We start from the raw sequence: 62649 nt of genomic DNA on the forward strand, positions 1-62649 counted from the left end.
CGAACTGATTAACTATTATGATAAAGTTTCAGAAGAAAGAATGGATATGTATATAACGTAATTTATTTTTTGTTGATAACGTTGAGAATTTTAGTTGATGATCTATTTATTTTGTTGGGAATTTTGTTATTTTGGTTGACAAACTTTTTTGTTGATAATTATTATTTTCGTTTACTACTTAAGTTTTTTCGTTTATAGTTAGTTTAATAGTATTTTCATCGACAAATAATTTAGTTTACGTTATAATTTTGTTTACTATTATAATTTTATCGTTCATAATTAAAGTTTTTGTTAAATTGGCAGGGCTAGAGTCATGACTGTGGAGCCTATTAGTATAAATATTTTTCTTGTGAAAGACAGTGATGTTGGAGGACAAGTGGATTTGGCCAGTAAGACTTGCTCTTGCAGAGTTTTTGATCTTGATCAGATAACTTGTGTCCACGCATTTGCAGCATGTAAAGTTAGGAAATTACCAACAATTTCCTTGTGGTCGCCTTATTACCGTACTGATATGTTTCTACTAACATACGCAGAACCAATCAACCCTATTTTGAACACAGACACTAATGTGTTGATTGAGGAAGTGAGAGTTCTGCTACCACCAGCAACCAGGAGAAAAGTGGGAGACCAAGGAAACGTTGAATATCATATTCCGGTGAGCAAATATCAAAAAAAAAATGCAGTCATTGCAAACAAGATTGTTACAACCATCAAACTTGTAGTGAGCCCATTGTTTTACACCCTAACACGTCAGGACCATGAGAATTATGGTTGATAACTATTATTTGTAACGTTGATTACTGTAATTGTTTACGTTAATAGTTATTTGTTAGGGTCACTAATTTTTCATTGATAACTATTGTATGTAAGGTTTATTATTGTATCTGTTTTCGTTGATAGTTATTTGTGAGGGTCACTAATTTTTCATTGATAACTATTATTTGTAACGTTGATTACTGTAATTGCTTTCGTTGATAGTTATTTGTTAGGGTCACTAATTTTTCATTTATAACTATTATATGTAAGGTTTATTATTGTAACTGTTTTCGTTGATAGTTATTTCTTAGGGTGCCTAATTTTTCGTTGATAACTATTGTTTGTAACGTTTATTACTATATTGTTTTCGTTGATAAATATAATATATCATACATAGAAATTAAATAATTAGAGTTATATAAATTAAATACAGTTAAATACAATATCATTTTTCTGATCATCAATATAAATAATCTCTTCATTCTTTTCATCCTCATTTTCTTTTTTTCTTCTTCTTTTTCAACAATCTCCTCTACACTCTTCTTCTCTTCCTTTTTGTACGTATTCTGAGTCGATTTGAGGGCCAAAATTTTCTGCTCAATTGAATTGAGCCTTACGAAAATATCAATTGTATCATCCAACTTTTTAGCTAAAGTGACATCAGGTTCAACTTCAGGCTGTTTATTCTTGGATTACTTAAATTTCTTTGCCATGTTCACTATGAATTCAACATTCTCATCTATATTAGTAGTATAATTCTGGTCACACTCTGAATGTGTGGGAACTATTTCAATGACATGTACCTGAAGATGAAAAAAATCATATAAATTAATAAACTATATTGTAAATCATTATCAACCTAATAATACACTTATCAACTAAAATATAATATATTATCAACGTAAATATGGTAATTATAAACGTAAAAATTTACATTAGCAACGTAAACATCTATATTGTCAACGTAAACATTCTCATTAACAACGTAAACATTTTCACCATCAACGAGAAAAAATATATTTACCTTCTCGTATTCCAATAAATCATTGATTGTCTTGGATTTTGGTGCCTTTGTTGATGACCACTTCAACACTATGGGCAGCATTTTAACATCAAGATCGTTGGGAAAATGTTCAGCAATACTGGGACTAACCTCATAAGCCAACAATTAAAAAGTCCAAGGAAAACTCAAGAGATTGTGCCACTTATAATCATTTTTCTTCTCCTTAAATTTCTCAGATCTACCAACAACACAATTGTTCAGGGACTGAATTGTTTTCTTGTAGGACAAAATACCCCATGGATACTTGTTAAATTGATCCACAGTCATGACTCTAACCCTGTCAATTTAATAAAAACTTTAATTATCAACGATAAAATTATAGTAGTAAACAAAATTATAACGTAAGCTAAATCATTTGTCGACGAAAATATTATTAAACTAACTATAAACGAAAAAACTTAAGTAGTAATCGAAAATGATAATTATCAACAAAAAAGTTTGTCAACCAAAATAACAAAATTCCCAACAAAATAAATAGATCATCAACTAAAATTCTCAACGTTATCAACAAAAAATAAATTACGTTATATATCTATCCCTTCTTTCTTCTGAAACTTTATCATAATAGTTAATCAGTTCGCCTTTCATTTCAACAATGATTGATCGTCTCTCATGAAACCTTCGTTGTAATAAAGGCTGCAGATGATCCATCAATTTTGTAATAGGTAAGTTTCAAACATCCCTCAATATTCCATTTAAGCATTTAACAAAACTTAAGTAATAACCATCCCATTCATTTTGACTGGTCGAACAATGTTTTGTGCTATGCATTTAGCCATGGTTAAAGTCTTTGGTTGAGAAAAACCCTTCATTTAAATCGTGATATTATCAACGAAAAAATTGTCTAAGTTAAACGAAAACATACGAAGTTTCCAACGAAAAATTTGTCTTACATCAACGAAAACAAATATAGTTCTCAACGAAAAAAAACAGGCATTTATCAACGAAATATTTTGTACGAAGGGCGGGACACTTATCGACGACGGTGAGCACTTCTGTGTTCAACGGGAACGAAGACGGAGCTTGCATTGCTGACTTTAGGCTTGTTGGCATTGTGGGCAACATCGCTATGACAACTAACGGAGATTTGACGTCGCGACACTTCAACCTTGAAGATTTGAGTTTGGGCATATGGATTTCACTAGATCTGTGACAAAGTTTGAAGGAAAGAGGTATAGATGGGGCGGTTTTACTGGGTTTGAAGGAGAGAGAGAGGTTTCATAGAGAGAGGGAAGTAGTTTTAGGAGGGAAAACATTTTTAGGGTTGCAAGTGAGAGGGAAATGCATAAAAAGACGTGAAAGGGTATCTCTGTCTTTTCCTTGACTGAAAGGGTCAGATTTAAGTGTTTTAAAAAAAAGGGTTATATTTGAAAAATGTTTATTAGCAAGGGTCATTTTTCAATAAAACCCTTATTTATACCAATGGGATTTGAGTCGGTGGGATTCTTTTATGATTTTATTTTTTATTTTTTTAATAAAATATGTTGATCTGGGCCGAAACCATGAAGCTAAAAAATATGGGCTTGTCAAGTTCTGTTCGGGCCACCCCTTTGGGCTTTGTGCTCCGTAATCAACATTGGGCTGGGCATCGATATCTCTCTTTTCTGGTTTCTTTTTTTAATTTAAACAATTCGAAATTATATATACACATATTTTTTATAAACAAAATTTAATTAACATATTTGAAATTATATTTATACATATATTTAAATTTATGGTCACTACTTTTTTTATCATGGTAACTACTTAATTGAGTGAATTGTTAGATTGACGCCCAATTTGATTAGGGGTACATGTATATCTATGCTATATGACACACTAGTTGTATAATATTAAACAATCTCGAGTGAATACTAATATTGTGCGATAAATACCGCCTTGCACAATATTTATTTCAAAATAATATATCATCTCCCAATTCAAACTCATGATCTATTGGTGATAGGAGAGTGGGTACCCAATTTATCGTATAGTCATATATTAATGAGCTAAATAAAAGAGTTGTATGTTGAAAGCAAGAAGGGAACTCCCTCATCGCTACAATAACCTAGAAGAAGAAGTTCATACTCCTGCAAATGTTGCATTGGCCAATGCAATGTATGTGACTTTTACCTTGTCGGGGATATTACCAACAAGTCAATCTACACTAGGAGAATTAGTAACGTGGCAAGAGAGATTGGTATATAAAGTTTCGTGTGCACTTCTTGACAATGGCGTCCACGACAACCAATGAGAGATGGTCGTCATAAGATTTACAAATCGTTTTTCGGATGTTTACATAGTAAGTTGGACATGCACTCTCTTATCATCAACAGGTCATGGGTTCGAATGGGGAGGCGAGATATTATCCTAAATTAAATATTGTGCAGAGCAGGTCAAGACAATACTAATCATCTAGGGATATTCGAGTTGGTTCTCAACGAATCATTTAACCAAAATTCTAATTCTATTCATTGATACATCACCACACCATGAATTTACATTAATTAATTCAGGGATAATCAAAAGTTGGTTGCGAACGAATCATTCAACTAAAGTTAGAAATCCTATACATTTTCACGCTACCATACTAGGAATTTACATGTGATTGAAGACATGCTATGATATCATTGTAGTCTTTACACGCGCACGGCGAAAATCCACATATAATGGGCTTTACTTCTTCCTACCCAGTAGACCCAATATTAAGCCCAAATTTATTGGCAAGATAGAGGCCTTTTTAAGCTCCATTTGGGCCCATTACTAAAGCCCATCAAGGCCAAAAAAGTTCACCGTCTTCAAGCCTTCAAGCTCGCTTCTGGACTAGTTTCTGACTCAAGAGTCAAGAGTATAGCTAAAGGCTAAAGCAAAGATCAAGAGAGTGTGGGTTGACGGCGGTGGTGATCAGATAACAGATACCCACGTGAGGACCCTATCCTTCAGAACCACCGACTTGCCACTTGCAGCGGAATAGAATAACGATTAAGGCGTCACAACAGCCCAGCTAGCTCCGTCCGCCGAGAGCTAGGCCATTCTCAGTCATCCACAGTCGATCACAGACACAAGTAAGAGAGACATGGGGGAAGAGAAGAGGCACCAGATGATGCAGAATCTCTTTGGAGATCAGTCCGAGGAAGAGGAAGAAATCGATTCCGAGCACGAGTCCAATCCCCATCCAAATTACGCCTCTGTATGATTCTCGCACTGCATTTTTTGAATTCTACGGTTTTTAATGCGATTTTTTGATGGTTTATGCCCTCTGGTTTTGCGAAGCTGAATCATGATCGCCTCGTTTGCAGGATGAAGCTGAAGGAGGGATGGGGCACCAAGGTGAAGTTGAAGGTGGAGGCGAAGGTGAGGTGGGGGAGCAAGGGGAGGCCGAGAGTGAAGGAGAGTTGCGTGATGTGGGGCCTGATCCTGGAGAAAGCGAGGGTGAAAAAGAACAAAGTTCGCAGGAATTAGATGTTGGTGACCAAAGGGAAGAAAGTGAAAGGGAGGAGAAAGAGAGAGAAACAGAAAGTGATGAAAAAGAGGAGTATGGTACAAGAGCTGTCACAAGCCGGAGACGCGAGGTGGTTGAGAGCGGCTCAGAAGGGTCTGAGGATGCCCATTACCCTGACAATGAAGACGAGGAGGTTGATCAGGCTAGAAGTCCCACGTAATTTGGTCTCTCTGGCCCTCATTTGAAGTGTCTGAATTGTGTTGTTTGTAGTGCAGCATGGCCTCTTTGTCCGGCTAAGTGATGTTTTATGGCAGAAGGCAGAAGCTGTTTTTGCATGAATAATTTGTTAAACTCTTGATTGATTTTACATTGAAATTACCAGACCTTGGGATTATTTATTGGGTTACATTGACCCATATTAACTATTCGTGGAAACTTGACTTTGTAGCAGTAGGTCGCCTGGGGAGGAGAGGGATCAAACTCATATTTCCCACTCAGCTGCTGAGATTCGTGATGTTTTTGGTGACTCTGACGATGAAGAAGAAGTAGAGTATGTGGTTCAGAATGACATTGAGCATGATTCCCATGTGAGTGTTAACTGCCAGAAACATGTGTGTTTATGTTTTTTGCCCTTTATAATTCTTCCTTGCATGCATATTTCTTGTTTTCGATCGGAGGACAATATTATATGGTGAATTCTTAGAGATCGCCTATGGAAGAGGAAGGGAGCTATGAAAAGAATCTAGAGGATATGCTGGTGGATGAAGATGCTCAGTATGAGTTGGAAGAGGACAACATTGAGGCTAAACCTAAAGAGAAGCCAGTTGGCCCTCCATTGGAGCTTGAGATTCCGTTGCAACCGCCTCCAGCCGATTCTGCAAAGGTTATATTTCCTTCTTGTATGCTCTATTGTGCAATTGTCGAAGGGTGCTTGTTACCTTGATTTATGGGGGTTCATGAACCTACAAGATGCTGCTACTATTTAACAACATATTGAAATGATGACACTTAAAATAGGTTTACTTGCCGAGTAGTAATGTTTGTGAAGTTGTTTCAGAGTATGATAACATCATATTCTTATGTGAATCCGATTGTGCAGCAATATTTACTAGCTTCTTTTGAGTACAAGTCACCAACATCTCTTGGTTTTATTATAATATATTCTAAGGAAAAATTTTCTTGCCCAGAAAATCTCTCTGATTTATGTTACATTGATATAATGCCTTTAGACATTGGTTGCTTTAGAATGTGAGTATGTATATTGCTAGATTTGAGGCAAAGTTTTTGGTACTCAAGTAACTCGACGGTGTTCATTTTGCAGATGAATATGATCAAACTCTCTAATATAATGGGCATTGAGCCGAAACCATTTGATCCGAAGACTTATGTGGAAGAAGATGGGTTTGTGACAGATGAGTCTGGGTCAAAAATTCGTATACGGTTGGAAAACAATATCGTACGCTGGAGGACTGCTAGGAATCCTGATGGCACAATGTCTGTGAGTTCGTGTTATACTTAAGCAGTAGACTAAACTGAATCGGTAATTTCCATGTTCATTCGTATAAGCCCTTAGTGAGACCTACTTCCTTCCTTTTATGCTTCAAGCCTTCAAGCTTCTAGGATACCATGAGATTCTGATTGACAAAGTGTAGTAAAATTTCTTTGCCAAAAAGGATTCCTTTGATGCGTCCGTTCAGAAAAAAGGAATCCTTTATTGTGAAGATGGATTATGAAGTTATGAATACCTTGTAGGTAAATTGCCTCTTCATCTTATCTTATTTCGCTATCCATGTGTGGTTGTTCTCGTGATTACAAGTTTAATTGCTCCTTTAAGTTTGCATGTGAAAGTTTGGTTTTCTCTGATAGTCTGATGATGTTGTATCTCTCTTCTCCTATAGTTCTTTTTTCACCCATAGCTGCTAAGTAATGTTTCAACTCTTCCTTGGACATGTTGCAGTATGAAAGCAACACACGCTTTGTGAGATGGTCAGATGGCAGTCTGCAGTTGTTAATTGGGCATGAAGTCCTTGACATTTCCATGTAAGTAGCACAGCATGATCAAGCACATCTTTTCCTTAAACATGCAAAGGTGACTTCTCACATCTATTTATACATCTCCAATTAGATAAGTCTCTTCACTTTCCCAGCAAATTTTGCCTGAGGCCAAATAAGGGGAAAAAGATGGCAAACAACCTTCCAAGTTGTAAATTTGTGTTGAAAACGTCAAAAGAGTATCTATGTCTATGCTGTCTATGTTTTATTTTTGTTTCTTTAGCTTTTAACAAAAGAATTCAAATCCCCACCTGAATTGCGACTGTATAGTGACTGGACTCATATCCATCGTTGCAGGGAATGTATCAATCGCAAGGAAGTATATTGAGGAAGATGAGGTTTATGCCTTCATCATTGTCATCAAACTCTCATCTGTTATTGACTGCTCTTGTTGACAGTCGGCATAAAAAGGTTTATAAGGTCAAGAACTGCATAACTGACATTGATCCTGAGAGAGAAAAGGAAGAAAAAGAAAAGGTAACTGGTGTCTAAGGTTATAGTGTTATAATTGGTGTTGAGAGATGTATATTTTTAACTTAATTGTTCTCATGCTTATGTAGGCTGCCAGCCAGACAATCAGAGCTAATGTAATTCTTAATAAAAAGAGAGAAAAAGTAAACAGGAAGTATACACCAACTGTGGACCGAAGGCGCCTACTTTCTCCCGGGTTTTTGGAGGATGCTCTTGATGAGGTCTGTACATGCTTCATACCTTTATTTTCCACGTTCTAAGGGCTCCAACCTCTTCTTTTGTATATTTGGCATTTATTTTTTCATGTGATAAGCTAAAAAGATTGGATTATTTCTTTTCATTCTATTCATAATTTTCACTATTACAAATATCTAGATAAGTGGACGATGAGCTCATAATTGTCGTTTTTTCTTGTAAAGATCAACGATATTTGTCTGTCAATATTCATAGGAAATTAGGAATCTGAATCCGGTCTTTTGTCTGTATCATTTTCATCAGGATGATGAGCAAGATTACTATGACCCTCGTCGCTCTCAGCACCGCTTTGAGGAAGATCTGGAACTGGAAGCTCGAGCAGAGAAGCGCATTATCAATGCTAAGAAGGTCTGAAAATGTGAATTGCATATATATTCTCTCCCCCCTACTGCTATGTTTATATATAGTATATGCACAGGAAAGAAAACAATTCTTTAATGTTGTTTTTTCTCGTTTCAGATAATAATGTTTTGGAAAATAAAATCTTATATGTTAGAAAATATTGGAAAATGACTGATGATTTGCTAAGAAGTTTATGTTGTAGGAAAACATTGGATAATGTGGAGACAATTGATATGTTTGATTTGTTTCATCAAAGTTACCAGTAAAGTGAAAAAAAAAAAATTTCCTAAATCCTAATAAAATTTATGTACATGCGAACATGTGGCCGAGTGGTAGAACTTTTTCTCTGAAAATTTCTAATGAAACAAGAATACCAAGAGTTACCTTTTGATCATCAGTCTCAGGGACACAGAGACATTTCGCGCAAGCCCTCGCTGGCTGCAAAATCATCTCATCGTCCTGTTGATTTTTCTGAAAGTGAGAAAGAGGACTCTGAGTATGAAAGTGATGGCGAGGAAGATGAAAGGTCTCCCCTTGACAAGAGAGTTGAGGTGCCAGAGCAGGACTATGAAGAAGAGGAAGAACAGGATGAGGAAGAGAAAGAACTTAATGGAGCATCGGAGGAGGAAGAGGAGCATGAGGTATACAAATGTTTTATCCAGAGTTTTATATCCTCTGTTTCATCATAAGCTACACTGGTACAAAAGATTATTAAGCCTAAAACTACTTTCAGGAAGTGCTCTACTTTGCTATCATTGGTGCACAAAAATAGTGACGTATAGTTGGAATCTATATAAAACAATTCTTCAAATTATAATGATTTATGATTTTAACACTTTGGCAGTGGTACCAGTACTCTATAAAACCTTGTAATAAAACTTTTTGAGTTTTGATGAGCTTCCTAGAAGAAGATATAAGAACTTCAATGTGAACTGATCTGTCCAATCCGGTTCTCTTTATTTTCTGCTATTGATGTTGGATGTATTTCTGAACTTTTTTTTTTTGTGCAGGAATCAAAGCAAAAGGGGAGGAGAGAGTTTGGAGGCAGGCTTAAGCGCAAGGGGATTGAGTCAGATGAGGACTCTCCTCCAAGAAAGATGTCAACCCATCGTAGAGTGGCTCTTGTTTATGACAGTGACGACGAATGAAGTTTGACATAGGCCGATGAGTGTTGCTGTGACCATATAAATGATACATCATTATCTTTTACGTCTGGCTGCCCTAGATAGATAAGGGCTCTGTTTAGTAGAGTGGATAGTTTAATCTTCAATGCTAACGGAAATGTTGTAAAAAAAATGTTGAGCTTAAAGCTATGAAATATGCTGTGAGGTGTTTGGTGAAGTAAAAGTTGATGCTAGCGGAAAAACTGTAAATAATATTATTTTTTATATTAAAATTAATCTAATAAATATAATTCCTATTAAAATTAATTTTAAGTATTAATTAATAAATATTTTTAATTTTTAATTAATAAAATATTAATATTTCTTTATTTTAAGTATTATAACTGTTAAAATATTTTTATAATATTAAAATTGTTAAAAATAATTCTAAGCATTAAAATTATATTTAAGCTAATAAATATAGTTTATTATTAAATTTAATTATAATTTGTTTTTATATCAAAACTGAAATTAATGTTTTAAATATAATAAAAAAGTAAAAGAAATTAATGTTATAAATATTACTAAATGTTATCATTTTTAGGATCCACATTATTAAAAAAAAAAGCTAAACGTTTCCCATTGTGGAAAGAAGCGTCCTCAGGGAGTTTCTTTTTCTCCAACGGATCCATTGGTTCCGCTGGAAGATGACAATGGGTGGTGCAGTGGTGCAGCAGATCCGTTGCACCAATCAGACAGAAGATCCCCAACACACACAATCTCTTCAACGCCCTAAGTTTTACCAAATCTCGCAATTGTTCTCTTAAATTATTTTCAAGCTACAATAGTGAATGGCTCGGTGACTCGAATGTTTTGCATTCCCTCGTACATGTGAAGGGTGTATCCATATGGTGATGTATAGTGATTATTGTAGATTGCAGAAGGCTTTTAATTGCATTGCATGCTTCTTCTATAGAATGTTATCTGAATTTTCTGATAGCAGCTTTGGATATGAGGAAGATTAATCACCATTGCTAGAATGTTTCCGAGTTTCTCATTTGTGCAGTGGTTTGCCTTCTCTCTTGGTCAATGTATACTGATTTATTTGCTTGATGAAGAATTTATTTTTGAATATGTAACACTTGGAGGTTTTGCTATGATTTTTTTTTTGTATAAACATACATGTACAGCTGTACTCACCGTAATATTATTCACATTATATATTTCAAAGGTTAATTTGTTATTTGCACACGTGGAAATAATCAATAAAAAATGGAAAAAATAACTAATATGGGCCCACCGGCTCGCTCTCTGACGAACCAATGGGTATATACAGGAGCGAATTCTCTGTCTCTCTAGTAGTTTCTAGCATCAGTTTCATGGACCTTCCAGAGGTCTTTCTTTGCCACTACAAAAGGAACTTCCTCTCGCCCATTTATTTCACTAACGAGAAATCCAAGGAAGTTGTGGATTCGTTTCAAAGCTATTTCTCTAAAGCGTCCTTTGCAGCTAAGGAGAACGAACTCTCACTCACTCTTCATCGGTTTGTCCTTGCAATAGTATATATGAATGTATTGTGCAAGATTTGTTCTCTTAATTTTGTCGTGTTCAAGGTTTGGATTCTAATGGAAGTGTATGAGAATTCGGTTATGGGTTTTTTATTTATGTTTTACTTGATACGGGAATTGTTAAATTTTAGTCCGATTCAAGCTGCGGAGACAAAGTGAAAGTAGAAGGTGAACGGCTTATTATATACTCTTGCTTGCTTAACTGCTTGATTCCTTCTTCAATCCTTGTATTTTCGAAAAAGAGAATTTAACACAGAATAAGTATTTAATTTGGATCATCCTCTTCTTTTAATCTGATTTGGGTTTTGGATCGTGGTTGCAGTTGCTTTAGGTGACAAGGGGAAAGATGAATCCTGATAAATTCACGCACAAGACCAATGAGGCACTTGCTGAGTCTCATGAGCTGGCAATGAACTCCGGTCATGCCCAGTTCACTCCTCTTCATCTCGCTGTGTCTTTAATATCAGATCCTACTGGCATCTTTAGACAAGCTATTGCTAATGCTGGTGGTGAAGATGCTGCAAAGGCAGCAGAAAGAGTCTTCAATCAGGCCTTGAAGAAACTCCCATCCCAGACACCTCCTCCAGATGAATTCCCAGCAAGTACCTCTCTCATTAAGGTGATCAGGAGAGCTCAAGCTGCACAAAAAGCTCGCGGTGACACACATTTGGCTGTTGATCAGTTAATATTAGGCCTTCTGGAAGATTCCCAGATTGGGGATTTGTTGAAGGAGGCTGGTGTTTCTCCTGCAATGGTGAAATCTGAGGTTGAAAAGCTTAGAGGGAAAGAAGGGAAGAAGGTGGAAAGTGCCTCTGGGGATACTACATTTCAAGCTCTGAAGACTTATGGGAGAGACCTTGTTGAAGATGCTGGAAAGCTTGATCCTGTTATTGGCCGAGATGAAGAAATCAGAAGGGTTATAAGGATTCTTTCGCGGAGAACTAAGAACAACCCTGTACTGATTGGAGAGCCTGGAGTTGGTAAAACTGCCGTTGTGGAAGGCTTGGCTCAGAGAATTGTGAGAGGGGATGTGCCAAGTAATCTTGCTGATGTTAGGGTGATTGCATTGGATATGGGAGCTCTAGTGGCTGGAGCAAAGTATAGAGGAGAGTTTGAGGAGAGGTTAAAGGCTGTGTTAAAAGAAGTGGAAGATGCAGAGGGAAAAGTTATACTGTTTATCGATGAGATACACCTTGTTCTTGGCGCTGGTAGGACAGAGGGGTCTATGGATGCGGCTAACCTTTTCAAGCCAATGCTTGCAAGAGGTCAGCTTCGGTGCATTGGTGCTACTACGCTCGAGGAGTACAGGAAATATGTGGAGAAAGATGCTGCATTCGAGAGAAGATTCCAACAAGTCTATGTGGCAGAGCCTAGTGTTCCTGACACAATCAGCATCCTTCGAGGGTTGAAAGAGAAGTATGAGGGCCATCATGGTGTTCGAATCCAGGACCGAGCTCTTGTGGTTGCGGCGCAGCTGTCTAGCCGATATATCACTGGTACGTAGTCTCTTTTCGATTATATGAATTGTGTTTATGCGTATGAGGACTGGTATGTCTGAAAATGTTGTGGCTTAAATATGATAATGAAATGCAAATGTGTTTTCTATGTAGGGCGCCATCTCCCTGACAAGGCGATTGATTTAGTTGATGAAGCCTGTGCAAATGTGAGGGTCCAGCTTGATAGTCAGCCTGAAGAAATTGATAATCTTGAAAGGAAGAGAATACAATTGGAAGTTGAACTTCATGCACTTGAGAAGGAGAAGGATAAAGCTAGCAAAGCTCGACTTGTTGAAGTAAGTATGTTTACTTGTTTAATGGTTGGAGAGTGTGTTTCTCTGTTTGCACTTGTTGTGTTTTTCGTTAATTCAAATCTAATTTGTTGGCATTTTTCAGGTCCGAAAAGAGGTCGATGATCTCAGGGATAAGTTACAGCCTTTATTGATGAAATACAGGAAGGAAAAAGAAAGGACTGATGAGATCAGAAGGCTCAAGCAGAAGCGAGAGGAGCTCCTGATTGCTCTGCAAGAGGCAGAGAGAAGATATGATTTAGCCAGAGCTGCAGACTTGCGATATGGGGCAATTCAGGAAGTTGAAGCTGCGATTGCACAGTTGGAATCTAACACTGATGAGAACGTAATGTTAACAGAAACTGTGGGGCCAGAACACATTGCAGAAGTGGTGAGCCGATGGACTGGCATTCCTGTCACTAGGCTTGGCCAAAATGAGAAAGAGAGATTGATTGGTCTCGCTGAGAGGTTGCATAAGAGAGTAGTAGGACAAGACCAAGCAGTGAGTGCTGTCGCTGAGGCTGTATTGAGGTCAAGGGCAGGACTAGGAAGGCCACAACAACCTACTGGTTCCTTCCTTTTCCTTGGTCCAACAGGTGTTGGTAAGACTGAACTTGCCAAGGCCCTCGCTGAACAGCTTTTCGATGATGAGAATCTTCTAATCAGAATAGACATGTCTGAGTACATGGAGAAGCACTCTGTGTCTCGGCTTATTGGTGCTCCTCCAGGGTAATTGTCCTTGCACTTAATGTGTTGATTGTGCATTCTGCGATATTGAAAGAATGTGATCTCATCTCACCATTTCTTCTGGTTTTCAGATATGTTGGTCATGAGGAAGGAGGCCAACTTACAGAGGCTGTAAGGCGTAGACCTTACAGTGTTGTGCTGTTTGATGAGGTGGAAAAGGCACACATTTCTGTATTCAATACTCTTCTTCAGGTTTTGGATGATGGAAGGTTAACAGATGGCCAAGGACGCACTGTCGACTTCAGGAACACAGTGATAATCATGACTTCAAATCTTGGAGCGGAGCACCTCCTCTCAGGACTTACAGGCAAATGTTCAATGCAAGTTGCTCATGAGCGTGTTAGGCAAGAGGTAAAATAACCGGGCAGCTTCTTTTCTGCTATGTTATCCCGTGGCCTTTCTTGCATGCATATGCTTAACGTTTTTGATTATTTTGACAGGTGAAGATGCACTTCCGGCCAGAGCTGCTGAATCGGCTTGATGAGATTGTTGTTTTTGATCCTCTATCCCATGAGCAGTTGAGGAAAGTAGCTAGGTTACAGTTGAAGGATGTTGCTAGCCGCCTTGCTGAGAGAGGAATTGCGTTGGCTGTTACTGATGCTGCATTGGATTATATACTGGCCGAGAGTTATGATCCTGTAAGTCATCTAACCGTAATATCCTCCAAATAGTCTTCAACAACAATTCTTTTCTTAATTCTGGAAGATTTTAACATGGCGTAATTTTCTGTTGTCTTCTCAGGTATATGGTGCTCGTCCTATAAGGAGATGGCTTGAGAAGAAGGTGGTGACAGAGCTATCAAGGATGCTGATACGTGAGGAGATTGATGAGAATTCAACTGTCTACATTGATGCAGGACCAAATGGGAAGGACTTGGTCTACCGCGTGAAGAAAAACGGTGGACTTGTGAACGCGGAAACTGGGCAGAAATCTGATGTGCTGATTCAAATACCCAATGGACCAAGGAGTGATGCTGCTCTGGCCGTGAAAAAGATGATGATCCAAGAGGTGGATGAGGATGATGAGATGATTGAATAAGTCCTTTGTAAAACAATGCTAATGGAGAAACCTTTGGTGCTATGTAAAGAGTTCCAGCTTTGAGTCATTCTGGGGTTTCTAGCCCCTGCTTTTGTCAAGCAGACAAATACAGACTGGATGAAAACATTACGAGAAATGCTTGAAAAATATAAGAATTTGATGTCTGAGTTCATGAAGTTCAGTCTCAGATTTTAAACGGTGAAGTGGGTTGTTGAATGCATTTGAAGTCCTATATCTCATAAAAAAAATTTTGATAAGCATGTCTGATAAATATTACGACAAACATACAAACATGTGTAACTTTCATAGGATGTACTGCAATTCTTCACTGGAAGTAGCAGGGGATCGATCAAATCAAAGGGTATTGCCATGGAGTATTGCAGCAGAAGATAAAATCTTTGGATAATTACAACTTAGAACATTGATTTTTCACAAGTAGAGGAGGTTGAAAAGAGAGCAGAGTAACAACAGAAATGATATAATAATTTTGTAAAAAAAAAAGGGAGAAAAAAAATCTAAAAGAGATAAATTATGATGAGTGCAGATCCTTCTATGCTGTCGAGGGTAACACCGTCATTTAATAGCAGGATATTTTCGTCACCAAAAGGGAAAAGAGTAACTATCTCTAACCTGTGACAGACGAAGTACCACGATCCAATGGAAAAGCTACGCGTCACCTACGAGCTCCCCGTCAACTCTCATCGAACGGCTGTTATCACCAATTCGAATTCAACGTACCAGATCGTCCTAAAACAATCCATACCGACTCCATGTGACACTCCCCTCCCCTACATAAAACCCCTCTTTCGAAGCCTCGAAAAGGGTTTAGTATAGCAGTGCCACCGAGAAGCTTAGAACGGTACGTTCCTTCGAAAACCCTAAATCGATAACGGTTTTCGCTTCTTGTCTTTGCTTTTGTATCTCTCTTAGCGATACTCTCTTTCTTGATCGGTTCTCGATTTTGGTTTGATTCTGTTTGTACTTGATAAACCTGTTGAATCTTTCTTATCTCTGTGTAAGATTGAACTTTTGTAGGCATTTAGTTCGTGGCCGGTTATTCGCTGTCCTGTTTTGGATTAATTTTTTCGTTATTGCATGTTTGAATATCTTCGTTTCATCGATGTTTCGTGTATTATCTGGTGGAGACTGAATGATTTGATAACTTGTGATGTTTTAATTCTTTGAAACCATTTGTTCTTAAGAGCATGTGTTAAGAATTTATGCAGGTTAGCTCTACCTTCTATTCCTTGCGCCCTAAAGGAGGTTTATTTTTCATTTATCAAAAAAAAAAAAATCTTTATGTTTACACTCATGGAGCTGATTTTCCAGAGCATGTGATGATTATATAATTTCAACTTGCATATTTACTGTTGTATATGGTAGCTTTACTGTAATATATCTATCTTGCAATGTTATATTTTAGCTTTTTTAATTTATGTTATTTAATTTTCAATAGGTATCATCATGTAGCTCATACCTGGATAGTTAAAATTTACTGGATGGTATCTCTTATTTACTTAAATTAATTTGCTAGCATGTGTATCCAAACACATATTTTTCGTTTTTGATGACTACATTAGCTGTAGCTTGAAATTTTATCGATTGGGGTGTAAGTTCCAATGAGTATACAACTTCGTTTGACTGAACTCTGTGCTTTTATGCTTTATGCTAGGTCATTGTCATGGCTTTCATCAGTAAGTTTGGAAATATACTCAGGCAGACTGCAACCAAACAGGTCAATGCAGAATTATCTGCATCCAGACCTTCCATTTATCAAGCAATACGCTGCATGTCATCTTCAAAACTTTTCGTAGGAGGTGCAATTGTCTTTTCTTTGGATTGTAGCTTGCATGTTTTTTGGCAGGTGAGGCTAAAAGTTTCTCAAGTTTGTTTTTGCAGGTATTTCATTTAGCACAGATGATTCAAGCCTAAGAGAAGCTTTTGGTAAATATGGCGAGGTCATTGAAGGTGCGTAGTTAGCTAAAAGGGCTCATTTATAGTCCTGAATTCCTATTGATGTTTGACATTGACTGTCATATTGTCCTTTTCATTTAGTCACATGTGCTTGGTATGGGCGGTGAGTTAGAATAAGTTTGTATTAGTTACCATTTTTTTCACTATTTCCCTTCTAATTATTCATGTTTGTTTTTTGTTTTTTATTATCATATATTCTTTTTTGGTATGTGCTGATTACCTCAACATATATACTGCAGCTAGGATCATTCAGGATCGTGAGACTGGTAGGTCCAGAGGATTTGGCTTTGTTACTTACACTACTAGTGAGGATGCTTCCACTGCCATCCAGGCCTTAGATGGACAGGTAAAGTTACTGTTTCATATATTCGTATATCAGATCATCAGGTTATGTTGAAAATACCAATGGATTGTTGATTTTCCAATGAAACATGATGGTATATGCGAGTTATTCTTTATCGTGCTTTTTTGTTTGTGTGGAAAATAGTGTGATGATTTTCTTTTTAAACTTCCTTTAGTATTTACAAGAATGTGTCATGATTTGTGGGATTTCTTCAATAGAGAGTTTTGAAATAGCGAAATATATAACCAAACCATAAACTCTGCGCGCCAACTTTTATATTTTTTTTGTTCTTGTTAGACTTTGATTTCCATATATGGATGCATGATAACAATGGTTTGTGTACAATAGAGTGATAATGTAAGGAACACTCTAGGATAAATAAGAAGGGTTTTTATACCTTCTGATAATAATGCGACTAGTGATGCTTCCATATTTCCTTTGTTCGTGTAATTTTTGAAAATTTAAATTCAATAGTTTACTGATGGCAAATTTTGACTCAAGCGTTTCTTTTTATATAATTTGTTCTTTCTCGCAGGATCTTCATGGTCGTCGGATAAGGGTGAATTATGCTACTGAGAGAGCTCGTCCAAACTTTGGCGGAGGCTATAACCAAGGCTATGGTGGTGGTGGTTATGGTGGAGGTTATGGTGGTGGTTATGGCAGTAATACTGGTGGTGGTTATGGCAGTAATACTGGTGGTGATGGCTTTGGGAGTGGAGGAAATTATGGCAGTGGAGGTTTTACCAGTGGTTCCTACGGAGGAAATGTCAGCTCTGCCAGTGGTGGATTTGATGGAAACAGTGGCACTGTTGATGGATTTGGTGGAACCTCTGGTTTGGGATATGGAGGGGGTGAGCAGTTTGGGGCAAATGAAGGTAACAGCATGGACAATGCAACTGGAGATACGAACTCTGGTGAACCTTTGGATGGAAATTACAAGGACGACTTTGATGATACTGGGGACTTTGCAAAAAGAGCATGAGAAAAGCGGAGCCACCTGGAAGCAGAAGCAAGCGAAAGTGCTTCAATCAGTATTAATAGACTGTCTATTTTGATATTTATTTCGCCTCTTGACCTTTTTCTCGAACTGGTTTATGCCATTTATCCTGTTCTTTCTATTATGTCCATTGGAATTGTTTTTCTTTGTGACGTGAAAACAGACTTCTTCAAGTAGTTGAAATTACTTACTTTTTAACTGTTGATTTGTTCCCCCCATACGGGCTGGTATAATTTTGTGCATTCAAAAAATAGTGTGCTTTATCGTCAAGGGGATGTAAATTGATGTTTCAGTCAAATCTCTCTCTATAATCCTGTGTCAAAAGGGTAAAGAAAATAGGTTAGAATGAAGAAAATTAATGATATATCAGCTGTTAATTATTGTAATACAAATTCTTTATAGAACTATACTTGTCAGAGACTGTAATTTCTTTTCAATGTTCTATTTCATTCATCAGAAACAATGCTTTATGTGCATTCAGCACTACAGGGGAACCTTTCTTGGTCTTCTCCACAATTTGCTTTATCAACTGCTGATCCATCTCATCATCGCTATCAGTGTTCTCATCCGCACTTGTGCCAACATCCAGTAATTCCTGGACCCTTGAGCATTGCTTTGGTGATGATTTCACCTGACTGGAGCAAAATTCCTTTGATGCTTCTTCTTTACTTGGAGTATGGTGCAAGCCATTTAGCTCACCGTTTTTGCCCCATGAAATACTCTGCAAGTCCATTTGTTGGATGTTTCTGTGAACCCCGGATAGAGAATCCTCCTCTTCTGACTCGTTTGTCTTCATTAGCTCTTCGTATGACTCGTTGTATGCATCTAGAGCTGCTTCTGATAAATTCATAACTAAAGACTGTGGAATGGAGTTGCTTTCTTCTTTAGCAATTGGACTTTCGGGCATGAATGAATAGATGAGCTCATGGTATGCTAACTTTCTCCAAGAATTGTCGTATTCTGATTCTCCGAGTTGCATCTTCCTCTGGATGCTTTGAAGGGCCGTCTCAAGCTCGTTCACGCGTTCTTCTAGTCTTGATTGAATAACTTCATGCAAACGCAAGCTTAGTTCTCGGGGTGAAACCACATAATTTTGAAAATGATCTGTGGAGGTGCCACTCTTATCTTGATTTGACTTCAGATGGGAAACGGTTTGACCATCGACCATATCGACTTTCAATTCGCCTTCAGCAAAGTCGGCAGCAAAATCTGTGTCAAGCTGCAACAAAGTTTAGGCTCTATTAGAACTCGTAAAATAAATCATAAATCTACCAGTCAAGAACATGTTCTAATTCCTAGTATACACAGAGGTGCAATAGAGAATCTGCCCACTTATTTTTTGCTGTTACTTTCTTCCAACTACATCCCAACAAAACAATCTCCTAAGGTCTCAATGTCTGAGTTTCAGAATTGTTACTCCTATAATTACCTCGCAGTCAGCGCCATTTAGGCTGCAACCACTTGGACACATAATCTCAGTGCTGTAACAAGAAGAATTCACCAAAGCGGAAGAGCAAGTATTCTTTTCAAAACATCATACGCTAGTAAATGCAGTAATCTACCAAAACCATTCAAGAGAACAGATGGATAGAATGCCAGCAGATGATCAGAGAACAAAACAGAAGGATGGTTCTTGAGGAAAAGAGACAAAACTTCTTTACTAACCTGAACTGCTTATACCATATAATAATTTGACCATTGTCATTTCACGGACAATCATTATCTCTAGAATGCCAAGGGAATAAGAAAAATGAAATCTGAGTAGGTGCCACCAGTATGACTTGCAACCTAATGAATCTTGACTCTTGAGTAGTTTTAATCAAATCTGAAAAGTTCTCGTAACATTCTTCGTTCCAGACCACCTTTGTTGATTTCATCAAATTCAACAGACGGTGAAGAAATTACAGAATTGATTCAAAGCATATGTCTTACACCCTTAACTATGAAAAATTCAAAACATGGAGCAACAGTTGAACAGGCAGAAGAGGTGCTAAATGAGTAGTGATTTAGGGAAACTAACTACATGCAACTTATTATAGTTTAAATATGTAAACAAGATTACCATTAAGCAAGAAACTAGATATGTCAAACTAACAAAAATGCTATGATAGAGAACATGCTGACCACGTCAAGATTGGGCAGTCTTCTCTGGTAAATAGATGTATTTATATTCAAATCCAACCTCTCAAGTTCAGCTTCAAGCTCGGCTTCAATTTTACTCATAGATTCTGAGCTCTCCACAGCCTTCTCATTGTTACACTCTTTACTATCATTACCTGTTGAATTATTCTTATAGTGTTCAGAGAAAAATGGTTGCGCTATGTCGTGAGAGGCATGGTCACATCCATCTTGTGATTGAGATGTCTCATCAGCTAGCTCCTTCACAGTCAATGATTCTTTCATATCAAGTTCCTCCTGTAGATCTTGAACCAAGCTTTCTGTCTGCTTCAACAATTCTTTCAATTTGTTCACTTCTCTCGTATTTGTCATGAAAGAATATATTACACCAATGGAGACCCCGAGATAGAATAAAAATGCTCCGTTGTGTGGCCCTGGACAGAGAGTGAAAGCGGTAGTTCATGAATTTAGTTAGATATTAATAGATAACCATCCAATTTCCAAACAAAAAGTGTTACACCAAATACAAACATATCTTTTCCTACCCCCAAAAAGAAAGGACAAAGAACAAATGAAGTTCAAGAAATACCAGCAACCAGCAAGGGTGTGACATTACAGCTGCAAAATGTCTACTGCATCGAGTGGTATAAGCTCATCAACAACAAACTCCTCATTGAGCCAAAAGAAAAGGATATGCAACCACCCATTTTGAAGACGCTACCCACAACTTCCATCAAAATAGCATTTGAGACACATATAGGGAATTTAAAAGAGAGCAGAGCAGGATACATTACCGTGTTGTGGCTGAAAGTGCTTCCTGCTGTGCAGTTTACTGGAACTGCTTAATTTGCCATTGTGCCCTTGTCTTCTCTTAAGCTTGAGCTTCCTGGGGTGACCTGAATACCCAACACTGGGTAATTGGGGAACGCCAGAAACGATTCCCTCCTTGCTTTGTCTATCATCATCAATTCTGATCTGTGCACTAGAAAAATCACCACGTGCTCTGCCAATAATTTTGCTTCCATTAGTTACAAGCAAAGGCCTCATAGTTGGTCTGCATGGTGATGGAGGAGCACTAAGAACATATTCTTCCATATCAGCATGTTCCACCGGTAGCTGAGCCATAAGACAACTTTCTATGGAATTTAAAGGTTTAACAAAATGCCCAGGAAAATATTTAGGTCTGAGATAGCCCTTTTTCCTCAATGAACCATGTAAAGAATCCAATTCTTCCATAGAATTGTTATCATAGTTACCACCAATATCACCACTTGGCCCACTTCCATCCCAATTTGCAATTAGGCTATCACTTTCCAACAGAGCTGGTACTGAGTTTGATGTAGGAAGGACATCCCAATCAGTAGATTCCACTTCTGCAGCTGAAGTACACTCTAGTTGATGCTTATCTGAATATATTGGATCCAACCCCTTTCCCATATCAGCGGACACATCTTTTCCAAGCCTCTTTCTCTGTCTGAACCTGGAGAAGGGAGAGCTTGGAGATTCAGGATTCCCAATGTTGGGGACATCAGAAGCCAACTCTGGTAAGCTATTCTCATCCTTAGAAAGATTCTTCCAATACTTAGCTACATATCCAGTAGCAGCAGCTGCTGCCACAACCCATAAGTCCATTTATGCTTCACTTCCTTAGAAAAAGTTATTACACTATCCAAGTTCCACAACGCTCATTTTCCACTCTGCCTCAATTCTAACGACAAGAAGGCCAGGGGTAACCAGTTCCATGATTCCAAAATCACAAAAGCAACAAATTTCTACACTTAAAATTTTAAGTTCAAGAATCAATCCTAGAACAACAAGTGATTCCACTGATTGAGAAAGCATCCTGATTACACAGATAAAACTTGCTCATCTGCACAAAATCCTAGTACTCATTTCTGAACGAATAAGAATGTCAAAACAGTCAGATGGAACCCCTTAAGACTTCAATGAAACCCCCAATCACTTGAAAAAAGACAATTAATAAGGCGAGAAAAAAAGGAATAACCAAAAATTTGCAGAAGAAACCAGTATCATCTTTATAACCGAAGAAAATCAATCCCCAAGCCACAAATTTCAGAAGCAGCAGCAACACCCGATGCAATTAACAATCTTCTTCCTTCCTGTAAAAACAGATATCAGGAACTTAAAAAGGCCGCCCAAATCCAAAAAGATTAATCCACCTCAAAACTCAGCAAATTAACAAATTCCTTTCTACAAAAAAAAGTTCAGCAACATCCCCAATATAATTAGATAACTCACTTGACCAAAAGGTCTCAACATTCAAAGCATACCCACATGAAAACAGCCTTCATTATGCAAAACCCATCAAATGGACAGTAACCATTAAGCCAAAAAACCAGCTCACCATACGCAAAGTAATTGACGTAAAGCGGTAAAGGACGAGGAAAAAACGCCAAGTGGGCTGCTGCTATAGTCCCAACAGAATCTGCGAAGTTGTGAGGTCAAAGATTAATGAACTCGACTCCTGAAGAAGAAGAAGAAGGAGACAACGTTGTTGAGATTGGATTCCTTTAATGACCGTTGCCCCGTTATCCACACTCCACGAGGCAGGGACACTTGCTACAAGATTAGGCAACTTTTAATTAATGAAAAAAAAAGACAAACTTAAGTAATTCGGCAAATATAAATTCTTATTCTCTTGACGAGCAAATATTTAATTTTATTTATATACATTTTGTTGAGCTGCCCAAAAAAACATTTTATAGTTTTTAAAATATAAATACGTATATTTTCAAAGTTAATGCTTTTACGCATTATGATTTTGCAAATAACGCATTGAAGAATATATATATAAATATAATTGGGATTAAATGTTTTTTTTTGCTAATACAATGATGTGGTTTATTTTCAATGGTGGGGGTCACACCAAAATAATCCTGAAAGCCGGCTGTAAGTGGACACTGGACAACAATTCTGTTTATATATGCTTTGCCATACCCTAAATTTGAAAAGAAAATCCCTTTTGGCTTTAGGCTTTTTGGCCTGAATATATGATTTATAAAAACAGTAAGGAACATGTTACATGAGGGGTTAGGTTTGTGATATTGGGTGGAGGCTAATTGCACCTCTCATTTTCCCATTCACACCCCAACACCAAACACAGCCCTAAAATATTCCTTTGCACCCCAAGTAATCCCTCTACACCAACACCACCACCAACTCTTCCTCAACCACCACTGCCAGCTCTTCACCAACACCAACACCACCACCACCACCAACTCTTACAGTAAGAAAGTATGGAGAGAGGGTCCAAATCAACATATACCCCTTCTCTCCTCCAAATCAACATTTGCAACGAAATCACTCCTCCATCCTTAGGGTCCAAATCAACATCTGGATCTTATAACTCTGGTTCAAAATCTTACAGAACTGAGAGACCTTCATCTTGATGGCATCAATACATCTAGAGCAAGGGCCTTGAGGGTATGAGAGGCGGAAAGGGAGTTAGAGGGAGATCTGGCTTGGCTAAGAGTTGTGCGCAGCTTATTGAAGGTCTTGCGACGAATATCTGAACATAAATTGAAACACGTTCAGGCGAAGCTTGCCATGGAGGTGTGGAGGGGAGGAAGTGAGAGGAGGAGTTGATGCAAGAAGCGGAGGTGGAGAGGGGGAGAGAGAGAAGGGATCGTGCTGCCAAAGGTTAAAGTCTAGGAGGGATAGAAGACTCTGTTTGGAATGTGTTGTAAATTGGGGTTTAACGGGAAAAATGTGGGGTGCAAATAGTCTGAACCCAAGAAATATGTTGAATGAGACCTTAGATATGATCGTCCTTTGACAAAAGAAAAAACAATTTATGTTAAATTCATGTTAGATTAGGTATAATCTCAACAACCAATCTATTCAATATTTAAATTCAAAAGGAAAAAAAAAACCAAACCTAATCTTTGTTTCACTCATGATAGCAGTTCCACATGCCAACCTAGTCTTGTTGAGGGATGACTTGAAAGCAGGTGACTAAATCAATTAACCACTTCGCTAGTTGGTTCTCTCTCCAGATTTGAAGTCAAGAGTTCGAATCAACCAGCGATCCAACCAACTCAATCATAAATGTTTTGCAGTTTTGCATTTTCTCCATTTATATTGACACCCAATAAGTTACATCTCCATGTTGCAAGCTCATGGAAGGAGAATGCTGCAAATCAATGTTGTGAAATTTACAATCGTCTTAAAATCACAAAGCCATTCAAGATCCAACATTAAGGCAGAAAGCTTGAAAGTACTAGTATATCGAAAAATAACTTCAACCATCAAAACACATTTTTTTATCTCAATTCCCTTAATTGAGGGGTTATTACAGAAATCCGATAGTTGAAACCAAGGCTCTCTGCTGATTGCTTTTATTTCGTAATCATCAAAAACAACTTAGGCATCAAGATTCTCACAATCAGCCCTCAAGTGCTGATGCTCCAGATATGATCTCAGTCAATTCAGTAGTGATAGATGCTTGACGAGTTCTGTAACAAAATGCTCACGTAAATGACATCACTGGTGAATATATAGATATAGGAAAACAATAATAGTTGCTTAGTTCTTGATCCATTCCATGTAAAGAGCTAAATCACCCTACCATCTATTCACTGTTAAGGTGAGCTGCTTACTAAACAATTCTCATGTCTACCTGCCACTCTGTGTGTGTGTGTGTGCCCACGTGCGCGTGTGCATGTGTGTGAGAGAGAGAGAGAGAGAGAGGGAGAGAGAGAGACCTGTTATATGTTAATGTGAGTCTATCCAACATATCTCCAGCATTCCTGCTAGAGCTGTCCATGGCCGACATTCTCGCTCCCTGTTCACTGCAGGCATTTTCCAGCACTGCGTTGAACATAACCTAGCAAAATGTGAATTTCCCAGGTAAGTTTCAAAAAATATTGTGAATTGACAGGTGGTGGACATTTACATTAATATTCTTTGCCTTCCGTGGGCATGGTCGCATGTTGTGCAGGAAAAAAAGAGAGTAGATTTAAGTTTCAAACATCAAAACTTACACAAGAAAACTGAAACTCAGAAAGATTCTGTAGTATTTCACCCTTTGTTTCACCTCCTTCAATCTCATAAGAGTCTAGATCGCCAAGCTTTCCCCCAGCTTCGGCCTCTCTCTCCACAACCTTAATGAACATATCATCATTTGGTATTAACAACCACAAAGCACAATCTACATTAGAAAGAAAGAGCAATCATTCCGGTTGATGCATTAGTCACCTCAGGTGACAGTACAGTTGCCATTGTTGGAACAAACGAAACTACTGACTGGAATTTGTTGAAGATAATCTTCAATGCATCGTATTCCACATTCTTCAAGATGTCATCTGCCAGAACAGAGACCTGAAATGGAAACCATTTCACTCGGGACGTAATGAAATGCTGCTATTTCTATAAGCATCTGTTATTTTTTATAAAGGAAAGAAATTGCCATGGTATAATTCACTTCTAAAATAAATGTTTTATGTTTAGTAGATTCCCATGTCGTATATAACAGTAAAGAGAAGATAGCACATGATAGACTGACCTGTGTATAGTTCAAGGGATTTTTTTGCAACTCAGTTATGGAAAGTTCAATGTCTTTCTTTGAGTCACGTACCAACTGAGCCTTTGCTTTCTCTCCCAAAACAACATATTTGATATCCTTTTCAGGACCTGTAGCATTAGAGAATACCTTAGACACTCAATCCTTACAATAATAAATAATAAGCAATCATCAAATTTCATTTATATTTGCAAAACATACCTGAACTCAGCCTGAGCAAGGCCTTGCTAACCTTAACTGCTGTGGAGTTGATTCCACCACAGAGACCTTTGTCTGAAGAAATAGTGACAATGACATTCTTCTTAACATCGACACCTGCAATGCAACAAACATGTAAAACAGTTAAACAGGTAATGGAAACAGAACAAACATGTAGAGCAGTTAATTACTGAAACAAGTCATGAAAAGGAAAGAATGATTTTGTGACCAACAAGAGTTGACTTGGTTGGCAAACGGCTGGGTTAGGCATATGAGTGCCCAATGTTCGATTCCAACCGCAAGCATAATTCTTGGTGGTATTTAAAAAAGAAAGAAAGAATGATTTTGTGATTCTATAATTAACAATGTACAGTCTACCCTACAATTGTTTTGCAACTCTGATACTGTCGTTGAAAATTTCGGTTTCCAAATTTGGTTACATGTAACAGTGGCAACTTTTTGGAGTTCATAGATCTTTCTCTGTGATCTCTCTTTGTACTGCCCTTTTTGAGCTGCACCTACTTGGTACGTTCTCAATAAGTTTCAATAAATTTATTTTACATTCAAAAAAAAGGGGCAGAAGAATCAATCAAAATGTTCTTAACTGAACAAGGAGAAGTCCAACAAGAGCTCATGCAACCTCAACTTTTTTGAAAATTCATTTCTAGTTTTCTTTAGTTGGGGAACAATGATGCAGGTATTGATTCAAAGGTTTCCAATATAACTTTCAATGCACATTACCAAATGCCTAACGTCATGTTGTTTTATGATTGGGAAATTTTTTTGTTAAGGCACCAAGGGTGTTCAATAACCACAGAACCAAAAAAATCTCATCGCAATCTTCAATATTCCTTAATATAGATGCATATCAACAACACAGCTATGCTCCATACAATATGTGAAGAGATTGTGAAGAGGCTGTTTCCAGGAATGGAACAAGTGGCCCCTAGCTTGCACCCCTGTAACTCTACCACTGAGCCACATGTTCACCTATAAAAGCACTCATCTAGGTGTGGAAAATTTATTGATAGCATGATTGAAGATTCTGCCGAAGCTCCTTCCCTCATTAGTTTGGAGATGTAAGTGTAAAGTTTTCAGTGGCCAAAGCAGAACATTATTTTCATGCCAATTTTCAATACTAGACATAATAGGCATAAGGTGAACAAATTACCAGTACAAGATAAAATCTACATAATCAAGATACAAAGAGGAAAAGTAGATGTTAGCCTCAGGTGCTTGCAATGAATCAAAGCTTAAGATAAACATATTAACAAAATGTACATCAATGAATGTGTCAAATTATATCATAAAACAAAATAACTTAAGTGAACTTTAGTGTAGATATAGCTTTATGTTAGTTGATAAACATACTTGGGGTATCACCAAGAAGGGCAGTGAAAGGCTGCCAAAGGCCACGTGAATTTTCAGCTCTGGTTTGAATGGCACGTAACTTCGAGGCTGCAACCATTTTCATTGCCTTCGTAATTTTCTGAATGTTCTTCACACTCTTCATGCGGTTTCTAACTGCATAAGCAATAAAGCAACCAAACTTATCAACTATAAAAAAAAAAAAAATCAATTCAACGGAGGACTGCAAGAGTGAAAACCAGACTAGGACAAAGACAGCAAATAAAAAATACCAATGATGCTTACCCACTTGAGTTGAGATAGAACGTACTCCAAGAGGGGCTTGCTCCCTGCTCATACTAAGTTAGTTACTCAAATTTTGAAAGGTAAAAGAAATTTTCATTTAAAACGATGAGAGGTATACAAAACGATTAGAACCGAGTTAGTTATTCAAATTGCATATACATATACTATAAAATTTGGAGCAAGAACCAGAAATTAGTGTAATAAAGTATAAAATGAAATGATGATTCGAATATTGGACTGTATTTCGATTCCCAAGAAGTAATTAAGAAATTCTATATTATCATCAAATTTCCCAACAGTTATCAACATCCCCTGTTGGTCCGGCATACATGTTTATCACAGTATATGTTAGTCGGTTAGTCCACCTTCTCGTAACGTGTTTTCTGAGATATCTTAAACCCAAATGAAAACATGTTACTAGAGATAGTTCAACATATCTGATCCAATCCTACTGAATATACACCTCTACTAGAACATGTGAATAAGGTAATAAGTTCCTAGAACATAGAGTGGTTTTACTGTTTTAGGCGGCCTGAAAGTCAAAGATAGATGCACAATTGTACATTTGAGCTAACCCTTCAATTTAAAGGATATTCAAGGCACTTCTTTGTTGAATTCCATGCCTTATCTCCAGATTGCCCAGGCTTCATCCTTTTTCAAAGACTCACATCACAACCAACAATTCATATTAAATTACAGTTTTAAATGCCACCACACGAACACATATATTCAGCTTGATTGAGCAGTTTCTTTCAATTGAGGAAACAACAAAAATAAAACAGCGAAAAACAATTACATTTCAAAGTCTATCAACGCGGACCAAAAAACACAAACACCTCGTCATTTGTTATCGACCATGTCTCATGTCCCATGTCCCAGAAAATGAGATAAATTAATTCCAACCTCATACAAATCCAAAATCCAATCAATACTCTAAATAAAACAAACGCGATTAATATAACTGAGACGAAATCCCCATTCCCGAAAAAAGAATCATTTTTCCATATCAACATGGGAAGTACGAAATGGAGAACACAGATCGCAGTGAAATTTGATACATACATATATATATATATATATATATATAGAGAGAGAGAGAGAGAGAGAGAGAGAGAGAGAGGAGTTAAAAGAGAAGAGGAAGATCCTACTCAGGAATGAGAGAGGAGCGGGCGGCGACCATCGGGCGGGGAGAGATCAAGGGGGCAAAACGCCTCCCTTCGCGTCGGAGAGCAGCCATCGCCATTGGTGAACCTCGAGAAACCCTAATTGGACCAGTAAGGCCTAAAATTTTTGCAGATCGAGACTGTTTGGGTGCTTTCAGGAGCTGATCCTACCCTTGCTGGCTTTTACTATTGAAAATTATGCACCAAGCCACCAAGGCCCAAGACCCACCCCAGTTGAAGGAGACCGAGCGAACGGCGCCGTTTGCTATTTTTTCCCCCTTTTTTTTTGACGTGGAAAAAAGATATATTTTGGTTTATCAGAAAATAAAGATAAATAAAGAATGTCACCTACTTAGAGGTGTGAACAACTGAACGGTACGGAGTTCTTTGCCACCGTCAAAACATCCAATTGAGTTCGTCACCACCCACCAGAGAAGGTCCAAAGAACTAAAATCTGCAAAGATCTTCAACCTAGAACCAGCATTTTTCGAATTCAATGGCCCAGAACCGGAGATCCAAGAGCATTCTTGATTCTGTTGGTGAAGAAATTATAAGAATCATAACACCTGTCTCAATCTGTATGTTCATGGTGGTTCTTATGGTATGCGTTCTCAACACAGACTCTTCTGATTCAGCTTCATCATCAGTGCCGACAATAGCCACCATAGCTTATACTGAGACCGGCAGTGACTCGTGGTGGGACAAACTCAAAGGTGCTCTTTTGAACTCGCTTGTGTTTGTGGCTGTTATCACTCTTGCTACCTTCCTTATACTGCTTCTATTTTACTTCAGATGCACTAGGTTCTTGAAATTCTACATGGGTTTCTCTGCTTTTATTGTTCTGGGATTTATGGGTGGGGAAATTCTGCTATTTATGCTCGAAGATTTTAGGATACCAATTGATTGCATCACATTTTTGGTGGTATTGTTCAATTTCACCGCTGTGGGTGTTCTGGCAGCATTCATGTCCAAAATGGCAATATTTGTGACTCAGAGCTACTTGGTTATTATTGGGGTTCTGGTAGCTTATTGGTTTACTCTCTTACCTGAATGGACTACTTGGATGCTACTGGTTGCCTTGGCATTGTATGATCTTGCTGCAGTTTTGTTGCCTGTTGGGCCATTAAGGCTTTTGGTAGAGCTTGCAATATCAAGGGATGAAGAAATCCCTGCATTGGTTTTTGAAGCTCGGCCTGTGGTGGTTGAGGATTCAGGTCCAGGCGGGCCTGCAACTCAAAGGAGGGTGTGGAGAGAAAGGAGAAATATTGGACATAATGAAAGGAATCGAACAACGATCAAGCAGCGGAAGAATAAAAATTTTCGATTCCTAATCCGAGGATCTGTTTAAAAAACAACATTCGATTATGGGTTTAGAATAGTTACCCTTGTAGCGTGCCTTTCGTACTGTCGAAGCATACAACGAACACGAACTTTTTGATCGTGCCTCTACGGTATCCACACGAACGATGCAATATTCGTGTACGTCTCACGTCCACGAACGAAACTCACGAGCCCTCCGGTTGCTAGACCAAAACGAACCCGCCGTATTCAAATCCGATTCAACACCTTGAATCAGTACAGTGAGCAAAATAGGAGAACACCTTTCGAAAGACTCTCAGCCTTATTCTTACTTCTATATTTTTCACAAAAACGTCTCCTCACTTAAAAACTATCTTTCTATATATACATATATATATATATATATCTTCCAAATCCTGTTATGTTTATATATATATATATATATATATATATATATATCGGATAATATATATATATATATAACGTTCAAACTTTTTTTTTTTGTTTGATATATATATCTCTCTCTATATATATATATATATATATATATATATCCGTAATGTGTGTATATATATATATATACATAAAGAAATTGAGATCAAATAGAATTTCAAAATGTTTGAGTCCTACTCAAAAACTTCTCTTGGTTTTTAGAAATTTCTTAATACCAAAGTCAAAATATCCTAGTCCAACTAGGACTGAAAAATGCTCACATTAAATATGAAATTCATCTCATGAATTTTACGTTCCGTATTGCTTACCATTCTTAGTGTGCGATCCTGTAGGTTCCCGTAATGTTGGTAGTAATTATAAAATCCTATTTTAGAATTACAAGCAGTGAGTGATGTCTAGCAACATATCACTGCTACCCAAATTACGAGAAAGTCAATGTTTCGACTCAACCTTTACCGCGACTAATGTTACCGTGTTGTAAAATCCTTTTATCCTCGATATCTTGATTGAACACGAGACATGGATATGTCACCCTCGTATAGCTCAATCAATGTTTCCTAATTCCCGAATAAGCTAATCAAAACAAATGACATTGATATCATTATATCAACTCATTTGAGCATGGCCATGCATTTATCAGCTCTATTCAATCAAGAGGCCTTAGATATCAATCTCGTGTTATGAGAAGGACAAATTCCATCTTGATCACTCACATCCCTCTACATAATTTATTATACACCTGATCACCACCTTTATAGCCACCTTGTTAAGGGCAACGTTTGATAGTGTCAAAATGAGCAATTTCTTATGTCGGGAACAATGGTGATCTCAGGTCGAAGGACTACAAAACACCATCATCACAATGAAATTATTTATGACATCCATAACACGATCCATGTAATGATTTCATGGTGGGTCGATCCAGTACATAAATTCTCCAATTTATGTACCTACATGTTGACTTAATATCATATATTAATCAAGCACATATTAGCCTCTACACATTATTGTCGTCCCTGTTAACAATAATATTTGGCTAAGGACATTTAAGAATATACATTATATTCTAGGGACATTACAATAATTCATACTACACAGATATAAATAATTGCAATAACTAAAAATAACTTTATTAATAAAATATCCATGATAATATAATGTGCTAAAGAATCATCATATGATTGACTTTAGTGCACACTCTCCAACACATAATTCGTCTGGGAATGCCAGTTCTGGGTCTAACTCCACTCCAAATGTCAACACCAGTTCTTCATCAGATTCAAATTTGGCTCATGGTTCTGTTTTATCAGTTAGTAATGACAATAATAACAATACAAGGTTCATCAGTACAGAAGACACTGAACTTTCTGCACCATTGATTGATCACAGGATTACTTTGCAATTGAATAGACCGGAAGATGCCCTGTCTAGTGAGAGTTGGTCACTAGAGCGTATTGGCTTGGGGTCAGCGGGTGCTATCAAACTGGGGCTGGGTGACTTTATCTTTTATAGTGTATTAGTTGGCAGGGCGGCTATGTATGATCTTATGACAGTTTATGCATGCTATCTTGCCATTATGGCTGGTTTGGGAATTACGCTACTGCTGTTGGCACTCTATGAAAAGGCACTGCCGGCTCTTCCGGTGTCAATTGCTCTAGGCGTGTTGTTCTATTTCCTGACTCGCCTTGTGCTTGAAGTTTTTGTTGTACAATGTTCTTTGAACCTTCTCATGTTTTAGAAATAAAATTTGTTATTGTGGTTTGGTGCTCAGTTATTGAAGTAGCTTGGCAAATACATTATTATAATTGTGGGAGACTTTCTTTTCAATGGGTAGCATTAAAGTGGCTGTCATATTTACAGAAACATGAAAGTAAGTGAATCACTTGCAGAGAAATGAAGAATACTGATTACTGATGAGCACACAAACAATCAAAGGAGGTCCCATTCCCATATCCAGAGTGTTAACAGCATGAAGGGAGAAGCTGAGCTGGTTATTTCAAACTTATAGAGTTAAGACTCAATTGCAAAGTTGGCTATAAGATTCTTGGGACTGTTGAAATTTTAGACTGAAACCATATTGAGGCAAGAATGAGGCATTTTTGGAAGCAGTCAAGCTGGAAAAATGCAGGAAGCAATACTTGTGAATGGTGAAGATTTTATTAAGGCAAGGTGGGTGTATTTTTTCACAAGAGATTTTATTACATTTACATAATTACATAATAATTTATGTTCATTTGCAACTATTTTCCTGCCATGCCAAGAAGAAAGATGTGGTTAAACATCCATATCTTACAACCAACAATGGTGATTCCTCCTCTTGGGATATTCCTCCTTTCCATCCAAATGCAGGTACAAATCATTTGAGAAGTTCATCCACAGCTCCTCTTCATTTTTTTTTTCCAGTTCCAAGCTACTCTCAAAATTTATATTCCAATCTCCCAAATGCTTCTTTGCCATATGTTACTAGGGTGCACATATTTGTCATTTGGTAGTAAAGCTAAATCTACTGTTTCTTGTGTAAGCATAATAATCCCGTTTATGAAAGTGTTAAGAGGCTAATTCTGAATGGCAATGTAGCTTTCTGAATCAATTATCTTTATTACAATAAAGAAAATATGCCTAATGATATTCAGTTTGAGTTCTGCAGGTTGGATACAAAATTTGATGCAGCAAAGGCAGCTGATCCACCGAGCACTGATAGCAGAGAAACAACAACCTGCAATGCCACCTCCCAAGGATAATCCTCAGGCACAAGATAAACACAAGAGGGACCCAAAAGCAGTAATACCAAGCTCAGACTCAACAAAGCCCCTGGAGTTCCAGGGTCAGTAGCAGCAGAAAGGACTCCCAATTCTTCTGCTTTTGAGAGAACTCCCAGTTTTTCTATTGTTGACAAAGAGAGCCCAAATTTCTCGGCTGCTGATAGTAGACCAGCTTTCTCTGCTTTGCTTAATAGCTTCAGTTCCTCCACCCTTGTGAGTAGCTTTATTGGTTGTGTAGCTCCCACAACAGTTGAGTTCTGCAAATAATTCATTGCAGATTCTGTCATTGCAGATTACTAGTAATTACATGCTTATAAATCATGATGGGTAGCAGAAACTGACCTTTTTAGAGCCAACAGTTCCTTTAACAGATGGTAAAGGTTTCTGGGTAGCCATGGATTGAACCAGAAAGGTTCCTCTGCTGCTACAAAGTGCTGTGGCCTGCATAATCTCCTTTAATGGCCGTCTCTGTACAGCTATGGTTGATGGTTGCGTGAGGTGATGCCCTTCTCAAATGAATGGTGGATGCAAGAGGAGGATCATGTTTGGGTCCACCTGTCAATAAACTGTTGGCTGCTCTGTCGCATACGTGTTCTTTGAGGATTACAATTTACAGACAGTGGGCCTCTAAACTAAATTTATAAATGTTCATGTATCTGGTTGGCTGGAGGACATCTATCCCAAAGGAAGGATGGGGTTATCCTGCGCTCGAATAAAAGAATGCTCATTCTATGATACTGTTATAACAAGAGGGGAACTCTTTAGTCATTACTCATTGCTCATCATCAGTCATCAGGAGTCATGGTGGGCTTTCTCTTTTATTGGAGCTGGCCCACCGAGGTTCTTTTCTCGTTGAAATTTAAATCCTCAATAATTCAGAATTATTAAATTTATTATAGTAGCTGAATTTATATCAAGGCCCTACTTACCAGAGCAGAGAAGCACTGTAAAATCGTCTTTTCCATCAAAAAAAAAAAAAGAAAAAAAAAAGAAGCACTGTAAATCCTTTCCCACTATGGAGGTTCTGTGAAGTGAAATGAAAGGTGTGCGCCAAATACAAAGCACGGTAACTGGAATCCGCCCAGCTCTTCCATGTTAAACCAGAAAGCAAGATCGTGGAACTAATTGTCTAGGCGAGAGCAGAGTGCATCCCACTACACTTCCAAGTTCCAACACCACAGAGTAACCATTCACCGTAGATTTTCACGACCAGATAACAACATGCTAGTAAATTCTTGTATTTTAGCGTACAAGACCACTTTTTTTTCTTGATGATGCAGATGTAAAGAGTTTGGAAATACAGAACCAAATGTGGAAGGAAGGATACAGAACTAGTTACAATTAATCAAAAGAGAAATTACGAGCTTAATTGTTTTCCAGATATTTTGAGCAGATTGTGTTTTTGTGTTAGAAAATCCGCATAATCAAGAAAATATCGAGTTTGATGGCAAAGCAGACACACAACAAAATACGCACGCATTAGCCCCCATATTGAAATAGTATATCACTACATTGGTCAGAGAGCATCCACAGTGGTAGCAATGTAATCCGCACTCCAAAATCATTATCTTTTTTCTCCTCTCTTCTATGTGACACAATTTAATTGGGTGAGTGGGTTCTATAATAAATAATATTCATCAACACTCTATACATTTCAAGTTTCAACACTCTATACTCATTTTTTCTCTATTCCTTTTCATTATCTTTCTCTTCTTTTTCACATTTTTTTTTTTCCATCACCTCTCTCTTCTTTTTAATATTCCTTTTAATATTCACTCCCTTCCTTTTCATCATTTATCTCTTCATTATTCATCAACTATATATATACTCCAACTCTCAAGTATCATTTTCCACAATTAAATTTTCAAATGTCATTTTTCACTCATTGTGTACATGTAGCACTATACTTATCAAAAAAATAACATTTCAAGTACTTGAAATAAACTCCATTATAACCATTATGATGGTATAACACTATATTTATTTAAAAAATGTTGTTAACAACGTCAAATATAACATCATTGTGATGCTCTCACTATCCCAATGCCCCTTAACCCCACTTTTTCATTAATGTTCTTTGATGAATGATTATTAATGCAATGTAATCCATTCTCAACAACCAATGGTCTATGGTGTTCAATTCTCTCATGTCTAGTATTTTTTTTTGAATCCACACCCGTTAATATGTACCTGATTATTGCGAAGAAGTCAACAAATACGACGGAAAGATAAAAGTCTATCACACAATCTCAACTTATTAAATGTAACATTTAATATCACAGGCTGTCCCAGTAACAAGAGGAAAAGTACGGAGTGTAGAAACACATACTAGCTAATAATCCCCAACTCTATAAACCAAGAAAACCCAGATGTTTGTTTTATTTCAGTTTTTGAGATCCCACAAGAATATTAAGGAAGCTGTGATAAGTGATTTGCTATGGCGACTGTGAAAAACACCCATATCCCAGAAGATGAAGTGATGGATATTCTCACTAGGCTTCCAGGGAAGTCTCTGATGAGATTCAAGTCAGTTTGCAAACCTTGGTGCGGTCTTTTCAGAAACTCAGATTTCATTTCCAAGCACCATCTCAAGCAAACCCATCTCAGCAACTCCAATTTCAGTGTCCTTGTGAAGCATGGTGCTCAAAAAGAGGACTGTTTCTCCTTTCTTTATTCTTCTTCTGTCCGAGATGGTGGTGAAGAGGTGCTTACTCTCAAAGAGAGCGTTTATATGCCGTTTACCAAGGACTTTCAGCACAACCCAGTTGTGTTGGGTCCTTGTAATGGGCTACTCTGTGTTTATGATCATTGTGAGAAGATTGGTTTGTGGAATCCTGCTATTAGAGAATTCAAGCCTCTCCCTTTGTCCCCAATTGAGCGTCCTTCCGGTACAGAATTAACATCGTTTGGTAATCTTGGATTCGGGTTTGATCGGAAAGCTAATGATTACAAGATCCTAAGATTTGTTACTAATTATTTCGATGAAGGCATGAGTTCAGTTGATCAAGTTGAGATCTACTCCCTAAAAACAGATTCTTGGAGGGAGATTTCTTCTGTTGACGTGATTCCTGGTGGTATTCCATGGTTCAATCAGTACAATAATGGGGTTTATTACTGGTGGGCAGATGGGGATGATGGTGGATTGATCTTGTCCTTTGACTTTGCAGATGAGGTGTTTGATAAAGTGCCACTGCCGGATTTTGGGGTTTCTTGGGTTGATTACCTTCCACAGCTTGCAATCTACAATGGATTGCTTGCTGTTATTGTATACACTCGGGAGGGTCCTGAGAGATTGGTTGATAAATGGGTGATGATTGAAAGAGGAGTGAAAGAATCTTGGGTCAAACAAGCGAGTATTGGACCGGTACCTGGAGTTGAGAGGCCCTTAGGATTCTTAAAGAATGGTGGACTGTTTTTGGAAGATTTGGAGGGACAACTGGTTCTATATGATCCCAGCTCCCAACAGCTGAAAAATCTACAACCCCGTGGGGGAAAGGATTCATTACAAGTAGTTAATTATGTGGAGAGTCTTGTTCCAATCAATGGTAGACATGAGGATGAGGACGAACCTTTTGTTCGTATCAGATTCTGAAACTTGCGGACTAACAGGGACTAGAGAACTATGACTGATCAGGGGAAGAATGTGAAAAGACAAGAAAACTAAACCATATGTGTGGTTAGAGGAATACTATTCTTCAATGTGGTATGCCTATATCATGTATTGTCTCTCACTTTTACTTGTAACTGTTTTGAATCTTTGATCTCTTACTTATGATTGTCAAATTTCTTAATGGGTTATTATTCTGCTATCTACTTTTAAGGATCTACTATAATAACTACCTTTTGTGGCAAAGTTAATTATGCATTTGTGTGCTTTATGCGGTGTTCGATTGCTAGCTTGACAGTATATGAATTGCGGAATTCCATGATTTGGGGCTTGGAATTATGGAAATGGTGTGTGCTTGCTGATATTGGTTGCATTTTCTGGTTGACTGTTGACGGAAAGGCTTACGAACACATTGTTTTTCTTGATAAGGCGCTGTATTTTGTGTATGGATTAAAGAGTAGAGTTCAGGTTTCCATTTGGTCAGAATCAGTACTAGTATGGGCTCTGTTTTTGAACAAGGAGTCGAGCCATCGGAAGAGGCTACCAAGAATCTAAATTCTCGCAAGGGCTCTTGTTGCTTGTTTCATTGGAGCTGCTTTGTGGCTTGTGAAAAGTGAAAACTTTCTTATTCAAGTTACTATAGCTGTTTCTTTTTTGATTTCTTTGACAGGATGCAGGAATCACTGTTTGATCAGTGTGTTCTTCATACCCTCTCAGGGCCTCCATTGATGGAGATAACTAAGAGGGTTAAGTGTAGTCCAGCGATGCCAGGATTGTAGACCCCCAAAGGATAAGACCCCCAAAAAAATTCTGCTTGGAGTAGGAAAGTTTGGGTTCAAGTAATTAGTACTTCAGGGCTCTCTACACTTTCAAATACAAGAAGTGGATGGAGCGAAAAAAGAAGATTACGGACGAGATACAAGCAAAGAAGGCTGACTCAGAATGTTTTGCTTGTACCCTTCTAAAGTTGCTGCAATATTTACTTCTTCGTTATATATGCTTTGAACTCTCATTGTTTCTCCACTCAATGAATTAGCCAATTAGGTACATAGAAGAGAAGGACCTTTTTGACTCGGAGCTCACTTATTTTGCGTTCACACGCTGAGTTTTGATCTAACTTATCAGGAAAATTTTTATATGCGCAAGTTTAATGGTCCGAATTTAGATTCATATCAAATGTTCAATATGATGTTGTTATTGGCTATTTAAAACGAACGAACTTGAATGGAAACGAACTTGAATGGAAAAGGAGGTGGTGAATAAGGGCTTTCAAATATGGCTGGGTTTAAAAGGTCTGCCTAGGTTTGGCTAAGGTTGGCCCAATCTATGATGGACTTGGGCTTAATTTAGAAATTCAAAACCCAACCCAATTTTTAAGTTACGCCTAAAAGACATAATTACCCTCAGGTGGTATAATTCCTTCAGAAAGTAAAGGGTCCCTAAAACCCTTCAACGGAGAGTCTTTCAAGTTTCAACTTCTACTCTTCTCTCCCGCAAATACGCTAAACCCTAATACCAAATCTTTATCTGCGATAGCGTCAATGGCAGACACCGTGGTTTCGCTGGATAAGCTGAAGGCCTTTCTCCGTTCTCAGGTTCAGGATGAGGAGAAGTGGGCTGCAAACGTGGTACCATATTCTATTCTCTGTTTTTCTTTTTCTGCTTTGAATTTCCTCTTTTACATATGTCTTTGCGCCGCTTGTGTTGTTGATCGGCTAGTTTAGGGGTGTTCATTTTACTCTGGTGCGTGTATTGTGGTTTGGGAGAGCTGGAGTATGATTCTAATCGAAAGTCCAGATTTTTATTTATTTATTGTGATGGATATTGCTTTCTCATGGAATTTTTTTAGTTATTTGGTTGCTGAGAAAGAAATTGTGTCTAATCAATTGATGATAGAACTGAGTTTTCAACTGGAAGATGAAACTTAATTGAATTGTTTCTATTTGCCTATGAGCTATTATGATTTTGATTGGCATTATAATCTATAGGAATGTCTGCAGCAGGATTTTGTAAAATTGAACCCTTCTGGATTTTGAGGGATATTTGGCTTGCCAGGTTTCAATTGTTTTATTGGATTACAATTGGCCTATCTCGTGTGTATCTGTCACATATTTGTATCAGGTAGGTGGTAGTAATTCGTCAACTTGTTATTTTATCCCTGAAAAATGGATATCAGATATGTAATATGTTTTCTATGAAGAATATAGTTATGGCATGTTTTAATAACAAAACTATCAGTATAGTTGACAAGTTTTTAAATTTGAATTGATTGTTTCTTGAAATGATAGAGGAAGGTGTTTTTTACTTTTAGCCTTTTAGGAAATGTACAATCTTATGAGTTAGTTGATGTGCACTTGCGATTGTGCATGTACGCATGCTTGTGCTTATGCGTGCGGGTGTGTGGGCGCTGGTGTGTGTTTAATGTTTATATTAATTACTTGATTATCAGCAGAGGACACTTAGTCTTATTCTTGTGGTTATTTTTTTCTGAATGGATAAAACTTTATGAAAGAGCACCAAGATGGTGCGCCTCCGGAAGTCTTTTTCTTGTGTTCAAGACTATCAGGGCCTGCTTAAATGCCTGTTCACCATTTTGACGTGCGTGTGATGTCTGTCCATGAGTTTGTGCGGACATGTGCAGCATGTGTTTGATGCACAGTTGCACACTCAATGGTCTTGCAGCTGTGTCCATAATTCATCCTATGTCTGCCACAACTTAACGTGGTTGTATATGTTTTGTTTAGTTGATAGGCAGGTTCTCTTATGTGTGAACTGACGTAAATTATTGCTGCGTAGGATGATAGTCTTGTTGAAATTTAATGCATTGCTAGGTGCCTAGGTATAGACAATGACTTTTAAATCAGAGTCTTTCTTGTTCAAGTGTTTATGAGATTTTGAATCAGAATTTGGTCAATCCCTTTATAGTTTTATGATAGAAACTTGGGAGCCAGAACATTTTTAATGAACTCATCTGGTGCATGTGTGCACTGTTCGTCTGTTTGTTCAGGAGCTACATTATAGAAAATTAGAGGTTTACAAGTATCAGGGGAAGTTAAAGCTTTTTCAATAGTGCCTCTCCATCATTAGAATGCTATGGAATTACTTGTTTCGCAGCAAACAGACTGTGATGTCGGTGGAATAATTTTATTTGGGTTTTCAGAATTAATGGTATTAAATTTTCTAATTATTCTTGCAGAAATTGCTACGGGCAGCTGGGATTTTTGCTGGATCCATCTTTCTGATGCGTAATTATGGTGAACTTATGGCGATATGAGGTGGATGACCACAGCGTTTCTTGAGTTGTATGTTTTTTTTTTTGCTTTTTTGGGTCAACTCTTTGATTCTGGAATGATATGCTTTGCATATACACTTCAATTTGAAGTTGGTTAATGTCAGCTAATCAATGGTCGTTTTTTTTCTTCTTTATTTTGCTGAAAGACAAGCCGCGCCAAATGGTTTGAAAAGAAATGAAATAATTTTTATTCAGAGATTGTCGTTTTTGGTACTGGAGCTTCATTATTCTGTAATAGCACTGTAGCTCGAGGAGCATAGCTCTAAAGTAGCGGAACTCCCAACCTGACGTCTTTGGTTACACCTTGTGCAATCCTATTGATTCAGATGTTCTGCCTAAGTCGGCATAAATTGAACTAAATCGTCACAGCATTTTAGACGGTATATATGATAGTATTTAAAATGGTATATATGTTATGGGATGCTAGTGTGTATATACTCTTTAATTTTGACATGTGAATGCTGTTTTTTCAACCATTAAACCGTCAATGAAGTATCACCAAATGTAAGTTTAAAAAAAAATATTTTTACAGACCCAAATGTCCTCTGTTATCATCTACCAAAAGCCATCCCATCCTTTTATCAGTTTCGATGATAGGCCGAGCAGGGGTGAGTTCATGCAATTTAATACTTTTGATTGCATTGCATTGGCGTTACAAATTAAATCCAATCCGGACATTCTTGTCTAGTTCATAAATTGACGAGATAAAATTGTTGTCTTTTTAATATTTCACAAACCAATATTTTTATTTTTTTACATTTTTATGGAATTGCATTGTATAAGATGATAACGAGTTATTTTGTGTACAAAGCTTAGCAGCGACGTACACAACACAAATTTTTACGCAAAATCCATACAGATGATTTTTTTCATTTGTTTGAAAGAAAGGGAAACAAAAAAAACCGTGAAAACTTTCATTTCAATTGCTTCTATGTGACCGGACTGCCGTCAAGTCTAGTTTTTAAAGTGCAAACAGGCCCTTCCATGGCCGGATTGAAGAGAGAAATACTATCCGCTCCGGTTGGATCTTTTTGCCTTTTCCTTGGTTCTATGATCTGTATCCGTCTCTCCAGTGAAATTAAGCTTAATGGGTTTGTCCGCCAACCTCTCTTCGAATCATCTGGTACGACATCATTGTCTGGATCGTAAATTCCTTCTCTTCCTGTAATACTCGCGAGTCAAATTTATCTCGTTCATTGTTTTTGGCTTCCTTGATATGGCCTCTTATAGATGCTGATTTTGTGATGACCTTTTAGGGGCTTTTCTTTCTGTTTATATGTTTACAACCTCAGTGACTGACCTACAAGTTCAAAAAGTTGAGCGCTTTCAGTGGGGGAGATAAACTGAGACATTATTAAGCTCTACCCAGTAGACAATATGGAGAACCCACATGAAACCCAATTCTCAGACCTCAATCTGAGACTCTCTCTGGGTGGCATTTATGGTGGGAACTTAAAGGAGAAATCTTTTACAAGATCATTCACTGAGTTGATGAGCCATAACAGTCATACCACTGAACTTGGTAATTTTCTTTCCTTAGAGAGATTTGGGTCAATGCCAAGTGAAGGAGAGGGACAAAAGAGAATGACAATAGACCTGAACGGGTTACACATTGAGGGACAGAGTAAGAGAGATGAGGAGACAGAACTTGGTAATTTTCTTTCCTTTGAGAGATTTGGGTCAATGCCAAGTGAAGGAGAGGGACAAAAGAGAAGGACAATAGAGCTGAACGGGTTACACATTGAGGGACAGAGTAAGAGAGGTAATGTTGAGGAGAAAAAGTGTATTAAGGCAAATACGGCACCGCGTCTGCCCTCATCAAGGTTTAAAATAACATGGTTGGCAATAGCTTCTGCGGAAAATAACCCTGCATTTAATCGTGCATTGGCCAGAATCAAGGATGGGGAAGCATGCACGTTTCAAAGAAGACATCGGATAAGTATGGTCCTCTCTTTTTTCTTCATTGTTTCTTTTTTTTTTTTACGTTAATTGCCTGCTTATTAGCGGACTAAAATTTCTTTGGCTTCTGGAAGCTCTGCTGATAGATAATATTTGATGTGTTTATTTATGCTTAAGAATGATTTTAGTAAGGGTTACGTGTAGAAGATGGAGTTCCTTTCATGGTTGAAGGTTATTTTATTTTGCTATTCCTGTTTCTTTGTTCAATTCATTAAACAGTGGTTCCTGAAGTGGTCAATTAAGTCTATTGGTGAATAAACAATACCAAATGAGGTTATACAAATTGTAGCTCAATGCGAGTCCTTTTGAAATTGAGGGAAACATAATGGCCCTTTTGCCTAGTTCATTTTCCATGTTAGAAGTGGATATAGCAGTGCTTTCATGTACATGTCAGGAACTTTGTTTTAAAGCTTTCTGTCAATGATGTTTTGAAATGCTAATTGAGTTTTCCTTTCGTCTTCTAAAATTTGTTCATTTACACACAAAATTGGAAATTCTCTCCTATCAAAATATTTGTTTGTCCTTACAATAATTAGAAAAACTCATTTGTTAGTGATCAGTTATAAAATTGGGTGCAAATATTCAGTCATGTTGAGCACTGCCACGGATCATGTCTGAAAGTATGAAAAACCAGTTGACAATTAGATTGCCTAGGACGCTTACCAACTCTCTCCGTCTCCTGATTGCTGTTGTTGCAGTCCTAAAGCTCTCTAAGCTCACTGTATCACCATCTTTTTTTTTGTTTACTGCTGGCTGTTGCAGTACTTAATTAACATGCTAATTTTCACACAGTTGTATGCCATTTTGCCTGAAATCTATTTTTTTTTTCTCTTTATATACTGTTTTCTGAACTTGCGTTTCATTTTTTTTGCCAAAGTCTCAGATTCTTGTAGTTTTGATTTGCTGGATCATAACATTTGAGTGTGTTGATTTTATGCTAATTTTAGGCTTCCTTTTATTTGTCTGACACACAGGAGCACAGAGAAAGATAAATACGTCAATTGGAGAAGCCAACAAAGAAATTAATAACCTCTTCCCAGATGCCATTGATAGTATTTGTGACAAGAAAAGCAAAGAAACCCAGTTATCCCAACAGGAGGAACCTGAATGCTCTGACCTCAATCTTGGACTCTCTTTTCGTAGCATTTGTGACGAGAACTTCAAAGGAAAACCTGTTGCTCGCTCATCATCTGTGACTGGAATTTTAACTCAGAGCAAAGATAATAGTGAACTTGGTACCTTGCTCTCTGTGGATGGATCTTGGTCCATGCCAACTCAAGGCGAGCAAGAGCAAAGAAGGTCTAGAAATTCGAGTGAGTCACAAATTGATTCCCAGAATAGGTTGGGGAAAGAGGTAAGCGGAGGAGACAATGTTGGGAAAGAAAAAGCTTCTCTGGCAACTAATGATCTTCCACCCGCATCATCGTCTAAAATACCTACATGGGCGGCTACTTTTGTGGAGAGAAAACCTTCATTGCATCGTTCCTTGGCTAGAATCAAGGAGAAAGACGGATGCAGCTCCCACAAAAGACTACGCTTGGGTACAGTCCTCTCTTTTTCTTCGTTGTTTCCTTTTGTTTATAATATCTTTGATATCAACTTCCTTTGTTGTTTTCACAATAATGAACTGAAGTTTCTTAGGTTTCTGATAGAATTTTCTTTTATTTTGCTACAATTTTTATCTTTGCCTTTTTAAGCAGATAGTTAGTATCATAAGATTCATTAATTATCATAGTTCTACTTTAGTTGGCATTATACAATTACTAACTTTGTCAATATTCAATCTTTTCAAATTTAGTAGGCTATTCATTATGGAGAAGTTGCTTTCACTTTCATAAGCTCTAACCTGTATAAATAACCTCAACTAGCCTCCCATCATTCAAGCGAAATTATTAGATCTGAACATTGTGCATTTCTAGAAATGGCTAGGAGTTTATGCAACTGTTTCTTTATCTTGCTCATCATCCTCTCAGGTTAAATTTTCTGTCTTTTGCATTATTAAATCGCTCTTGAAGTAGTTATATATCTGATAGTTTTTTACTGTAATTTTTACAGCAACAGCAATGGTGTTACCTGAAGCAGCTTCGGAAAAAGACGGCAATGGACGTTGTACTGATAGACTTCCAAATCTTGATCTCTGTTATTACCCGCCTTTGGCTTGCGACCGGATTTGTATTAATACGCATCCAAACAAAAACTGCCATGGACGTTGTTCTGCAGATATGATGTGCATCTGTACATACGACTGTCCTTGATTGCTTATCATCACATATAAGATTCAAATTAATTAATAGAACTCTTTAATTTCTATGTATTTTCATATTATTACATATATATGTGTTGTTTGTTTTTATGAATCTTTTTTAGTTGAACAATCCAAATGCCTGGAGATTACAGGGCCAAAGCTCCATTTTCTTTCTTTAGCCATTAAAAAAAAACCTCTAATTATTATTCAAACAAACAAAAGGATGTTTAGGAGCGAGCCTTCCATCTCTAGAGGCAAAGATGTAGTCAAGATTCAGAATGAAACGGTACTATAACTCTATGAGAGTTCGGGGGCAACACCCATAAATTTTTTTGACAAAAATTGTAGATTAATGTATTTATTAGTTATTGATTTGTTGTAAGTGAAAATATGTATATATGTAAAAATATGAAAAAAATTTCAAAATTCAGTTCCCATAAGACCCATGTAGCTCCGTCTCTGTCTAGAACTCATGAATTCAATTCTCATATCAACCCATACATGAAATTACCATGTGTTTACATGACAAGTATAATTTGTGAGCTATTGTGTAAGTATATGAATTTAACCATTTGCAGGTTCCATGTCCTCACAATTTGAGATATATTATTCAAATATTTCCTCTATGATTTTTACAAATGCTATTTCATATTGCCGTTTGCAAATGCCATTCATTGTCATTGTCATTGTCGGAGTAATTTTTTCTAACAAAAAATATACTTAAACGATTAACGAAACAAGTTTAAAACATTCAAAATCCAATTTATCAATTCCATTCGGCAACATAAGATGCCACATTGATTCCAGTACAGCTTGATTTGGGTGTAAAAAAAACGTGGGAGTCTAGTTATTATTAATGAAAAGAGGCAAATAACAAGAAAGTGAGGCAGAGACAGAAACAGGGGAAAGGGTAGCGGACAATATTGTTTGTCTCCATTTGCTCCCGCGACGGAGATTTGCCCACAAACTTTGATTGAAAATCACAACCAAACCCACCTCATATCATGTGAACGAAGAAATGTTTTGGGTAGATAGTAATGCATATTATCGAAGACTTTCAGATTCGGAGCCAGCCAGCCAATTGGTGTTTTGCTTGTCATCTGCAAAAACAAAGCAAAGTAAGCTGTTTGACTTTCGCAATTTATTGTTAAACAATTCGCATAGTAATTTACACACATTTTTGTATGGATCGTAAACTCCTTGTCTGTTTCTAAGATACTCGATTGATTCTCACGTTCAGATATGCTTGATTTGTGATTTTAGGGTTCTTTTTACTTGTGTATATAAACATAGAGAAAGAGGAACCGTTTCAATCCCACCCCCCCTTCCAGTTGGATTTTATGGTTAAAATTTTGTGAGGTCGGATCTTGTTTATTGTCTCCGCCGGTCACCATCCGACTATTTAACCCAAGTTTGAATTTGCCTTTACAAGTGTCGTGATAAATGAAGAAGGTAGATGCTTCAATGGAAGAAACCAACTTCTTTGGTCGGCAATCTGAGAACTTTTTGTGTGGATTTTCACCAGAAGAGAATACCCAAGAAACCCTTTTATCTGATCTCAATCTGGGACTCTCTTTGGGTAGCATTTATGATGGAAAGTTCAAAGAGAGACCTTTTACCAGATCATTCACTGGATTGATCAATCTTAACAAAGATACTGTTGAATTAGGTAACATGCTCTCCTTGGAGATGTCTGGGTCGATCCCAATTGAAGGAGAGCAAGAAGAGGGAAGGACAAGCAGTGGGGGCATTGTTGGGGAGGAAAAGTCTCCTGAAGTAACATCTTGGATGGTTGCTTCTGCAGAGAAGAATCCTGCACTTCATCGTGCCTTGGATCGAATCAAGGCAGCTGAAGGATGCAAGTTCCACAAAAAGCTTCGGATACGTATGGTTCTCTCTTTATCTTTCGTTGTTCCTTTTTTTACTTTGATTGCCTTCAAATCTGAATCTTTGCAATAAATTAGTTTTAAGAAGTATTTTCTTATTTGAGCTGAGGTCGTGTTTAGAAGGATGGGATTATCTATATTTTGCTGATGGGTGTTTCATTGTTCATTTTGATATAGAAATAAGTAGATGTTCATGCTAGTTGACAAACAGATTGCATGGTGTTTGTTTTTCGTTCTTTAGATCTATGATGTTTGTTGCAGTACAATTTCAGAGTCTATTGCAAGTACTCTTAACAACTTTTTTGAAAATTGACAATGAATCAATAATAGTTCGAATAAGTTTTGGCACCCAAAGCAAACTGAATAAAAGGGGCCACAATCAGTCGCAAAACTCTTTAAGCTTGCTGTATCACCATCTCCCTTTATTTTCCATTGCAGTACTCTACATGGTGTTTTCACACTAGTGTTTTGGTGCTTCTGTATCCCTCTCTGTGCTAATGTCTTTCAGATTGTCATAATTTGGCCCGCTAGATTGTAATGCTCAAGTATGTTGATTTTATGCTGAGATTAGACTTCCTTTTATATATGTTGCATACAGATACAAATAGAAAGAGATGTTCTTTAATGAGAGAAGCCAGCCGAGAAATCAACTTCTCTGCTGAAACCATTGATGGGTATACAGAGGTTCTTTTGCATGGATCTTTAGAGAAAACCAAAGAAACCCAATTGTCCAATCAAGAGCAGCTGGAACGCTTTGACCTCAATCTTACACTCTCTTTGTCTGGGATTAATGATGATAACTCCAAAGAGAAAGCTTTTGCCCAATCGTCGTCAGTCTCCAGTTTGATAGATCTGACCAAAGATTCTGATGAACTCAGTAACACACTCTCCTTTGTGAAATCGTGCTCAATTCCAATGGAGGCAGATCAAGATGAAAGAAGGGCAATAAGGCCAAGGTATTTCCAAATTGAGGCACAGAATAGTTTGGAGAAGCAGAGAAGCGGGGCAGACAACATTGGGGAAAAAAAAGTTTCTCTGCCAACTGCGGCGCCGTCTAGAATAACTCCATGGGAAGTTTCTTATGTGGAGAACAATCGTGCATTGCATCGTGCCTTATCTAGGATCAAGAAAGATGAGTATGTCAATGGGAGAAGCAAATTGAGAAACCTGTGTCTCCCCAGAAAACATTGGTGGGCAACCAGAGAACCTTTTGCATAGATTAACTTGAAGAAAAACACATTCCTACTATCATGAACAAATCGGACTCTTAGACTTCAATCTTAGATTCTCTTTCGGTGGCATATATGATGAGAACTCCAAAGACCAACCTCTTATTGTCAGTGTCCTTATTGATAAGCAAAGATACGGCCATGAACTTGGTACCTTGCTCCCCTCGGCAAGATCTCAAGCACTGCCAACTGAGCAGAGAAGAAGGGATTGCAGATTGACGCCCTGGATGTGTTGAAGAAGAAAATTCTCTAGAGGCAACCATAAGGCTGGCACCTTCATCACAAAAATCTCAGCTTGATCAGTTGCTTCCTCTAAAAACCCTGCATTGTGTCATGCATTAGCTAGAATCAAGGCTGAATACGGATGTGCTTTCTTGTAGAGACTATGCAGAGGTATGCTCCTATCTTTTTTCCGTTGTTTCCTTTTTTATTTAAATCACTTGATAGCAATGTTAATTAGTTGTTTACTTAAAAATGTTATGATGCGATGATTCAGTTCTCGGTTTGTTGCTTAAAATGATTAAGATAGATTATTTTGACTCCATACAGGGCCAGACGCTCCACATCCAGCAGAGATGCTAATAACCCCCGACATTGCCTGAGCAAGAGGATGCTCAACCTAAAGGCTAAAGCCACCTTTGATGGAAAACCAATCAATTTTGCGAAACTAACACCGAAAATATCTCACACTTTGTAATGGCATTGTTCGAGGCGATTGGATGGAAGTGATGAAGAAGCAGCCTAGAATGACAACTATGGGAGGAAACAGACTGAATGAAAGGAATATAGAAGGGTTTCTGCACAGATACTGAATGGAAGCTCAATACTAAATCATGCATTTCTCTGTTAAAACCTTCTCCATCCATGTCTCCTCTTCATTTGATTTGGTTGAGAATTGAATCACTACACACAACCAATTTTGATTCATTAAATTCATGCCCACTTAGAACAGAGTAGCCTTGTTCTTTCCTGTATATGCCATAAGTTCACAGATAATGCGTATTTTAGAATTAATTATTGTTTTTGGGGGAGATAAGAAAGGACAGCCTCAGGGTTTGTCTCTGTTTTGAAATGTTTGGTGATATTCTGTCTTTTATTAGAGGTAAATATAACTGGCAGACCCGTTGTTATCTAGATCTAAAACTATGTTGTAATAAATATATTGAAGGAAATATCTTGCATTAAAGGAAATATCTTGCATGGAAAGCCTGAAGGAAAATTAAAGGAAATATATATATTTTCGACCGCAGACACGTTGTTATCAAGATCTCACTAAATATCTTGAAGGAAATATTTTGCATTAAAGGAGATATCTTGCATTGAAAGAAAGCCTGAAGGAAACCTTTTGAATTGAAGGAAATATATATTTTTGACCGTTGTAAAAAGGAAATTTCTTGCAATGAAAGCCTGAAGGAAACATTTTGAATTTAAGGAAATATTTATTTTCGACCGTTGGGGCGGTAATATATGATATTTATGAATACGCAAACCGGGGGTTTGGCGCTCTTCACCTTTCTGGTTCGCTCTCTCTTTCCCAAATCAAGCAGGGAAAGCAAGAAAGGACCAAGACGACGCGGTGGCGGATGGTTTTTCTTCACCAGCAACTGCCGTCTCGGAAGAGGCGCTCCGTTTCCTAACCTCATGTGGCTCCAACCAAATCCATTGTTACTATATCGCAACAGTCGATGCAAAACGTTGCCGTGGAGACCCGCTCTAGTGTGGAAGAATTAGCTACGGATGCTGGTTGCACGTCGAACAACCCCTCGGGTCCACCCTGCCTCCCCGCCGATCTTCACAAGTTCCGTGCACATCTCCATCGGATTTTCTCGTCTTCTGATAATGCCTCCGCTATTCGCTCCAGTTTCTTCTCTGGATTCTCATCTTATATCGTTTCTCCTATGAACCTTCGCAGGTCAATTTTATCATCCTTGTGTTCACTTGAATCTTAGGGTTTTAGTCTTTACTAATTGTAGTCCCTTGTGTGGTCTTACTATTCTGATTTTTGCTTTCTGCGCATAATTGTTTCTGGAAATTAGAGGCCAGATGACTAAAAACAAAACCCCAATCGCGCTTTGTTTTTCAAAATCGAAAACAAAGAAGAGCCTAGGTTTGAACTTTGAGAATTGTGCTTGTTTTCTAATTTTCTTCACAAATCACAAGGAAGCAATAATTAACGTAAATTTTATGGCCTGTTATTTCGGAGTGAAGAAAATGGGCACAACATGCTAAAATAGACATTTAGTACAATTACTAGCGAGTAACTTTGTTTGACAGTAGAAGTTAACATGCATATAGGGTAGGGGTGGCTTGATTTCATTGTTGATTCTACAGCTTTTGCTGATAAATTGTTAAGAAAGAGATCATTGGGTCTGTACCGGAGATAATTGGCGATCCAAACAATAAGAATGGTTGATTCTCTTGAACTGATGCTTCAAGAGGATTCAGCTTATTTCGCACATCAAATCCAATTCATATCGTCTGAGGATTGTCTTGGGTTGGAAAGCCATTGTTGGGGCAAGTAATCACTATACCTGTACTTGATGCTTTTGTGAAGCTTAACCTGGATGAGGAGTTGCAAGATCAGGTTTGTCTTCCAATTCCATTTTTCCATTTATTTATATGCAAAAAATATTTGGTTGAAATAGTAGTGTAATGAATTTGTTATACCTTAAATATTGTTTAAGTACTGAGAAATGAACGATTTAATCTGTTTTTAGAGAACAAAAAAAAGGCAAAAGACTACTTCAGCTACTAGCTGATTAGATAGATGTAGCAGATTTTATTTTTCTGGAGAAATATGTTTCCTCAGTCTTCAAACATGAAAAACTTCCAGAGGAAGGCCTTTTTTTTTCCGTTCATTTATTTTCATTGTTTTCACTGGAATGAAAGGAATGCCGGTCTTTTTTCAGTTAAGACATTAGACATGTATTGCTTTGTTTCTTTGAAATTATTTTCAAGACTAGGGAGGGGTACTAGACCTCTTTCACTGGGCGTATCAAAATTCTTTAGGAAAAAGCTGAAATCTGCCTTTCGTGATATAAAGCCACCAGATATTTTCATTTTTAGATTTTTTTGGGAACTGAATGGAGAGCTAAGATCAGATTTTCTTCGTTTTGAAGGTCATCACAGTAGCACTATCATGCATTAGAACGATCACTGTGGAGGACATGACATATTTGTTTAGATTTTTGTTGATATCATCTACCCCAGTAAATGTTCGAAGAATAATCTCACAGATCAGGCGGCAGACCAAATTTGTTGTAGTATCAAATTCTGGTGCAATCCAATGCACCATAATAAACTGAAGGGCAAGTCCCTTGTTAACAGTGCAGAGGCATCTATTCTTGATGTCTTGGGGTCAAGTCTTCTTTTAAGAATGTAAATCATTTCTTCCAATTTTTTGGAATGCATAATTTTACTCTATATAACCTCCGAAGTTAATATTGTTTACAGATACTTTGCCAGGAGATTTTGAAAGAAATTTTTAATCTTGAATAGCCTCAGGATCATAAAGTCATAGACATATGGCTTCTTATTCTAATATACATGAATGGGGAGTCCCTGCAAAAGGGCATTGAAAAGATTTTGAAGAGGAAGTTTTGTTTGACCATTGCATTCGTGGGAACAAGGATTTGGTTCAGGTATCTGCCAAAACCATTACAGGTAAAAATAGTTTAACTTGAATGAATCTCCAATTGCAATTAAGCATCACATTTTAGTTTAAGTTGCCAATTGATTGGTTTTTTTGTTAAGATTTCCCTTGTTTCTTTCTTTATCCGAGTACTTGTTGACATGCAAAGAACCAAAAGTGAGGGGATTTGGCACTCACACGTATACTTGCCTGTTTGAAGAATTTTCCGATTCCTATTCAAGACAAGAAGTAAGCAATCCAGCTGGATTATTTTATTCTGGTTGATGATCGATGCACATGTAATGCATAAACCTGACTTCAAGTTTTTATCTAGGTTCTTGGTGCACTAGTAGGTCTTGTTGGATCCGGTGTCAGTTCTGAAGTGAGTTCTGCTTTTTATACAATAGCTTTTCTGGCCTCAAAGTACGCACAGGAAATCTCTTTCGTCTCACATAAATGGTAAAGTTAACCATTATTCTTTCACATGCTTTTGTTTGGTCAGTTTTTGATATTTTTTCTGATGGGTTTTGTCTTCTATCTCTTTGGTGTTGTAGATTACTGAAGGATTGAGCTTTGAAAATCTTCGTATGGCAGGTTTCCAATGTTTTAATCTTTTTTTGCTATCAGCATTATGTGTAAAAAACTAAAAACTATGGTATACACTTCTTTCTCAATTTTCTAATTGGCTGGTCTATGAGGTTTTTAGCAGTCTGTTGCTGTTGGCTCAATTTGGCGTAGTTTGTTTTTGGTGCTTCGATTGCTAATGAACTTTTGATGACAGTACAAAAGCAGGTCAAATAAAAAAGAGTCATTAATTTGGGTGACTTCATTAGATATTATTTTCTTAATCAAATTGATCGACTTATTTCAAGTTGGCAGCTAGGACATCCAGATATGAAGTACAAGAAGATGGGGATCATTGGAACTCTAAAGATAGTATCTAAATAATGTTTCCTCTTCGTCTTCTTCTCAGGTGTGATTCAAGATACTGCAATTTTTGGTCTTTAATGGTTAATTCCCTCCCTCCCTCCCTCCCCCCTTCTTCTTTGATTGTTCAATGGGTATTGGGATTTGAATATGCTCCTACAGCAGGGATGATGACAAGCTTGACTTCTTGAACTGGTGTTTTCTTTGACTTCTCTATACCTCATCATTTTAAACTTCTTCTTGCATTATTGGTTTTATTTTATGAACTTCTGATGTTATATTGTGTAGTACTGTGAGATGTCGTTCTATGAAAAAATTATTAAATCATATTCCATTCCAAAATTGTAGATGTTAAATCATGTAAAATTTTCTTGAAGGTGTAACCGATGATTCCACATTCTGGGATTTATTCACACCATTGCTGAACATTATTTCCCCTGCAGAAATCATGTTGTGAGGAAGCATTGGAACTCTTGCAAACGTCTTTGGACTCTTGAAAACAGCTCTGCTTGCCATTGATTCTTTTTTTACGATGAATTGACTGCAATGTTGGACAGTAAAACCCTTCAGCCCGCTATTCTAGATTAGTACTTGACAACCTGTCAAAGATGTCAGCTTATAGGCATATTGGAAATAATCGGTTAGCTAATTCTCCATGAAAAAAATCTTCCCTCCATTTTCTAGGATTGTCAAGCATGTTGGAGCGTTTGAAACTATTTTTCTTTGTGATCTTGAAGATGTGCTATTGCCTTTGAAGGCCTCATATGGTGGTTTAGAAGGTGAGGTTGTTGACGCAGTATGTGCTTGTAGTGTCACAATATCGTTTTTGTTTGGATTAGAATGACACCGATTGTACTTTTCTTGACGGCGTTTTGACTTTTCACTATCTGTAGGGGAACTGTGGATGAGCCTTGCCTCGATGGTGACATATCTCATATCTATTTGAACATTTTGCCACTGTTTTTGTCTTCCTTGGAGTAAATCTTTTGCACTGCTTTCAAATGTATTTTGCATTTTAACCTTGTCTAAATGTTTGATTGCCAAAGTTGAAAATACTTCTGTGTGTAGGTCTATTCCGTCCTTAGAAATTCTTCCCTCAAATTTTTGTCTACTATCTGCTGTAAGTGCATAGTTCTTTTGAAACCAAAGAAATATAAGTTATGAAACTAATATCTGGAATTTTCTGATTCTTTATTCTGGTTGATGATCGATGCACATGTAATGCAGAAACCTGACTTCAAGTTTTTGTCTAGGTTCTTGGTGGCTGGTGCACTGACTAGCTCATGACTCATCTGGTGTCAGTTCTGAAGTGAGTTCTGCTTTGGATACGTTAGCTTTGTTGGTCTCGAAGTACGCACAGGAAATGATTCCTCTTTCGTCTCACATAAATGGTAAAGTTAACCATTCTTCTTTCGCATGCTTTTGTTTGGTCAGTTTTTTATGATTTTTTTTTTCTGATGGGTTTTGTCCTCTATCTCTTAGATGTTTTTAGTTATTTGGAAGGATTTAGCTTTGAAAATCTTCATAAGGCAGGTTTCCAATTTTTCTTTTTTGCTATCAGCATTATGAGTAAAAACTAAAAAAATGTGGTATGCCTTTCTTTCTCAATTTTCTAATTGGTAGGTCTATGAGGTTTTTAGCAGTCTGTTGCTGCTGGCTCGATTTGGTGCAGATTGTTTTGGCTCTTCAATTGCAAATGAACCTTTGATGACAGTTCGAAAGCAGGACAAATAAAAAAGAGTGTCAGTAATTTGGAGTGACTTTATTAGATATTATTTTCTCAATCAAATTGATTGACTTGTTTCAAGTTGGCAGGTGGGAGTGTAGGACATCGAGATATGAAGTACAATAAGATGGGGCTTATTGGAACTCTAAAGATAGTATCTTGTCTTGGGAATAAAAAAAAAGGTAACCTCTTCGTCTTCTTCTCAGGTGTGACTCAGTACTGCAACATCTCAAGATACTGCAATTTTTTGTCTTTAATTGTTAATCCCTCTCCACCCCCCCCCCCCCCCCAGTCGTTCCATGGATGAGGATTTGAATATGCTCTATACCTCATCATTTTAAACTTTTTCTTGAATTGTGGGTTTTATGTTTTGAACTTGTGATATTATATTGTATAGTAATAAGAGATGTCGTTCTATGAAAAAAATTTAGTAAATCATAGTCCATTGGAAAATGGTAGATGTTAAACCATTTAAAATTTTCTTGAGGTATGACAGATTCCACATTCTGGGATGTATTCACACCATTGCTGAACATTATTTCCCCTGCAGAAATCAAACTGTGAGGAAGCTTTGGAACTCTATCAAATGTCTTTGGACTCTTGTAAGTATCTCTGCTTGCCAATTGATTCTTCTTTTTTTTTTAATGATGAATTGACTGCAATGTTGGACAGTAAAACCATTCAGCCCGCTATACTAGATTGGTACTTGACAACCTGTCAAAGATGTCAGCATATAGGCCAATTAGAAATAATCAGTTAACTAATTCTCCCTGAAATGCCTCCATTTTCTAGGATTGTCAAGCATGTCAGAGAGTTTGAATCTATGTTTCTATGTGATCTTGAAGATGTGCTATTGCCTTCAAAGGACTCATATGGTGGTTTAGAAGGTGATGTTGTTGAGGCAGTATTGTTGGACAAAGATTTTATTCTAGGGTATAAAGAACACTGTCTATTCCATCTGCAACAGATCCAAGTTGTACTGTGATCTCAGTGATTGCTTCGTGCAATTTATCTGGGTCATGAGTACTTGCTTGTCTGCCCCATGACATATATCAAACACCTTGTATGGCATACCTTGAAACCATAAGTTGCCTTTTGTAGTCTTGAACTTTGTCGGTTGCTTTTTTAAGTCTCCTTTTGGTTTCCCTCAAAGCTTCTTGTAGAGATTCGATAGTTTTCTGGGGATCGTCCTCGTATACGTCTTCCCTTATAGGGGAGAGGTTGAATCTGGGATCACCTCCACCTTCTTCTTCTTTAGAAGTAGAACCTTCATCAGTTCTAGACCTTTTTACAGGTGGAGAGTTAGGAGTATCCATCCTTGAAGATTTCTTGAGAAAGATATTGGTTTATGATGATTCTTACTTTTGAATATTTATACGAATGGAATATGAAGAGATTGTTGGACCAAGACTTAGTGTCTAGTCAACATTGTGTTTTTGATGATTGTGTATGATTGTATACTAAAATGTGTGTGAGCATGCTTGACTTGAACATATCCTAAAATGCTAGAAAACATGCTTAAATGGTTATTTGGTTAATTGTTTAATATCTTAATTATGCATATCTCTATGTGAATTTGGTATCTATATATTTTTGAGATAGTGCTGGAAATTAAGTTTTGAAAATAAATATACATGGACTAAGTTAGGGTATTAATCTTCTAATGATCATAATTTATCTTACTTAGGTCCAAATTACTTGAAACTTGAACCACATGCACATGAAGGTTTAATAGATGTTCTAGGACTATAATCATGAGAAATTAAGTGCATCACATATATATTTGGTCATATGCTTAAATTCCGCCAAAACTAGGTTTTACCTAATTTTGTGCATATGTGTTCTTTGTGAACGTAGTGAACCAAATGAACTCCGATTTAAATGAAATTTCGTGTGCATCTTAGTTTCATCACTATGAACATATTTGATTTAGTAAAGTTCAAGAGAAAAGGTCATTTACACTGAGTTTGCAAAATGACTTTGAATTTACACTTAGAATTTATCGGTTTCACTATTAGTGATCAAATTGCTTGGTTGAGTGACCAAACGATTTCCGATTGTTATGAAATTTTACATGGACATTCTAATACATATAAAATGATTTATCATGCAGTAATATGAATTTTCTGGGTTGTTTTTCTAATGTAATTAACCTATGCGCTCCATATGAAGCTCTTTGAGCTTACATACAATTGAGGAGTTCTACCTCCTATTTCCTTGTAGGTTAATCATCATTGTGGTCTCATATGACTCAGAGTTCAGTATGCTCAGGTGAATTGAAGTCCGGTTTTCAAGTATGAGCTTGGATCTCTAGAAAACCAAGAAAAACCTATGTTCATCAACCTTCCACTAAGGCATTTTGATTGATGTTTGGAATTAGCCTTGGAGCTGTATAATATGGATATATTGGTGCTGCCAAATTCAGAGTTTGAAGTCAAGATTGGAGGGACATGTTTGGTCATGTGAAGGATCTCTTATCTTCATCAAACAAGATCTTGCACATGCTTCCTTTATTGAGGTCAATGATAAGATTTTTGTGAGAAGAAAATTGATGAAGCTAAAGGACAAATGCAATGGTTGAAATTTGTAAGAGATGAGAAAGTATTTTTTGCAACTAGACAAGACTTAGATTATGAAGATATTCTTGAAGACTACAAGCTCCAACGGTACACTAATCTATGGCCGAGATTGATTATGAATGGATCAGATTACAACAAGACTTGAAGGGTTAAGATGACCATTTAAAAGGTGAATCCAATGGTTGTGCATAAGACCATATTCTTGCTTGCAATTTTTGACTTAAAAGAAGATCTTACTTGATTTTTGGAGTCAAAGATGGCTGCAAGTTGCTACACATTTTGTAGGAAATCGTTGGAGATACCAAGGCCAAGATTTGATGTAAGTTTGATCAAATGGTCAAAGATGACAAAATTGTTGGAGATACCAAGGTCAAGATTTGGTGCAAGTTTGATCAAATTGTCAAAGATGGCTGCAAGTGCACATGACAACTCAAATCTTGGAAAGCTAGACTTAGAAAATCATGCAAGTGCAACGGCTACATATTGCAAGGTTGAGATTTAATGATCTATTCATTCAATGGCCAAGATTTGCACATGTAATTGAAGGTCGAGATTTGAAGATAGAAAAAGATCCAATGGTGGAAATCACAAGAGCTTGGTAAATTATAAAGAGGGGTTCTTCCTCATTCCAACTTGGAGAAGCCAAAATTACATTGAAGAAATTGTTGTTCTCAAAGCTTCCAAGCTAGTTTGTGCCATTGAATCCAAGCTTCTACCCAAGCCACTCTAAAGGCTTCCTCACTATTTTGCTTTTGCAAAGAGGGAGTGCTTCTCATTTGGCTTCTTATTTTCAGATTCGAAAATCCTCATTATTCTTTATTTTCTATCCAACCCGTGAGGTGATATTGTGATTCTTGAGTGTTCCTCAACCCTATTTGCTTAGTGCAAACCTTGAGTGAACCATTTATACCGAACACTTGTAAAAGTCCCTTCATTGGGCAAAAACCTTGTTGAGGTTGAGTTTAAGGGAATGCTTGAAACCCTTGGTTGTAAAGTTTGAAGATTGTCTTGAAATCTTCAGTTTTAAGGGTGACCTAAAAACCCTTGTGAGTTTTGTGGAGCTCTTGAGAAAACCACATCCTTAGTGGAGGTTTGAAAATCCTAGGTTGGTGAACCTAGGTAGTAGATGTAGGAGAAGAGTCTCCGAACTACTATAAATTGCTGTGTGGACTTTCTTGATTGCATTGCTTGCTTGTTGATTGATTAAGTGTTTTGATTGTAGAATTTTCTGAACCACTAGTCTGTCCGTGCACTGTTCACATAGCTAAACTTTGAATTTTAATCTGAATTTTTGATATAGTATTCATTAGGGTGTTGTGATACTGCATACCAAATTTCATTGAATTCTGACTTGATTTGCTAGGTGAAATTTGAGTTGTAAAATCTGTGCGCAGTGTGTTGTTTGAAAAAAATCTGTTTTTGCAATTCCTTGATTATTTGATAATTGATCATTCACCATATTGTATCACATCTTGCATTGAAATGAATGTTGATTAGGATAATCATTAGAGTTCAAATTTGTGTGCTAATTGTTAATTGACATTGATTTCCTTTTAAATTATAAAAAGAGATTCCTATCGGAATTTGGGGACACAATTCACCCCCCCTCTTGTGTTAAGTACGATCCATCAAGTATGTGCTTGTAGTGTCACAATATCATTTTTGTTTGGATTAGAATGACTGATTGTACTTTTATTGACTGCATTTTGACTTTTCACTATCTATAGGGGAACTGTGGATGAACCTGGATGCTGACATATTTCCCATCTATTTGAACATTTTGCCACTGGTTTCGTCTTCCTCGGAGTAAATGTTGTTCACTGCTTTCAAACATATTTTACATTTTAACATAGTTTAAATGTTTGATTGCTAAAGTTGAAAATGCTGCTGCGTATAGGTCTATTTTGTTCTTACAAATTCTTCCCTCAAATTTTTGTCTCCTATCTGCTGTAAGTGCATAGTACTTTGGAAACCAAAGAAATATAAGTCATGAAACTAATATCTGGAATTTTCTGATTCGTATTCAAGACAAAAGGTAAGCTACCTGGCTGGATTATTTTATTCTGGTTGATGATCGATGCACATGCAGAAACCTGACTTCAAGTTTTTATCTAGGTTCTTGGTGCACTAGTAGCTCATGTCGGATCTGGGGTCAGTTCTGAAGTGAGTTCTGCTTTGGATACAATAACCTTGCTTGCCTTGAAGTACGCAGAGGAAATGATTCCTCTTTCATCTCAAATAAATGGTAAAGTTAACCATTCTTCTTTTGCATGCTTTTGTCTGGTCAGTTTTTGATATATTTTTTTTTCTGATGGGTTTTGTCTTCTATTAGACTCTTAGGTGTTTGAGATTACTTGGAAGGATTTAGCTTTGAAAAGCTTCATAAGGCAGGTTTCCAATATTCAATTGGCAAGATCAGAACTCTTACCATGGTTAACCATCCATAGACACGATGCATGACGACTCGTGCTTGTGGCTTTTTATGATAAACTAGGTGCAAGAGCTTCAGAAGGCGACAAGAACAATTCAGACCCTGTGTCCTGGAGCAAAGGTTAGTTTTCCATAATCTTTGTTCAACACTAAGCATTCTTCACATTCATGGTGATATTTCCAATTCATTTTTTCTTTTGGAAGGGATTGAAACAAATGGTAATCACTAGCAAGATTCCTACGACAGAGATCTATGGAATGCCTTTTGTTCCATGCCAAGCCTCTTCTACATACAACATCAATTGGATGCTCCTTCTGGACAAGTATGTAATACATTAATGGGTTCCCTGTGGAGTCAACCCTGTTTCTATGTGATTTTGAAGATGGTGCCATTGCTTCGAAGGACTCATATGGTGGTTTAGAAGGTGAGGTTATTGAGGCAGTATGTGCTTGTAGTGTCACATTATCATTTTTGTTTGGATTTGAATGACTGATTGTGCTTTTTATTTACTTCATTTTGCCTTTTCACTTGTAGGGGAACTGTGGATGAACCTGGATGGTGACATATCTCCTATCTATTTGAACATTTTGCCACTAGTTTCGTCTTCCTTGGAGTAAATCTTTTGCACTGCTTTCAAATGTTTGTCAAAATGTTTGATTGCTGAAGTTGGAAATGCTGCTGTGTGTAGTCCTTTGAAAACCAAAGAACTACTATCTGCTGTAAGTGCATAGTCCTTTGAAAACCAAAGAAATACAAGTTATGAAACTAATATCTGGAATTTTTTTGTCCTTTCAATTTCTAGGTTGAGAGGTTGACTAATCAAGGATTTCTAACTGGAATTGACACACTTCTTGGATGCCCTTTATTCCTTCCTTCATCTAAGGTAAGAGTTGGCAGAGTGCTTTGTTATCATTGCCAATCTGTTATTTACTTTTATGTCAAAGTCCTGCGCTGCTAAATACCTGGAATAGTATCCACTTAATGAATCTTCTCTTATCACAGCTTGAGATCACTTTTCTTATACTTTACACTTTTTGAGTAAGGTTGGAATTGCTGGACAAATAATCTTACAAAATAATCTTAGTACTTTAAGAAAATACAATGGCGCTCAAGTTTGAGGCATTCCTTTTGCTCTTTCATTTTGAAGAAGCTTTTTTTTTTTTTTTTTCAGAGCTCATGGTGCTCATAATTGCTCGGTTTTTGTTATGTTTTTCTCCTTCTGGCTGAATCAGGTATAAATATCGAGAGAAAAAAGCATAGCCTATAATTGCATGTGAGAACATCTTACTGTATGAAGAAAAATTTGCAAAATCTATTGTTGCACCAAGAGCACACTTTTCAAACAAAATTAAGTAACTTCTAATGCAAGTAATAGCAATATATGGTATGATATTACAATATGTTCCTGCTTGCTAATACCAGAAGGGAAAGCCCAATGGAGAGAGATGGTAACCGGGTGCCAATCTCCTATATCCCTGCCTGAGCTTCATCTTCATGTGGAGCATTCTGGATCTTCACCCTTAAACCATGCCGACCATACGGCACATTCTGGATCTTCACCCTTAAACCATGCCGACCATTCTGGATCTTCACTCTTTCAAACAGCCAGAGGAAACAGAAAAAGAGCATCAAGGCATCATGGAATTCAGAAACTAATGGAAAACTCAGGCAGCAGGCAATTTTTGATGTGTTGAGGAAAGCTGGGCCTACAACTAGCCAAGAGGTCCCAAAGGAGGATTCTTCTTCGAAGGTCCAAAAACCTTAGTCAGAAGGTGAGTTCGTTCATGCGACACTAATGAATTAGTATTAATACAAATAACTGGTGTTGACAAGGCTTTGAAAGCACAGAGGCTTAAGCTCAGGCCTCTTCTGATTCAATGTTTTTCCCTTTTACATCGGTACGTTAATTGCATTTGCTTCTGCAGCTTGTTCATTCTCCTTTGTGCTGGCATCAGAATGTCTCCTTAAAATAAGTTGGAGGTTATTCCTTTTTTATGTCACTTAAAATTTTGATGCTTCAGTATGTCAGCATGGATGGCTTGTGAACTTTCTTTCATTTGCAGGGAGAAATGGCTCATAAGATATTGCGAATTTTCTTGGAAAATAGTGATTCTACAACTGATTTGCTGGAAGAACCTTCTTGCTCTATTTTGCCTCAGGTGCATTTACTTGTTCAGTATTAGTTTTTTGCCTAGGGTAGATGAGTGACATTAATAAAAAATGACATGTAGCCCATCTGTTTGGTAGCCCATGGGAGGAGTAAAATACACTTTTGGCCACTGACAGATGACCCCTGTTACAACTTAGTCCCACACTTTCCATTTGTTTCACTTTGGCCACTCATGTTACACCAGTGTTCCACGGGCATAATTTTTGTGAAATCGGTCAGTCAACATGCTGACATGGCATAAAAAGTCAAAAAAAAATTAATTTTTAACTGATATTTTGCATAGGTGGAATTGTAGTGTAAATTTTATTTTTGTAAAATATGCATGGATGTAACCTCTAATCTTTCTTATTTCTTCTCCCATGAGCAACATCACCGCCTCCAATGGCAACTTCGTCGTTCAACCACCATTTCAGACGATCAACCTACCAAAAAGCTTCCCGGAATCTTCACCATCAAAACCCAACCTAACCCAACCATTTATTTGAAATAAGGCCCGATTCGACCACATGAGTCACCTCCGTCGTTGACCACCACCATTAATCAACTCCCCGACAAGAGGCCAACCATTCCCAACCATTTATGTGTACTGATATACTGATGGAATGCATACTGAAATTTTGGTATGATCACCCCAGTTATTTTGGATCATTATGATACAAATTTATTATGTTAGGGGCTTTTTTGTTACATTGTTGATAAGTTCTAATAGTTTTACTTGTTATTTCCAAATGTCAATTTGTTAACCTGTCTGGATTTTCTTTTTAAAAAATTATAAAAAATATCCACCTATGTAAAAGTTGGTTAAAAAACGGTTAGTTTGACTTTTTTTGTGACAGGTCAGTAGTTTGACTAACTGGATTTACAAAAAATCTGTTCGTGAAACACATGTAAAATGAGTGGGCAAAGTGAAACAAATGGAACACGAGGGATTGAGTTGTAACAGGGGTTATATATCAGTGGCCAAAAGTATACTTTCCTCATAAACCCAACAAGTTTATTTAGTCCATTGATTTAATTTCCACTCTTTTATCCCATAATTTATTGTTTTAATATAGATTTCATTGTTTTTTAAAGAAATGTTTAGAATTCATTGTTTTAATTCTGAATTCATTTTTTTTTTGAAAAAAATAATGAAATTAAGAAATTCCATTAAAAAAAACAATAGAATTAAAATTTACTCGATAAAACTCATCCATAAAAAATCTTGTTAGAAAGAGTTTTATGCGTTGATTCTAAATATGTAATTTTTTTAAAAGTTTAACATGTATTTTGAATATTAAAACGTTTTAAAATTTCGTTTAAGAGACTTGGGCTCTCATAACTGTCACTATATGAATTACCTAGCATTATTGGACATTAATACAAATTATGACTCCTATCATTATTCTACCATTACTAGCCAACTTGTCATTTTCCCTTTTTGGTAGGAGAAAAGGCATGTGACACGTGGATTTTCTGCAACAGAAAAATGGTGACGTGGCCATCTTCTTTAAGACGAAACAAAACGTGAAAGTGCAAGTTGCAGAGATTGAGATTTGACTGCCGAAGTCCCAATCAAAAAAATCCCATCCGCCTTTCCTCTTCTTCAATTCCCTCGCCGCAAAGACTCTTGGCAACTTTCCCCTGTCCACGTGGAATCTGTTTGCAATGCAACGTCAGCATGTCATACCCATTTCAACACGTGTCCATATGTACAGTAAGATTTTGAGTATGAGTGATTCACATGAATTATGTTGCCAAATGTTTAAAAAACTGCTTTTAATTAATACATAGAGACATAAACATGCAACTCCTTCATTGATGTTCAACAACACTTGTTACCATAAGCCCCTTACTTATCCAACAATGCCAACATTTGTACAT

General features: G+C 37.2%; 10 protein-coding genes and 2 pseudogenes across 19 annotated transcripts; 9 read left to right on the forward strand and 3 right to left on the reverse strand.

Annotated features, from left to right (window-relative positions):
* The first annotated feature begins 4643 nt into the window (after positions 1 to 4643).
* On the forward strand, positions 4644 to 9656 carry LOC120016001 (annotated as a pseudogene).
* Positions 9657 to 10841: 1185 nt separating this feature from the next.
* On the forward strand, positions 10842 to 14805 carry LOC119979957 (chaperone protein ClpB1). Of its 3 annotated transcripts, none has more exons than XM_038822578.1 (7): positions 10842 to 10966; positions 11348 to 12527; positions 12642 to 12823; positions 12924 to 13546; positions 13636 to 13915; positions 14005 to 14202; positions 14306 to 14805. In XM_038822578.1, the coding sequence occupies exons 2-7, from the start codon at positions 11378 to 11380 to the stop codon at positions 14600 to 14602; spliced, it is 2730 nt and encodes a 909-aa protein (XP_038678506.1). In that variant the 5' UTR covers positions 10842 to 10966; positions 11348 to 11377; the 3' UTR covers positions 14603 to 14805. The 3 variants fall into 3 exon arrangements, with proteins under 3 accessions (XP_038678506.1, XP_038678508.1, XP_038678505.1); XM_038822580.1 differs by having other exon boundaries at positions 10869 to 11006; positions 11354 to 12527; XM_038822577.1 differs by having other exon boundaries at positions 10928 to 11199; positions 11354 to 12527.
* A 505-nt stretch (positions 14806 to 15310) lies between these two features.
* LOC119979959 (glycine-rich RNA-binding protein 4, mitochondrial-like) lies at positions 15311 to 18114 on the forward strand. The gene is made up of 5 exons (XM_038822587.1): positions 15311 to 15461; positions 16275 to 16419; positions 16502 to 16570; positions 16816 to 16922; positions 17455 to 18114. Exons 2-5 carry the CDS (start codon positions 16284 to 16286, stop codon positions 17899 to 17901), a joined length of 759 nt encoding a protein of 252 aa, XP_038678515.1. The 5' UTR covers positions 15311 to 15461; positions 16275 to 16283; the 3' UTR covers positions 17902 to 18114.
* Positions 18115 to 18256: 142 nt separating this feature from the next.
* LOC119979958 lies at positions 18257 to 22600 on the reverse strand. 6 transcript variants are annotated; one of them, XM_038822583.1, is made up of 5 exons: positions 22400 to 22600; positions 22040 to 22154; positions 20829 to 21514; positions 20041 to 20468; positions 18257 to 19135 (listed from the first exon to the last, which is right to left on the reverse strand). In XM_038822583.1, exons 2-5 carry the CDS (start codon positions 22066 to 22068, stop codon positions 18350 to 18352), a joined length of 1929 nt encoding a protein of 642 aa, XP_038678511.1. In that variant the 5' UTR covers positions 22069 to 22154; positions 22400 to 22600; the 3' UTR covers positions 18257 to 18349. The 6 variants fall into 6 exon arrangements, with proteins under 6 accessions (XP_038678511.1, XP_038678514.1, XP_038678513.1 ...); XM_038822586.1 differs by having other exon boundaries at positions 22330 to 22600; XM_038822585.1 differs by having other exon boundaries at positions 22326 to 22600.
* Positions 22601 to 24150: 1550 nt separating this feature from the next.
* LOC120016017 (ATP synthase subunit gamma, mitochondrial) lies at positions 24151 to 28755 on the reverse strand. Its single transcript, XM_038868577.1, has 9 exons — positions 28576 to 28755; positions 27428 to 27471; positions 27146 to 27298; positions 25778 to 25891; positions 25559 to 25686; positions 25252 to 25374; positions 25038 to 25157; positions 24759 to 24880; positions 24151 to 24509 (listed from the first exon to the last, which is right to left on the reverse strand). The coding sequence occupies exons 1-9, from the start codon at positions 28668 to 28670 to the stop codon at positions 24440 to 24442; spliced, it is 969 nt and encodes a 322-aa protein (XP_038724505.1). The 5' UTR covers positions 28671 to 28755; the 3' UTR covers positions 24151 to 24439.
* Positions 28756 to 28969: 214 nt separating this feature from the next.
* On the forward strand, positions 28970 to 32112 carry LOC120016663 (presenilin-like protein At2g29900). Its single transcript, XM_038869543.1, has 2 exons — positions 28970 to 29861; positions 31551 to 32112. The coding sequence occupies exons 1-2, from the start codon at positions 29087 to 29089 to the stop codon at positions 32078 to 32080; spliced, it is 1305 nt and encodes a 434-aa protein (XP_038725471.1). The 5' UTR covers positions 28970 to 29086; the 3' UTR covers positions 32081 to 32112.
* A 789-nt stretch (positions 32113 to 32901) lies between these two features.
* LOC120016665 lies at positions 32902 to 33859 on the reverse strand. The gene is made up of 2 exons (XM_038869546.1): positions 33447 to 33859; positions 32902 to 33361 (listed from the first exon to the last, which is right to left on the reverse strand). The coding sequence occupies exons 1-2, from the start codon at positions 33549 to 33551 to the stop codon at positions 32972 to 32974; spliced, it is 495 nt and encodes a 164-aa protein (XP_038725474.1). The 5' UTR covers positions 33552 to 33859; the 3' UTR covers positions 32902 to 32971.
* Positions 33860 to 35381: 1522 nt separating this feature from the next.
* On the forward strand, positions 35382 to 37033 carry LOC120016664 (F-box/kelch-repeat protein At3g06240-like). The gene has a single exon (XM_038869544.1). The coding sequence runs from the start codon at positions 35542 to 35544 to the stop codon at positions 36694 to 36696; it is 1155 nt and encodes a 384-aa protein (XP_038725472.1). The 5' UTR covers positions 35382 to 35541; the 3' UTR covers positions 36697 to 37033.
* A 1117-nt stretch (positions 37034 to 38150) lies between these two features.
* Positions 38151 to 40195, forward strand: LOC120016183 (mitochondrial import receptor subunit TOM5 homolog). The gene is made up of 2 exons (XM_038868830.1): positions 38151 to 38339; positions 39908 to 40195. The coding sequence occupies exons 1-2, from the start codon at positions 38253 to 38255 to the stop codon at positions 39983 to 39985; spliced, it is 165 nt and encodes a 54-aa protein (XP_038724758.1). The 5' UTR covers positions 38151 to 38252; the 3' UTR covers positions 39986 to 40195.
* Positions 40196 to 40332: 137 nt separating this feature from the next.
* Positions 40333 to 44276, forward strand: LOC120016182. Its single transcript, XM_038868828.1, has 4 exons — positions 40333 to 41126; positions 41260 to 41942; positions 42937 to 43503; positions 44018 to 44276. The coding sequence occupies exons 2-4, from the start codon at positions 41381 to 41383 to the stop codon at positions 44215 to 44217; spliced, it is 1329 nt and encodes a 442-aa protein (XP_038724756.1). The 5' UTR covers positions 40333 to 41126; positions 41260 to 41380; the 3' UTR covers positions 44218 to 44276.
* A 916-nt stretch (positions 44277 to 45192) lies between these two features.
* On the forward strand, positions 45193 to 48494 carry LOC120016120. Of its 3 annotated transcripts, none has more exons than XM_038868735.1 (4): positions 45193 to 45325; positions 45640 to 46092; positions 46692 to 47715; positions 47872 to 48494. In XM_038868735.1, the coding sequence occupies exons 2-3, from the start codon at positions 45651 to 45653 to the stop codon at positions 47309 to 47311; spliced, it is 1062 nt and encodes a 353-aa protein (XP_038724663.1). In that variant the 5' UTR covers positions 45193 to 45325; positions 45640 to 45650; the 3' UTR covers positions 47312 to 47715; positions 47872 to 48494. The 3 variants fall into 3 exon arrangements, with proteins under 3 accessions (XP_038724663.1, XP_038724664.1, XP_038724661.1); XM_038868736.1 differs by having other exon boundaries at positions 45198 to 45325; positions 45877 to 46092; XM_038868733.1 differs by lacking the exon at positions 45193 to 45325 and having other exon boundaries at positions 45615 to 46092.
* Positions 48495 to 49007: 513 nt separating this feature from the next.
* On the forward strand, positions 49008 to 60168 carry LOC120016749 (annotated as a pseudogene).
* The last annotated feature ends 2481 nt before the right edge of the window (positions 60169 to 62649 follow it).

This window comes from Tripterygium wilfordii, chromosome 15 (assembly GCF_013401445.1).
Source record: "Tripterygium wilfordii isolate XIE 37 chromosome 15, ASM1340144v1, whole genome shotgun sequence".
Classification (NCBI taxonomy): Eukaryota; Viridiplantae; Streptophyta; class Magnoliopsida; order Celastrales; family Celastraceae; genus Tripterygium; species Tripterygium wilfordii.

Excerpts from the sequence above, each read along its gene's own strand:
- LOC119979957 (XM_038822578.1), top strand. The coding sequence starts at position 11,378 with ATGAATCCTGATAAATTCACGCACAAGACCAATGAGGCACTTGCTGAG. Across the intron at positions 13,547-13,635 it reads CTTATTGGTGCTCCTCCAGG|ATATGTTGGTCATGAGGAAG; the intron begins GTAATTGTCCTT and ends TCTGGTTTTCAG. Across the intron at positions 14,203-14,305 it reads TGGCCGAGAGTTATGATCCT|GTATATGGTGCTCGTCCTAT; the intron begins GTAAGTCATCTA and ends TTGTCTTCTCAG.
- LOC119979959 (XM_038822587.1), top strand. The coding sequence starts at position 16,284 with ATGGCTTTCATCAGTAAGTTTGGAAATATACTCAGGCAGACTGCAACC. Across the intron at positions 16,420-16,501 it reads TTCAAAACTTTTCGTAGGAG|GTATTTCATTTAGCACAGAT; the intron begins GTGCAATTGTCT and ends TTGTTTTTGCAG. Across the intron at positions 16,923-17,454 it reads TCCAGGCCTTAGATGGACAG|GATCTTCATGGTCGTCGGAT; the intron begins GTAAAGTTACTG and ends TCTTTCTCGCAG.
- LOC119979958 (XM_038822581.1), bottom strand. The coding sequence starts at position 21,666 with ATGGACTTATGGGTTGTGGCAGCAGCTGCTGCTACTGGATATGTAGCT. Across the intron at positions 20,469-20,828 it reads GCACTTTCAGCCACAACACG|GGCCACACAACGGAGCATTT; the intron begins GTAATGTATCCT and ends CTCTCTGTCCAG. Across the intron at positions 19,136-20,040 it reads GACTGCCCAATCTTGACGTG|CTTGACACAGATTTTGCTGC; the intron begins GTCAGCATGTTC and ends ACTTTGTTGCAG.
- LOC120016017 (XM_038868577.1), bottom strand. The coding sequence starts at position 28,670 with ATGGCGATGGCTGCTCTCCGACGCGAAGGGAGGCGTTTTGCCCCCTTG. Across the intron at positions 25,158-25,251 it reads CAACTGTACTGTCACCTGAG|GTTGTGGAGAGAGAGGCCGA; the intron begins GTGACTAATGCA and ends ATGTTCATTAAG. Across the intron at positions 24,510-24,758 it reads CTCACATTAACATATAACAG|AACTCGTCAAGCATCTATCA; the intron begins GTCTCTCTCTCT and ends ATTTTGTTACAG.
- LOC120016663 (XM_038869543.1), top strand. The coding sequence starts at position 29,087 with ATGGCCCAGAACCGGAGATCCAAGAGCATTCTTGATTCTGTTGGTGAA. Across the intron at positions 29,862-31,550 it reads AGAAAGGAGAAATATTGGAC|ATAATTCGTCTGGGAATGCC; the intron begins ATAATGAAAGGA and ends ACTCTCCAACAC.
- LOC120016665 (XM_038869546.1), bottom strand. The coding sequence starts at position 33,551 with ATGCAGGCCACAGCACTTTGTAGCAGCAGAGGAACCTTTCTGGTTCAA. Across the intron at positions 33,362-33,446 it reads GAACTGTTGGCTCTAAAAAG|AACTCAACTGTTGTGGGAGC; the intron begins GTCAGTTTCTGC and ends AATTATTTGCAG.
- LOC120016664 (XM_038869544.1), top strand. The coding sequence starts at position 35,542 with ATGGCGACTGTGAAAAACACCCATATCCCAGAAGATGAAGTGATGGAT.
- LOC120016183 (XM_038868830.1), top strand. The coding sequence starts at position 38,253 with ATGGCAGACACCGTGGTTTCGCTGGATAAGCTGAAGGCCTTTCTCCGT. Across the intron at positions 38,340-39,907 it reads AGAAGTGGGCTGCAAACGTG|AAATTGCTACGGGCAGCTGG; the intron begins GTACCATATTCT and ends TTATTCTTGCAG.
- LOC120016182 (XM_038868828.1), top strand. The coding sequence starts at position 41,381 with ATGGAGAACCCACATGAAACCCAATTCTCAGACCTCAATCTGAGACTC. Across the intron at positions 41,943-42,936 it reads TCAAAGAAGACATCGGATAA|GAGCACAGAGAAAGATAAAT; the intron begins GTATGGTCCTCT and ends TCTGACACACAG. Across the intron at positions 43,504-44,017 it reads CCACAAAAGACTACGCTTGG|CAACAGCAATGGTGTTACCT; the intron begins GTACAGTCCTCT and ends TAATTTTTACAG.
- LOC120016120 (XM_038868735.1), top strand. The coding sequence starts at position 45,651 with ATGAAGAAGGTAGATGCTTCAATGGAAGAAACCAACTTCTTTGGTCGG. Across the intron at positions 46,093-46,691 it reads CCACAAAAAGCTTCGGATAC|ATACAAATAGAAAGAGATGT; the intron begins GTATGGTTCTCT and ends TGTTGCATACAG.